The 71,724-nt window shown below is 41.7% G+C and overlaps 2 protein-coding genes across 2 annotated transcripts; both read left to right on the forward strand.

The window, feature by feature from the left end:
- The first annotated feature begins 30,372 nt into the window (after nucleotides 1-30,372).
- Nucleotides 30,373-37,856, forward strand: LOC143269265 (disks large homolog 5-like). The gene is made up of 5 exons (XM_076554368.1): nucleotides 30,373-31,594; nucleotides 32,665-32,848; nucleotides 35,813-35,928; nucleotides 36,888-37,033; nucleotides 37,150-37,856. The coding sequence occupies exons 2-5, from the start codon at nucleotides 32,720-32,722 to the stop codon at nucleotides 37,296-37,298; spliced, it is 540 nt and encodes a 179-aa protein (XP_076410483.1). The 5' UTR covers nucleotides 30,373-31,594; nucleotides 32,665-32,719; the 3' UTR covers nucleotides 37,299-37,856.
- Nucleotides 37,857-43,429: 5,573 nt separating this feature from the next.
- Nucleotides 43,430-59,777, forward strand: LOC143269247 (disks large homolog 5-like). Its single transcript, XM_076554316.1, has 7 exons — nucleotides 43,430-49,688; nucleotides 51,680-51,842; nucleotides 53,320-53,448; nucleotides 54,518-54,701; nucleotides 57,744-57,859; nucleotides 58,815-58,909; nucleotides 59,077-59,777. The coding sequence occupies exons 1-7, from the start codon at nucleotides 49,556-49,558 to the stop codon at nucleotides 59,223-59,225; spliced, it is 969 nt and encodes a 322-aa protein (XP_076410431.1). The 5' UTR covers nucleotides 43,430-49,555; the 3' UTR covers nucleotides 59,226-59,777.
- The last annotated feature ends 11,947 nt before the right edge of the window (nucleotides 59,778-71,724 follow it).

Genomic DNA, 71,724 nt, shown 5'->3' on the forward strand with positions numbered 1-71,724 from the left:
ATGGCCCCAGTCTCTGTACCAGCATTTCTTTTGCAAAGCCTGAGTTCTCGTCCACGAACAGTTCAAAGGGCTAGGACTTGTAGGGGGGTCCCTTTGGGTCCTGTCTATATGCCAGCTGAACCTTTTTCTTGGTGGTCCTTCGATATCTCCTGTTACCTGTGGCCCCCTGGACCAAAGCTGTGCAGTCACTGAGAGAGCCTCCGGTATGGGTCAGGACTGAATGTTGAGCCCCGGTGTCCACTAGGAAGGTTACTGGCTGCCCCCCAATCTTGAGAGTTATCTTAGGCTGGGGGGGGGGCTCCTGGCCGTGACCTCCCCAATCCTCCAGATTGAGGAGGTCCGTGGCCCTTGGCTTAGGTCTCCGAGACCCTTGAGGCTTCTTTGATCAGTCACGAGCCCAATGTCCTCTCTGTTTACAGTAAGCACTTTGTCTTTGTCAAGCAGTGTCCTTTTTTTTGATCTCCCGTCCTAACGTCCTAACTCCCTCTCTGACCTGTCCCTGAGACATTACAGTGGCCAGGACCTTTTTTTTTTTTCCTCTCCCTCCGTGTCTCTCTAAGTCTTTTTAAAAACGCTGCCGGCGTCTCTTTCTGGTAACCTGAGCCGAATCGGTAGGGGGTCTAGAGCCCCTCGGAGACCCGCTAAGAGCAACTGGCGATAGAGACATAGGTGTTCCCTACCTTTTGGGGTCGCGGAGTCCCAGTTTGGGCGGGTGAGGGGAAAGGCTGCATTAGGCAATTGGGTGGGTCTTTTATTGTCTCCTGGAACCTGCTTTCGAGCCTCCAGGAAGGCTCGCTGTCTTTGGCTGGTTTGTCCCGCCTTCTTCGTAGGCGACCGGCAATTGGGGAGGGAGCAGGAGCATCATCCTCCGCTGTTCGGGGGCCTCTGCAGGAGCCGCCGGTCCCTCCGGCGCTGTCGGGGGGGCTGTAACACTCGGGGCGGGGTGACTCGGCGTCCACGGGTGACGCCGCCCCCGAGCCACCTTCTCCACACAGGGCCCTCTCAGCCGTCCCGGTCGCGCGGCGCGCTACCAAGGTGGAAGTGCGCTGGGGGGGCAGTCCCCCGCCGACCCCATCCCTGGCCCCGCCTGCGCGCCGGCGCCATAACCTGCGGCCGCCTGCGCGCCCGCCTGCGCTTTCCCACATCCCACGCCCGCCTGCGCCGCCACGGGCCTTCGCGATCAGATTTCCCTGGTCCGCACCAGTTCTAAGTCGGCTGCCAGGCGCAGGCCGAGGCGAGGTGCCACTCGGAAAACCGCGGCCCGGCGGGGCGGACTCCTCCGCCCGCGCGGGAGACGCAGACGGCCGGGGAGAGCGGGGAGCGGGGAGGGGAGGCCCCCCCAGCGCCGCCCTGGACCCCCGCGACCGCGCCGCGGCCGGGCGGATGGGAGGAAGCGCGGGGCGCACCGGCGCCCGCCGCCGCCGCCACCGCCAGAGCGGCAGAACGCGGGGAGAGGAAACGACACGCTGGTGGAGGGGTCGGGAGGAACAGGGAGCGGGAGAGATCCGCCGATCCGGCTTCCTATGACTGTTTCTAGGAGGAGAACGGTTAAACAGAAAACAAAAAAACGACAGACCAATACAAATAAGACTAACACGCGCTGCGCGGCTTTGGTTCCAAACCGAAAGCAAAACCAGAAAAACCGTGCCCCAGAGGGGTCTTCAGACCGTGCCCCAGAGGGCACTTCAGACCGTGCCCCAGAGGGGTCTTCAGACCGTGCCCCAGAGGGCACTTCAGAAGAACCGTGGAACGTCTTCCAGGTTCCCAGTGGCGAAGTCCAGGCCCGTCGGCCCCCCCTTTCAGATCCACTGACACAGACAGATTATCAGGCGCGCAGACAAACAAACAACATTTAACATTCAGACAAACAGACAACACTCAGACAGGACAGGGATGACATAAACCAAGGCCGGCCGGCTTACCTCCTGATGGTGGGTCGGTGGTCCCAGGGAGGGGTCTCATTCCTCGTACGGGCCACCAAATGAAAGACCCCCAGCTGAGATCTTCCTCCGGGAGAGACCCCAAACCCAAGGAACACACCGAAACCACAGATCAGATGCAAAAGCAAGAGGGTTTATTTAGACCAGGTACCTGGGGCGAAGTCTCTTGGAGGACTTGCGCGCTTTCCTAGGGCAAGGGGGACTTTTTATGGGATCCCAGGGGCAGAGGCGCGGTTACAGAAGCAAGAAGCATAGTTACAGGGTCCCTATTGGTTGTTTCAAAGAAGGCCAGGGTGAACTTGGGGTCGTATGTGTGTGGCTGATTTGGCCTTGCCCAGGCCAGCTGCTTATTCCTCAAGGCCAGGGGGCCAGCCATAAAATATCCTGATTCGACTCAACTGTTTTTCTCCCAAGGCCGCCGACCACGGGTGGCTGGCTACAGCTGTTAACTCCTGTTTTTCTGATTCCTTCAGAATGGCGTTTCTTAGTCTAAGTTATTGGGGGGGGGAGCATTTCATTGGCCCAAAGCCCCATGTCCTCATAATGGATGTGAAAGCGGGGGTCTTTCAGTATTTTATTTCTCAATATGACGAAAAGGGGGATTTTAATGAAGGAATGAGACTTCCTGTGCAGTGCTTGGAAAACAAGCACTCAGTTCCCCACATATGAAATACTTCCAAGAGGCCTACTTTGTTCCTGGTGTACTGAATGTCCCAAGCAGATACCAGAAATAAAATGACTGAGGATAGCACTCTGGGTATTACTCCCAATGGCAGTAATAGGGTTGAGAGAGGATCTCAGCTGCAGAAACCCTTGAATCCTTCAAGAACAGCAAAGGCAGAAGAAGGTGGCAGCCATCAGAAATGGAAAGAAATGAACAAAAAACAGAGGTAAGACTAAAGAAAAAGAAGTCTATGAGCAGCCAGAGAAGGGGACCTAAAAGCTCTGGGTATCATAAGAGTTCAAATGCATGATCATGTCTCCTAGAACAAGAGTCTCACAGTCCAGGATGAAATCAGTAATGCTGGGAATGGGCACATGTGTGTGATAAATCCCATGAAGTTCCTGATCCATTGGGCTTCAGGAGAAATATAACACTAGAAGAAACCACTTGTCATTGTCCTTGCCTAGTCACTGTCCCTACCAATGCTCCCCATCAGGTAAAACAGCAGAAGTTGCCAAAGAACAACATTTGAAGAGTTTCACCTTGTCTACCTATGGTTTTGTTCTGTTATAGAAAACGGGTCCTTGGCCATCTGAACCTTCATAGAACCGTGATTTACTCCACTTTTTAGAATCCTGTACATTACCTTCCAATAAAGGGACTCATCATTGCAGTACTCATCAGGTAGATGACCTCAGATAGGAAACTTCAAATTTAGACCTGTGAGGATATATGAAAGACAAATTGCATAATGAAGAGGGAATGCTACTTCTTTACTAAGTAGTTAAATCACTGTGATGAAAACATCTCTGTTAGCCGATGCCATTGACTAACACATGCTTAACATATCTTGGCATTGACCAATGAGCGTGTGTATATAATCATCTCTTGTGCTGAGAAAATGGAGTAATGAGGGACAGGTAAGGGTTCCATCAACTCAAGATACTTCTTCCCTTGCTTCCATAGCTCTGGGTTTGCAGGTGTGCCTACCGAGGTTGATAGGATTGGTGTAAGCATTGGGAAACTGTCCTACCCAATAAGACAACACCACTTTTATTTCTCCAGAAACAGAAGACAAACAAAGTAGGAGGAAGGGATATGAAAATTTGCCACTTTTCTCACATTAGTTCCCTCCTCCCTCTCTATTTACAACAAATTTGAGCCTGGAGTGATTTTCCATTTAAGTTAAATTGTCAACATCTTTATGACATGAATACAAACACTAGCCTCACAGCACAGTGCTATCTTCTTCACACAGGCACAGCTGATTCAAACCACTGGCACAAAGCCAATGGTTCTACCAAACTAACAGATGGACTTGAGAAAATTAAATGATAGGTCCTTTAAAACAAAGTAGAAATTCACACTTTTATGAGGGAAGGATTGAGAGTTTCATAGCTACAAAATTAAGGGGGAGATTCTCTTTTGGCTATGGTTAAAAACTATTATCTCCTAGCAAAGGTGATTTTCCCATGATTTTAAACAGTTTTTGTTTATTCAGTCATTATAAAAATAAACATTCATACGATGAATATATGGAAATCTACTGATGGGTACTTTAAAAACAATATATTTATTTAGAGAGAAGGCGAAGATGATAGATAGATGACAGATAGACAGACAGACAGACAGATGACAAACAATACATGCCATACTATTCTGTCATTCTGCTCATGTGAAGACAAAGAAATAAATTGGGAGGAGGAAACTCTCTCTTTTCACCTAAGTAGCCATCTCAGTGTCCCTTCCCTGGTACTTTTCATGATCAACTTGAGGATTTGCCTTAGAGGGGTTTTGATGGTTCTGAAATTTAGAGAACAATGTATATTAAAAGGAACTGTGAATGACTGTGTAGACATTTATTTATTTCAAATTATGGATGCTCTTAATTAAAGCTAACCCTAGGGGTAAGATTCTTGATGGAAGGACTGTTATCTGTCTAGCTGGAAGAAATCTCGTCTGAAAAAAAAAAAAACTTAAGTAACGGAGTCAAACGACTTCCTGTTTGTTCATGTTTCAGTTAGGTTCCAGGGTACTTCATAATCAAATATTTATTCACTAAAGAAAGAAAATGAAATGCCACTTAAGATTACCTTTTCTTGAACATGATGTAAACATTTGTGGAAATGCTCAATAATAATCACAGGCATTATGAAATTCTTCCTAAGGAAGGTAAAAAGAAGATAGTTAAAAGCATAAGTGAATGAACTGAGCCATGCTGACCATCTGTGTCTGCAGAAAAAATCTTCTAGTCCCAAGTCAAAAATCTGAATTGTGGTGACAGTGACTGTCTCGTACTTTTCTTTAAGAAGATAAAAGTGATCCTGCCCAGAACTCCCATCTGGACCAGAGGTGAGTGTCTGGGATCATACCCAAGGAGGCCTGCCCCTAGGTCCCATCCCTGGGCCCAGCCATTCCTGGGGAAGACCCGCCCAACTGGGCCCCAGTTGATGGCCAGCAGGCAGGGCTCCCCTGGGAAGGTTCCCCTTCTCTAAGACTCCCCACTGGACCCTGCAATCTACACACCCTGCCCCCACACCCATCCACCTGAGACCCCAACCACTTCCTGATAGAAGAGAAAGTAGGAAGTAGTCTTGAATGCATTGGCATAGGAGATCACTACCTAAATATAACACCAGTAGCACATACACTGAGAGAAACAATTAATCAATGGGACCTCTTGAAACTTAAAAGCTTTTGTAGAGCAAAGGACATGGTCATCAAGACAAGCAACAGCCTACAGAATGGGAAAGGCTCTTCACCAACCCCACATCTGACAGAGGGCTGATATCTAGAATATATCAAGAACTCAAGAAATTAGACATCAAAATGCCCAACAGTTCAATTCAGAAATGGGCTAGAGAGCCCATTCTTACAGAGATCAACAGAGGAAGCTCAAATGGCTGAAAGACATTTAAGGAATTGCTCAACATCCCTAATCATCAGGGAAATGCAAATCAAAACGACTCTTAGATACCACCTTACACCTGTCAGAATGGCTAAGATAAAAAACGCTGAAGACAGCTTATGCTGGAGAAGATGTGGAGCAAGGGGAACTCTCCTCCACTGCTGGTGGGAATGCAAGCTTGTACAGCCACTTTGGAAATCAATATGGAGCTTTCTTAGAAAATTGGGAATCAATCTCCCCGAATATCCAGCTATACCACTCTTGGGCATATACCCAAGAAATGCTCAATCATACCACAAGAGCACTTTGTGGTAGTCAGAACCTGGAAACAACCTAGATGATCTTTAACTGAAGATGGATAAATAAAATGTGGTACATATACACAATGGAGTACTACTCAGCAGAGAAAAACAATGACATCATGAGGTTTGCAGGCAAATGAATGGATCTAGAAAAAAACCATCCTGAGTGAGGTAATCCAGACTTAGAAAGACAAACATGGTATGTACTAACTTATAGGTGGATACTAGATGTAAAACATAGGATGAACAGACTGCTACTCACAACTCCAGGGAGGCTACCTAGTAAGGAGGACCCTAAAAAAAGATACAGGGATCACCCAATGACAGAGAAATGGATGATATACATGAGCAAAGTGGACATGGGGTGGTAATGAAGGGCAAGGGTCGGGGGAAAGAGAGTGTAGGGGAGTGGGAGATACCAGCTGAATCAAGAAGAGAGAGGCAGAACAAAGAAAGAGACCATGACAAATAAAGACCCCATGGGAATAGGAAGAAGCAAAGTGCTAGAATGGTCCCCGGAAATCCATAAAGATACCTCCACAATAGACTACTGGCAATGGTCGAGAGAAAGCCCGAACTGACCTACTCTGGTGATCAGATGGCCAAACACCCTAACTGTCATGGTAGAACTCTCATCTAATGACTAATGGAAGCAGATGCAGAGATCCACTGCCAAACCCCAGGTGGAGCTCTGGGAGTCCAATCAGCGAGAAAGAGGAGGGATTGTATGAGCGAGAGATGTTGAGACCATGGTTGGAAAAAGCACAGGGACAAATAGTTAAACAAGGGGAAACACATGAACTATGAACCAATAGCTGAGGAGACCCCAACTGGATCAGGCCCTCTGGACAAGTGAGACAGTCAATTAGCTTGAACTGTTTGGGAGGCATCCAGGCGGTGGGACCTGGACCTGTCCTTAATGCATGAGCTGGCTTTTTGTAGCCTGGGGCCTGTGCTGGGACACTTTGCTCAGCCTGGGTGAAGGGAGGAGGGGAATGGACCTTTCTTTTTTTTTTTTTTTTGTGATATCACACATTTATTGAGATCTGACATTAACATGACCTTAATTTTTTTCTTTACATCTGCATTTATTCGTTGAGCATTTCATACACGTATACAATGTATTTGGATAGTAACCACGCCCCCCACACTTCTCCAACTCCTCCCAGACTCCCCTTGTAAGCTTCCCTCCCAACTTCCTGTCCTTTTGGAGGATATCATTATGTACATGTGTGTGGGATCACACGCAGAAAACTAAGTTTCCTGCAGCAACTGCCAGCTACTGCCAATAACGCCTCGGCTAGGAGTGAGGCTTCCTGCTTTTAAAGAACTGTTTAAAATAGCAGTTCTTGCCTTGAGAGCAACACCTTACTTGTGACAGATTTCTATCATTGATATTCTACCTATTTATGTAAATGGCGTTTCTCAAAGTAGTAATTACCCAAATGTAAGGCCCAGGTTAAAGATGTATTTATGTTAAGAAAATTTTAGAATGCATAAGTTTTTTTTTTTTTTTTTTAAAGTAACACAGCAAAGATATATCACTACGGCTGGGTGTATATTATGTAAATGTATATGTAAATGTAAAATTATTCCACACTAAAGTTTATTTACGGAAATAATCGTCGTCCTAACTTCCTGGGACCCCCTGCAATTGTTTCACGTATTCACCCAAGTGCACCGAGGGCCGGGAGAGTTGGCAGAATTACTGGCCCCGGCATCTCAGCGCCGACCCCGGGGATCGGCCTGCAGTGCATGCGGAGGGGCAGAACCACGCCAAGGGCGGCCTTCGGCACGGCTCCCGGGCTCTGGGCAGAGTGGCTCCCGTCCCAGTCCGCCCTGTCTCTCCGCGGCTTCAGTCCCAAGCGCTGGACCGCCGAGGGCCTCACCCGAGTCAGCATGGTCCCCGCCCGAGCTCGCCCGCTAAGGTTCTTTGCAAGAGTTCGCCGGAGAACACAGAGAGACCGGAATGGACCTTTCTTGACTGAATCTACCAGGCTGAGCTAAATCCCCAGGGGAGTCCTTACCTTGGAGGAGATGGGAATGGGGGGGTGAATTGGAGGAACGGGGGCTGGGGGGGGGCGGGAGGGAGGACAGTGGAATCTGTAGCTGATATGTAAAATTAAATTAAATTATAAAATAAAAAACATAAAAGTTTGTATTAGATTTTTAATGCTATTGAACTGTAAACTTTTAAATAATAGAGTTTTAAAATTCTTTGATAATTTCATCCATGCATACAGTGCATTTTGATCATATTACCCCTCATTCCTCTCAAATGGTTCCTGATCCACTCTGCTAACCCCAACATTACTAAATCCATACCTTTTTTTTTTTTACAGTTTTTGGTTGTTGTTTACTTTTTTTTCTTTTTTTGTGATATATATTTTTTATTTTACAATACCATTCAGTTCGACATATCAGCCATGGGTTCCCCTATTCTCCCCCCTCCCACCCCCTCCCCTTACCCCCAGCCCACCCTCCATTCCCACCTCTTCCAGGACAAGTCCTCCCCCGAGGACTGTGATCAACTTGGTAGACTCAGTCCAGGGAGGACCAGTCCCTTCCTCCCAGACTGAGCCAAGTGTCCCTGCATAAGTTCCAGGTTTCAAACAGCCAACTCATGCCATGAGCACAGGACTTGGTCCCACTGCCTAGATGCCTCCCAAACTGATCAAGCCAATCAACTGTCTCACCTATTCAGAGGGCCTGATCCAGCTGGGGGCCCCTCAGCCTTTGGTTCATAGTTCATGTGTTTCCATTCATTTGGCTATTTTTTTTAATAATTGAGTAAAACTGAAATTTATTATATGCCACAGTCGTCCTAGGGACCTCCATGCTATATATATAGCCTCTATGGTTCTATGGGTTGTGGTCTGATTGTTCTTTATTTTATATCTAGAATCCACCAATGAGTGAGTACATACCATAACTGTCTTTCTGGGTTTGGGTTACTTCACTCAGGATGATTTTTTCTAGTTCCATCCATTTGCCTGCAAATTTCATGCTTTCATTGTTTTTCTCTGCTGAGTAGTACTCCATTGTGTATATGTACCACATTTTTTTCATCCATTCTTCCGTTGATGGGCATCTAGGTTGTTTCCAGGTCCTGGCTATTACAAATAGTGCTGCTATGAACATAGCTGAGCATGTATCTTTATGGTATGAATCAGCATTCCTTGGGTATATGCCCAAGAGTGGGATGGCTGGGTCTTGAGGTAGTTCGATTCCTAATTTTCTGAGAAACCGCCATACTGATTTCCACAGTGGTTGTACAAGTTTACATTCCCACCGACAGTGGAGGAGTGTTCCCTTTGCTCCACATCCTCTCCAACATTGGTTGTCATTGGTGTTTTTGATCGTAGCCATTCTAACAGGTGTAAGGTGGTATCTCAGAGTCGTTTTGACTTGCATTTCTCTGATGATTAAGGATGTTGAGCATTTCTTTAAATGTCTTTCAGCCATTTGTAGTTCTTGTTTTGTGAATTCTCTGTTTAGCTCTTAAGCCCATTTTTTAATTGGACTGTTCAGTGCTTTGATGTCTAGTTTCTTGAGTTCTTTATATATTGTGGAGATCAACCTCTGTCAGATGTGGGGTTGGTGAAGATCTTTTCCCAATCTGTTGGCTGTCTTTTTGTCTTATTGACTGTGTCTTTTGCCCTGCAAAAGCTTCTCAGAATGGATCTATTTGTAATCTTTTACATATTGAGATCCAGTTATGCCAGCACCATTTGTTGAAGATACTTTCTTTTTTCCATTGTATAGTTTTGGCTCCTTTGTCCAAAACCAGGTATTCATATGTGCATGGATTAATGTCAGGGTCTTCAATTCGATTCCATTGGTCCGTATGTCGGTTTTTATACCAGTACCAAGCTGTTTTTATTACTATAGCTCTATAGTAGAGTTTGAGGTCCGGGATGGTGATGCCTCCAAGGGTTGCTTTATCGTATAGGATTCTTTTAGCTATCCTGGGTCTTTTGTTTTTCCATATAAAGTTGAGTATTTTTCTTTCCAAGTTTGTGAAGAATTGTGTTGGGATTTTGATGGGGATTGCATTGAATCTGTAGATTGCTTTTGGTAAGATTGCCATTTTTACTATGTTAATCCTACCTATCCATGAGCATGGGAGATCCTTCCATTTTCTGATATCTTCTTCAATTTCTTTCTTTAGAGATTTAAAGTTCTTATCAAAAAGGTCTTTCACTTGTTTAGTTAGTGTTATCCCAAGGTATTTTATATTATTAGTGGCTATTGTAAAGGGTGATGTTTCTCTGACTTCTTTCTCAGCCCTTTTATCATTTGTGTATAGGAGGGCTACTGATTTTTTTGAGTTGATCTTGTATCCTGCCACTTTACTGAAGGAGTTTATCAGCTGTAGGAGTTCCCTGGTAGAGTTTTTGGGGTCACTCATGTATACTATCATATCATCTGCAAATAGTGAAAGTTTCACTTCTTCCTTGCCAATTTGTATCCCTTTGATCTCCTTTTGTTGTCTTATTTCTCTAGCTAGAACTTCTAGTACTATATTGAATAAATATGGGGAGAGTGGACAGCCTTGTCTTGTTCCTGAATTTAGTGGTATTGCTTTGAGTTTCTCTCCATTTAATTTGATGTTTGCTGTTGGCTTGCTATAAATTGCTTTTATTATGTTTAGAAATGTTCCTTGTATTCCTAATCTTTCTAAGACCTTTATCATGAAGGGGTGTTGGATTTTGTCAAAGGCTTTTTCAGCATCTAAGGAGATGATCATGTGGTTTTTTTCTTTCAGTTTGTTTATATGGTGTATTACATTGACTGATTTCCATATGTTGAACCATCCTTGCATCCCTGGGATGAATCCTACTTGGTCGTGATGGATGATTGTTTTGATGTATTCTTGGATTCGGTTTGCCAATATTTTGTTGAGTATTTTTGCATCAATGTTCATGAGGGAGATTGGTCTGTAGTTCTCTTTCTTTGTTGCATCTTTGTGTACAAAGGTTTGGGTATCAGGGTAATTGTAGCCTCATAAAAAGAGTTTGGTAGTGTTCCTTCTGTTTCTATTGTGTGGAACACTTTGAAGAGGATTGGTATTAGTTCTTCTTTGAAAGTTTGGTAGAATTCTGCACTGAAACCATCTGGTCCTGGGCTTTTTTTGGTTGGGAGACTTTTGATGACTGTTTCTATTTCTTTAGGGGTTATTGGTCTATTTAAATGGTTTATCTGGTCTTGATTTAATTTTGGTATTTGGTATTTATCCAGAAAATTGTCCATTTCTTCCTGGTTTTCCATTTTTGTGGAGTACAGGTTTTTGAAGTATGATCTGATGATTCGCTGGATTTCCTCATTGTCTGTTGTTATGTCTCCCTTTTCATTTCTGATTTTGTGAATTTGGGTGCTCTCTCTTTGCCTTTTGGTTAATTTGGCTAGTGATTTGTCTATCTTGTTGATTTTTTCAAAGAACCAACTCTTTGTTTCATTGATTTTTTGTATTGTTCTCTTGTTTTCTATTTCGTTGATTTCAGCCCTCAATTTGATTATTTCCTGGCATCTATTTCTCCTGGGTGAGTTTGTTTCTTTTTGTTCTAGAGCTTTCAGTTGTGCTGTTAATTCATTGGTATGGGATTGCTCCATCTTCTTTATGTGTGCATTTAGAGCTATGAATTTTCCTCTTAGCACTGCTTTCATAGTGTCCCATAAGTTTGGGTATGTTGTACTTTCATTTTCATTGAATTCTAGGAACTCTTTAATTTCTGTCTTTATTTCTTCCTTGACCCATTGATGTTTCAGGTGGGCATTATTCAGTTTCCATGAGTTTGTGGGTTTTCTATAATTTTTGTTGTTATTGAGTTCTAACTTTAAGGCATGGTGGTCTGATAAGATACAGGAGGTTATTCCAATTTTTTTGTATCTGTTGAGATTTGTTTTGTGTCCAAGCATGTGGTCAATTTTTGAGAAGGTTCCATGGGGCACTGAGAAGAAGGTATATTCTTTTGTGTTAGGATGGAATATTCTGTAGATATCTATTAGGTCCATTTGAGTCATAACATCTGTTAGGTCCTTTATTTCTTTGTTAAATTTCAGTCTGGTAGATCTATCTTTTGCTGAGAGTGGTGTGTTAAAATCTCCCACTACTAATGTGTGGGGTTTGATGTGCGTTTTAAACTTTAGTAGTGTTTCTTTTATGAATGTGGGTGCTTTTGTATTTGGAGCATAAATGTTTAGAATCGAGACTTCATCTTGGTGGATTTTTCCCATGATGAATATGTAATGTCCATCCTGGTCTCTTTTGATTGATTTTAGTTTGAAGTCTATTTTATTAGATATTAGGATAGCTACACCAGCTTGTTTCTTAGGTCCATTTGCTTGGAAAACCTTTTCCCAGCCCTTTACTCGGAGGTAGTGTCTGTCTTTGAAGTTAAGGTGTGTTTCTTGTATGCAGCATATGGATGGGTCCTGTTTTCTTATCCATTCTGTTAGCCTGTGTCTTTTTATAGGTGAGTTGAGACCATTGATATTGATGGATATTAATGACCAGTGATTGTTAATTCCTGTTATTTTTTTGGTTGTGTTGTGTTGTCTTTCTGTGGTGTATGTTGGTGTAGGATTATCTATTGCTTGATTTTTCATGGATGTGTTTAGCTTCTTTGGGCTGGGTTTTCCCTTCTAGTGCTTTCTGTAGGGCTGGGTTTGTGGACAGGTATTGATTAAATCTGGTTTTATCCTGGAATATTTTGTTTACTCCGCCTATGGTGATTGAGAGTTTTGCTGGGTATAATAGTCTGGGTTGGCATCCGTGGTCTCTTAGTGTCTGCATGAGGTTTGTCCATGATCTTCTAGCTTTCATAGTCTCTATTGAGTAGTCTGGTGTTATTCTGATGGGTTTGCCTTTATATGTTACTTGGTCCTTTTCCTTTGCAGCTTTTAATATTTTTTCTTTGTTCTGTGTGTTTAGTGTTTTGATTATTATGTGGCGAGGGGACTTTTTTTTTGGATCCAGCCTATTTGGTGTTCTGTAAGCTTCTTGTATCTTCAAAGGTATTTCTTTCTTTAGGTTAGGAAAATTTTCTTCTATGATTTTGTTGAATATATTTTCTGTGCCTTTGATTTGGTATTCTTCTCCTTCTTCTATCCCTATTATTCTTAGGTTTGGTCTTTTCATGGTGTCCCAAATTTCCTGGACGTTTTGTGTTATGACTTTTTTGTCTTTATTGTTTTCTTTGACTGACGAATCTATTTTCTCTATCGTGTCTTCAGTGTCAGAGATTCTCTGTTCCATCTCTTGCAATCGGTTGGTTATGCTCGTTTCTGTAGTTCCTGTTCGTTTAGTCAGGATTTCTATTTCCAGCATTCCCTCAGCATGTGTTTTCTTTATTGTCTCAAATTCATTTTTCAGATCTTGGAATGTTTCTTTCATCTGTTTAATTGCTTTTTCTTGGCTTGATTTGATTTCTTCCCATTTTTTGTTCGTTTTTTCTTCCATTTCTTTAAGGGAGTTTTTTATTTCCTCTTTAATGGAGTTTTTCATTTCCTCTTTAAGGGAAGTTTTTATTTCCTCTTTAAGGGAGTTTTTTATTTCCTCTTTAAGGAAAATTTTTATTTCCTCTTTAAGGTAGTTTTTCATTTCCTCTTTAAGGAAAGTTTTTATTTCCTCTTTGAGGGAATGTTTTATTTCTTCTTTAAGGGCCTCTATCATCTTCTTAAAGTCATTTTTAGGATTGATTTCTTCTGTTTCTTCTGTCATGGTATGTTTAGGTCTTGCAGGTGTAGAATCACTAGGTTCTGATGTTGCCATATAGGTCTTTATGTTGTTGCCTGTATTTTTGCACTGGCGTCTACTCATCTCTTCCTCTGTGCGGTGCAGGTGGTGTCTGTGTCTGAGAGTGCCTCTCTTGTTCTAATTTTTAGTCTTGGTTTAGTAGTGGTTCTTGGTTAAATTGGTGCTATTGGGCTATTTCTTCAGGGGCAGCTGATTTCGATCGGTGAATTATATACTTATGATTCTGGTGATCTGGTTTGGTGTCTGGGTAGCGCCTTCTTCTGTGTTCCCAGGTCACGTTTTGTTCATTTGTCAACTCCTCAGCTGATCTTGTTTCTTCAGACTTTAAACTGTAGGCATCTGAATCCTCTCCCAGATGGGTTTCAGTTGAGCAGGGTAGTCTCACCAACACCTCCAAGTTGTTGGGTTTCACAGGATCAGCAGCTGGGCCCTGGGTTGTCCTCAGATGGAGTGTTCAGATTCGTTCTGGTTCTGACCCACGGAGATAGATTCTTCCCCAGATCTTGGGGTTAGGGGCGTCCCTGTTCCAAGCTGCATCTGCTTGTCTCCGTCCCTGGGCCTGTCTACCTCTGCGGTCCGTCGCCGGGCCTGTATGTCCCTGTCAGCTGCCGCTGGGTCTGTCTGCCTCTGGGGGCCACCACAGGGCCTGAATGTCTCTGCAGGCTGCAGCCGGGACTGAATGTCCCTGTCGGCCGCTGCCGCCGGGCCCTTTTACCTCAGCGGGCCGCCGCTGGGCCCGTCTACCTCTGTGGACCGCTGCTGGGCCTGAATGTCTCTGCTGGCTGCCGCCGGGTCTGAGTATCCCTGTCGGCTGCCGCCACTGGGCCCATCTACCTCCACGGGTCGCCGCCACTGGCCTACCTATGTCTGCTTGTCTCCGCGGCCGGGCCTGTCTACCTCTGTGGGCCGCCACTGGGCCTGAATGTCCCTGTCGGCTGCCACTGCTGGGCCGTCTACCTCCGCGGGCCGCCGCCGCAGGCCTACCTGCATCTGCTTGTCTCCGTTGTCTCCGCCGCTGTGTCTGTCTACCTTTTGTTTTGTTTTAAATCATCTACCTAGGGCAACACTGCATGCCTATATGCTCATGTGTTAGAGCCATCGCTGAGTTTGTTCAAACCACCTGGCATCAGCACCCTAAAGTAAACTGACTCTTCCTCCTCCAAAAGCCACCAACTGCCACCAGCTTCTCAGTTAGGGGTGGGGGCAGTGAGCCCCTTTCTCTTCCTACTAGAATGTTGATGGCTTGATCTTGGAGCTCATGAGTGCAGTAGTCATCTGTCATGCCCAGAAGATACTATTTTATTTCAATTGTTGTAATATGCTACAAACATTTCAGAGATATCAACTTTTATGTAAAATATGATTATGTGTTGGGAGGAATTGTGAGGAAAATGTTAGTGTTCTTATTTGACTGATTATATTCCCATGTGAGTTATAATTAAATTAATCTAGGCAGTACTATGTCATGAATCTAACTGTTGCATTTTATACATGAAAATTACTGAGGTAATTTCTTCTGTCTACATAATTTCTAAAACAGCCAGAAGCTGATGGTGACAAAAGACCACTGGAAACTGCACTGAGGCTATATTCATACTCTTGATATTTCAGATAACCATGATTTGCATGTGGTGCTTGAAAGCTGGTCTGCCTGACATTTGGGACATGACTGTCAGTTTGCCTCAGTTCTTCTCTTACACATTAACATAGAGAATTACAGTAGGTTTGGTGATGTAAACAGTGTGTTCACTCCAATGCTGAATGCTGCCATTTACAGCTCAATGAATAAGGGTAGAAAGGGAACCCTGAGGTCATCCTCATCAGTACAGCACTGTCCTTGTTGACAGCCTGAATTTAGAATTAAGTGGATAGTGCAGGCATCAAGATAATTGTGTCTATCAATATTCAGACCCTATTGGACTCCTGTCTGGATTGTTCTAATTCACTTTCTATCCTAAATAATCCTCAACTATAACTAACTAATCTTCAACTCCTTCAGAGATCCAAGAAGGAAATAATATTAGCTAACAAAAATAAAAACAGGAAGTACAAGCAAGCAACTTCTAAAAAATTGTGAGTTGACAGAAACAGCCAGCTGCTTGGACACTCATCTGAGGTTTCTCTGCAGTGTTCAGGCATCACCTTCAGCCTATAGGCTTAGCGTATCTGACAGACTCATTTGTGAAGTAGGATGTACACAAGGTCAACAGTTCAACCTCACATTGGGTGAGAGCAGTCTATATACCAGAAACACCTGAATTCCACTAGTGTCATGTCACGATTCAGGATTTTAAATTCTGGATATTGTTGATGTTTTTTGAATTCAGCTGTCCATTCTTCTTGGCTATGTGTGTATGTGGCTTCATCTCAGCATCCCCTTCTTCTCCACATCCCTCTATTAAATGCCATTCTACTATTGAGAGGCGTGAGCTTAATTACTCTTCAAGAATAACTGTTTCAGCTGCTGTTCCATTGCACAACAGAAGCCATTGGCCCACTGCCTGATCAGCTGCCTTCGAAGAAAAGGGTACTGTACCTTTTCCGGATTTCAGTGAAGACCACTTCAGGGATGATGACATATCGTCCTGGCCTCGGAAGATGCCTTTTGATAAAGCCATAACCACACATGTTTTGGCAAGAATCAGTAGTCCTTTGTTTTGTGTCCTGTCTGTCCTGTTTGTCAGCAGTTGATTCGAGGATACTTTTTTGTCCAGTGGCTAACTTTTGCCACAATGAAAGTTAACTCCAATTGAAGTTTCATCAATGCCATATTTTCCTTGAAGTAGATTGGTACTGCCAGGAGCTGACCTGTCTCATAGTCATGATAAAAAAGAAAATTTTCTAAGTTATAAAATCATTTTAAATGCCATATTCTGTAGATCTCTGAAGGGTTTGAAGATAACCTCTCTATCTAAAATATATCTTCTCAATCTTGAAAACAAACCTAATATGACTACAAGTTCTATTGTAATGTCTAACTACTAACTTTCATTTCTTTATATCCTAATAGTTGGTAATAACAACATTCAAGGATCAGAAAATTGCATTACATTGTTAAATGAACAGTATAAGTACAATTAGAAATATACATATAGCATTTTCTAACTATCAATTTCAATATATATATATATATAATTCATATACAATATAAAAAAATACAACCCAATGTAAAGTATTAACATTTTTCTTTCTTTTTTTTTAAACAAGAACCTTAAATCTAATCTCCTTTGCTTAGCCCTTTTCCTAACCTTTGACAACAACTTGTAACCATCCCCCCTAATCCATGAAAATTATCCCAGACCTAAAACCCATTAAAAGACCAAAAAAAAAAACCCACCTTCCCCATACCACCTCTTTGGGAATGTGGCCATTGTATTCTTGAAATTGCTTCCTGATGTGTATGTCAGGACTAACCATGAGCTACTTGCTTAGAGCCGGTGCTACAAAAAACTCAGCCTGCCCTGCCGAACAGAGCCCCTGCCTGTGAAGCCAATGCATGTGGTCAGAGCTTAAGGAAGCCAGAGCCAAGCCCTGAGTCGGCTCAAGAGGGAACATGTGGCTAGATTTAAGCTTTAGCAGGCTACACTTTTTTGCTCTCTCTCTCTCTCTCTCTCTCTCTCTCTCTCTCTCTCATTCACACCTCAGACACTAGCTGGCTGTTTTGAAATTCGCTCGGATTTCTACTGTTCTACACAGATTTGGTAAGTCATAACATATCAGATATTTTAAAGGAAACTATTAAAAGAGAATTTTTTCCACATTAAAAAAAAATGGGTTTTATGTTTACACTGGAAGAAAATTGGGTTTTGTTTGAAATTTTAGGCAGTCTGACAATGGAACAACTATATGAGAAGATTAGTATTGCTGGAATTATGCAGTTTATCACTATGCTTATCCTCATTTTACTATTTAAAAAGATAGTCAATTTAAGTGCCAGGATGACAGCTTTAGAAAAATTTGTTAAACCTGTAAAAATTCAGACAGAAGAAATTAACAGTGAAGTTGTTTCAAGTTTGGATCATAAAGTTACAGAAAGAAAGCCTGTTTTCACACAGTCACCCTTAATTTATCCTGTAACCATACAGCAGTTGCCTGATCAAATGACTACACAAAATATTTGGGCTCCAATTGAAATGTTGGCTTTACAAAGGTTTAAGGAGGCAATAGTATCTTATGGCATGCATAACCCATATGTAAAGCAAATGTTAAACTCTTGGTCAACATATAATAGGATTGTACCACAGGACTGGTGGGAGCTGGCACAAGCTGTTCTGGAACCCAGCCAGAGGTTACAGTGGCTAACGTGGTTCAAGGATGAAGCTAAAAACAATGGAGGGTCAAAGCAATACAAGTTTGCCAGGATCAGCTTATTGGAGAAGGCTTCAGTACAAACACAATGTTTATATGATGTCCAAACCCTAATTTTATGTCAAATGGCAGCCTTGAATGCATGGGACAGAGTTGAGGAACCAGGAAAAAAACCTGAGTCATTTACAAAGGTTATGCAAGGTCCAAAGAATCTTTCACAGATTTTTTAGAAAGACTTTCTTCAGCAGTAAAGAGAATGGTCTCGGATTCAGAAGCTAGTAAGATAGTAATTGAATCTTTGGTCTTTGTGAATGCGAATGCAGCATGCAAAAGAATAATCAGGCCATTAAAGGCAAGATCTGCACCTCTGGAAGATTGGATTAGAGACACAATTAATGTTGAGGCTCATGAGCATGATGATATGTGGGTAGGAGAAGCAATTTCAAAAGGTTTGAGGAATTTTAGATGTTTTGGATGTGGAAAGCAAGGACATTTGAAAAGGGACTGTAAACAGGTCATTCCTAGAAACAATGTTTCTTCAAGGAACAATGGCAACAGAATGCCCCTTCCTTCTGGAGTATGCAGAAGGTGTGGTAAGGGAAAACACTGGACCAACGAATGTAGATCAACAAAGGACAGACAGGGTAATCCTTTGCTTCAATCTTTGGGAAACTCCCAGAGGGGCGTCATGCAGGCCCCCATAGCAAATCAAGTTCAAACCTTTCCTTCAGCCATAGAGGAAACCCGCTGATCAGAGCGATTAAATAACCAAATGCCTATTGGAATAAATCATGCTGGTCAGGATGATGAAACAGAGAATAGAAAATTCAGGAGAAAACATAAACAAAATTTTTTGGCAAACTTCTATTAATGAACAAAGACCAAAATTAACGATAAAAATAAATGGTGTTTTGTTGTCTGGTCTGGTAGACACAGGTGCGGACGTTACCATAATTGCACCAGAATTTTGGCATCCAACTTGGCCTCTTCAGGAGGTAAACGTTCAACTGTTAGGAATTAGGACATTATCTCAGGTGAAACAGAGTGCAAGATGGCTCTAATGTATAGGTCCAGAAGGACAGAGAGGAAAATTAAAACCATATGTAGCTAACATAGCTATGAACCTGTGGGGTCGAGACTTGTTGCAACAATGGAATACTCAGGTTAACATCCCCCCAATCTCAGAAACAAATCATAAACTAGCACATGTTTCTGAGAGAAATATTAGAAGATATTGTTCTAATGAGTGGTCACCAGTCATCCATATTATACAAGAACAGAGCCCAACAACTGATGATCTTCCAAAGACACCAAGAGCTCTACCTTTAAAATGGTTAATAGACAAGCCTGTATGGGTCCAGCAATGGCCTTTAACAACAGAGAATCTCCAGGCTTTAGAAGAACTGGTAGAAGAACAGTTAAATGCTCAGCATATTGAAGAATCAACCAGCCCTTGGAATTCTCCTGTATTTGTTATTAAAAAGAAATCTGGTAAATGGAGAATGGTAACAGACCTTAGAGCAATTAACAAAGTAATTCAGCCTATGGGCTCTCTACAATCTGGAATGCCTTTGCCTACTCTGTTACCAAAAGGATGGCCTCTTATAGTTATTGATTTAAAAGACTGTTGTTTTCAATACCCTTACAAGAAAAAGACAGAGAAAGATTTGCTTTCACAGTGCCTACTTATAATAATTCTCAACCAGTTAAAAGATTTCAATGCAAGGTCCTCCCACAGGGAATGTTGAATAGCCCAACTCTGTGCCAATATTTTTTGTACAACAGCCATTGGAAGTGAAACGTAAAAAATTTCCTAAATCTATAATTTATCATTATATGGGTGATATTTTACTAGCTGACTCAAATGCAGATACTTTAGAAAGAATGTTTGAAGAAGTAAAGAAAATTTTGCCTTGCTGGGGATTACAAGTTGCTCCTGAAAAGATACAAAGAGGAGATTCTATTAATTATTTAGGATATAAAATAGAGCTACAAAAAATTAGACCCCAAAAGGTGCAAATTAGGAGAGATAGACTACATACTCTTAATGACTTTCAAAGATTATTTGGAGATATTTCTCATCTACGAACTATTGTTGGGGTAAAAAATGATGAAGTGAATAATTTCTTCAAAACCTTAGAAGGTGACAAGAACTTAAATAGTCCAAGAGAATTCTCACCTGAAGCTGAGAAAGAATTGGCCTTGGTAGAAAAGAAAGTACATGAAGGGCACGTGGATCATATTGATCCAAAGCTGGATTGCATTTTGGTTATTTTACCTTCTAGGCGTTCTCCTACTGGAATATTAATGCAGAGGGAAGATATTATATTGGAATGGATATTTTTACCAAATAAACCAAATAAAAAATTAAAAACTTATGGGGAAAAAAATCTCTGACTTGATTTGGAAAGGAAAATTGAGACTTCATCAATTAGCAGGAACAGACCCAGCAGAAATTGTCGTACCTTTAACTAAGGAGGACATTGAAAAATTATGGACAGAAAGTGAACCTTGGCAAAGAGCTTGCAGTAATTTTTTTAGGAGAAATTAACAGCAAATATCCCAAAGGCGATAGAATTGATCTTATAAAGAGAGCTGATTGGATCTTGCCTCGAATTGTACGGAAAAAAACCCATATCTGGAGTTTGTTCATTTTATACAGATGCCAACAAAGAAGCAAAGGCAGGTTACAAATCAGAAAATTTAAGAAAAGTGGTTCTAAGTCCTTATAATTCAGTTTGAAAATCAGAATTGTATGCTATTCTGTTGGTATTAATGGATTCTTCAGAACCTCTCAACATAGTAACTGACTCTCAGTATGTTGAAAGAGTGGTATTACATTTTGAGACTGCAGAATTTATCCCTGATGCTTCAGAATTAACTTCACTATTTATTCAATTACAAGATACAATCAGGAAAAGGAGTCATCCTTTATATATAACTCACATTTGATCCCATACTGGTCTGCCAGGCCCTCTAGCACAAGGCAATGATGAGATTGATAAATTATTGATAGGAAATGTGCTGGAGGCCTCAGAATTTCATAAAAAAAAACATCTGTCAATAGTAAAGGTTTAAAAAGGGATTTTTCTATAACCTGGCAACAAACCAAAGAAATAGTAAAGAAATGTCCTACTTGTTCCTTCTGCAATCAAACGCCATAACCAGCAGGATGTAACCCAAAGGGTACTCAGAGGAAAGAAATCTGGCAGGTGGACATGTTTCACTTTGCAGAATTTGGAAAATTGAAATATGTACACCACACCATTGATACTTATTCAGGATTTCAATGGGCAAGTGCTTTGAGTTCTGAAAAAGCTGATTCTGTAATCACTCATTTGCTAGAAGTTATGGCCATCATGGGTATACCTGCACAAATCAAAACTGACAATGCTCCATCATATGTCTCTGTTAAAATGAAACAGTTTTTTGCTTATTATAATATAAAGCATATTACAGGCATACCACATAATCCTACAGGTCAAGCAGTTATAGAAAGATCAAACAGAACTCTAAAGGATATGCTAAATAAATAGAAAGGGGTAACAAAAACCTCCAGAAATAGACTACATAATGCTCTATTAACTTTGAATTTTCTCAATGCCAATGAGAAAGGAACAACAGCTACAGAGAGACATTGGATAATAGAAAAAACTACAGAATTAAATCAGCCTATATACATTAAGGATGTGCTGACCTCCCAAAGAGGTGGTGTGGGGTGGGTAGTTTTTTGGTCCTTTTAGTGGGTTTTGGGTCTGGGATAATTTTCATTGTTTAGGGGGGTTGGTTACAAGTTGTGCAAACCAGGGTATGTATTTACATTGGGGATGAGGTTTTGCTTTTGTTTCTACAGAAGATAAGCTGTGGGTACCAGCAAAATTGATAAGGGTTCGATTTGAATAAGAGAGACCTCTTAATTAGAGGAGGTGATAGTTCATCAACCAGCATGAACATCCAATTTAAACTAACTTGTACCAGTAACACATGCCTTTTCATATAATCAGAAAATAACTTGCCAAAAAGGAACATCCCCAAAATTAGTCTTGGGGAAAGGTTTTTGTTTTTATCTTTTAGGGGAATGAAGGTTAAGGAATCTGAAAACACTGGACAAATGAGACAACTGAAGAAAAGGGACAAATCATCTATCCCAAGAAACAGAGTGAAACGGCGTATGGGTATATATTATCTAAAAAATTTTATGTCTTCCTAAATGTTTGTTTCTGCTTTTCTCTAAAGATTTAACACTATTGGTCTTCTAATAGTCCTAGTTCAATTAAAATTTAAAGCTGACTTTGGAGTTGGAGAATGGCTCTCTCCTTCTTTAAACTCAAGCATGTTGTTAAAAGGAAAATGCAAACTCCCTGTATCATGCCAGAATAAAAGAGCCATCTTCTGCTATGGGACAGGATAAAAGTCAAATTAATTAAGAGACTATTCTATTACTAATCTCAACTCTTTGATTCTATTCTGCTTCTTTAAACTTTTTTTAAAGTAAGAATTTGATATAAAATTTACAAGATTAATATATATATATGTATATATATATATATTAAACTTTGTAAAGATATGAATGGTCATATAGAGTATTAACTAATTCTAGAAAAATGGCTTCAATTAGCTGCATATATATGTCTTTGTGTTCGAGTCTCCTATCAGTTTTCTGCACGAAATCACGGCCAGGCCTAACATCAACTGAAGTCTCCAGGAAGAAGATGGGACCCCACAACAACAACAATTCCACGTGGACAATAATAATATAACTAAGCTGACAAACATCATCTACAGATCAACTTTGAACTACAACGTGCTCAGAGCAATTTTGAGATAACTAGCTGAGATGATCCAGTCTCAAAGACTACTTGAATAAGAACTTGAGATAAACCCTGAACTTTGGCATTATACACAGACTGGATAATGAAGGATATAGTTACCTTTCCTAGAATTTGACAATTAACCTAAAATTTTTCTTTCAGGATAAAGATAACTTCGCCCATATCCAGCAGGAAGCAATTTTAAGAATACGACGCCCACATTCCCAAAGAGGTGGTGTGGGGTGGGTAGTTTTTTGGTCCTTTTAATGGGTTTTGGGTCTGGGATAATTTTCATTGTTTAGGGGGGTTGGTTACAAGTTGTTAAGGGTTAGGAAAAAAGCTAAGCAAAGGAGATTAGATTTAAGGTTCTTGTTTAAAAAGAAAAGAAAAGGAAAAGACAATTACTAGTTTTAAATACTTTACATTGGATTGGATTGTTTTATATTGTATACAAATTTAAAATTGATATTGTTAGAAAATGCTATATTTATATTTATACCATTCATGTAACAATGTAATGCAACTTTCTGATCTTTGAACGTTATTATTACCAACTATTAGGCTATAAAGAAATGAAAGATAATAGTTAGACATTACAATAGAACTTGTAGTCATATTAGATATATTTTAAAAAATGAGCAGATATATTTTAGGCAGGTCATCTTCAAACCCTTCAGAGATCTACAGAATATGGCATTTAAAATGTTTGATAACTTAGAAATTTTTATTTTTTGAGACATGTTGGCTCTTGGCAGTACCAATCTACTTCAGAAAAAATATGGGCATTGATGAAACTGCATATGGAGTTAACTTTCACTGTGGCAAATTTGGCCACTGGACAACAAAGTATCCTCGAATCAAGTGCTGACAAACAGGACAGACAGAACATGAAACAAAGGACTAATGATTCTTGACAAAACAAGTGTGGTTATGGCTTTATCAAAAGGCATCTTCTGAGGCCAGGACAATATGGCACCATCCCTGAAGTGGCCTTCGCAATCTGGAAAAAGTACAGTGCTCTTTTCTTCGAAGGCAGCTGAACAGGCAGTGGGCCAATGGCTTCTGTTGTGCAATGGAACAGCAGCTGAAACAGTTATTCTTGAAGAGTAATTAAGCTCACGCCTCTCAATAGTAGAATGGCATTTAATAGAGGGATGTGGAGAAGGGGATGCTGAGATGAAGCCACATACACATATAGCCAAGAAGAATGGACAGCTGAATTCAAAATCCGTCAACAATTTCCAGTATTTAAAATCCTGAATCATGACATGACACTAGTGGAATTCAGGTATTTCTGGTACATGGACTGCTCTCACCCAATGTGAGGTTGAACTGTTGACCTTGTGTACATCCTACTTCACAAATGAGTCTGTCAGATACGCTAAGCCTATAGGCTGAAGATGATGCCCCAACACTGTGGAGAAACCTCAGATGACTGTCCAGGCAGCTGGCTGTTTCTGTCAACTCACAAATTTTTTGGAAGTTGCTTGCATGCACTTCCTGTTTCTATTTTTTTGTTAGCTAATATTATTTCCTTCTTGGGTCTCTGAGGGAGTTGAAGATTAGTTAGTTATCGTTGAAGATTAGTTAGTTATTGTTGAAGATTAATTAGGATAGAAAGTGAATTAGATACATTTTGGACTTACCAAAATAGGACAGAAAATGGAATTATTTTCTCTGATTTGTCGAATAAAAATGGACTAGATATTGTTTAGGTATTTATTACTTGTATATATTGTATATAGTTATTGTACTTTTGTATATAGTTTTTCTTTTGTTAGTTATAACCCTTTGCTTTTTTCTTTTTATTAAAATAGAAAAGGGGAAACATGGTGGTATTTTATTTGTAGTGAAATGTGATTTTAATTGTATGTTAATAAATAAAGTTGCCACCCAGGGGTCAGAGCTACTAGAGTCATAGCAAGATTGTGGTGGTGGTGGCGCACACCTTTAATCCCAGCACTTGGTAGACAGAGCTAGGTAGATCACTGGGTGTTCAGGGATACAGCCAGCATTGGAGACATATGCCTTAAAGACCTGGAGGGCTGTACGTACAGGCAGTGACGAGGCAGTCATGTGTTTGGGTTAACAACCAATGAGAAGGCAGAACAGAAAGACTATGTAAAGACATACACACAGGAAGTAGCTCTCTTTCAGAGAAGTAGGAGCACTGCAGGAGCAAGGGTAAGATTTTAGTTCTGAGCTCTGACCTCTTGGCTTTCTCTTGTATATTGGTTCTGTGTTTCTTATTTAATAAGATGGTTGGTTACATCAACACTGAAGAAATGAGACCATCTGTCTCATTCAGCTGCAAACAAGCCATGCAGACACATGCAGAATTCTAGTTTTCATGAGTCACCCATTATAATGTAAGACTTTGTGATGCCACACATTAGAGTTATTCATATTCCTATAAGTAATCCCATACCTATACTCCTATATTAACTTCAATAAACTCATTAATTTGAGGGAACAGGAATTCCACAGTATTCTCTGGGAGGCAGACAGATAAAGGGGAACTGATAGGTAATACAAAAAGCCAACTTCTGGCTTCCTTTTTATTTTCTGTACTGAGACAAAGGCTTAGTAGGCTGTGTCTTCCACCAGCAGGCTGCCTCTTCCAGCTGTCTGGCTCAGGACAGATAGGCATGTTCACAGTCAGTCCTGAACATGGCCACCTGAAGCTGCATGTGATCACCCAGACTGTCACCCACAGTCAGAGTACCTAGTTTGGTCCTGTGCTTGTTCCAGCCAGAGTCCTAGAATTTCTAGCTTGGGTAAGCTATCTCTGTGGTTTTCCCCATCATGATCTTGACCTCACTCTGGTTGTTTCTGGATGTTTGAACATTTAGAAATAGAAAAAAGGAGCTTGGAATAGTGATGCATGCCTTAATCTCAACCAATTGGGAAATGAGGAGGAGAATTGAAGACTGACTGCAGTGCAAGTTCCAGGAGAGCCTGTGTCTCAAAAAAGTCATGTTAACTGTGTGACCATTCCCATGGCTGCTGAGGCCAGATTTGGGGAGTCTGAAGCCAGGCTGTATCCTGTGCAGCTGTGAATAAGCTTGAGGAGGCTCTCCCTTGGGTCACCTGAACCATGTAAAAAGGAGAAGAAACCAACAGACCCCTGAGACACTCCCCTGCCTGTAGAAGACAGGAAAGTTGACATTCACAGAAGGGGAGTCTCAAGCCTGAACTTTGAGAACCGGCTAGGCAAAGTCTTATCCCCCAGTTCATTTCCTGAACATGATCCAACTACCAAGAGTGGGCTGAGATGAATATTGTAGAAGGCACGTACTGTCCCCTGTCAGCTTGATCTCAGGGCATTTGGAAGAACATGAACCCTCATCTGGATGGGACATCAGTGAGATAAGAGGCAGGACCATGCAGAAGGGGTTTCTGTCTTTGCTGGGTGAATAACTATATATCCTGGGCAGGGTATCTGTTCATGGAAGTGTGATGTTCCACAATTGATTGTTAGAAAGACCAAGCTGTCTGAGGTCTCAACTATACAGCTGACTCCAGGCCTCTTTCTAATTACTGGGATTTGCGGGCAATCCTTTATACTTTTCCATCTAGATCTACTGCCTCATCTCTGGATTCATGTGAGCATTCACACTCTCTCAGTATCTCCCCCCTGTCTCTGTACCACTTCTCTCCTCTGATTTCTTTACCCCCAATACTGTCATCAATGTTCTTAAAATAGTTTTTATATCAGTTTAGGGGACATGCCTTGCTCCCAAATTCCAGTATATCCTCAACTTTTTTGGTCTTCACAAGACTCTATTTAGAAATAAAGTTGACAATCACATTTATTTGCTTAAAGCTTCAAAATCTGAAATGACCACAGATCAACCAAAAGTTTCATCAGTCCTAGGTTGCAAGGATCATGCTTAGGTCCAGAGATTTGGTTGGAGAACATGCATTCCATGCTGACCATGTGACCTGGCTTCTCTTTATAGCGATATCATGATAAGAAATGTAATGTTTTGATATAACAAAGCTGTATGATGCAAAAACTCTTGAGTCTCTCCCCTTGCCTGTCATGTCCTCCTAATGGATCTTGTACCGAAAGCTAGCAGTGCCACCTCTTCAAGAGCATGTGGATTGGAACAGGTGGCTCCAAAACTAGGCGTTTGGCTTTTGTTTACTGGTTGAAGCACCATAGCAGTGATCTACATCATGTTCTACTCCATGATTGTATGCCTGGTTTGTATGTGTGAGTGTGTGTGTGTGTGTGTGTGTGTGTGTGTGTGTGTGTGTGTGTGTGTGTTTATGTTCCATTCATGATGCCTCTCCATACCAACACTGAACTCTGACTTGCCACTACATTTTCCTCAGTCTATGTTTCAAGGATTGGGTCATCGTACTCTTTCCATGAGTTGCTTGTTTTCAATATCTGAAAGCTCACCTGGTCTTAGTGGCTCCAACCATACCTGTCCAGAGCTAGTCACATCTTCACTAACAACCTCATAGCTTGAGTTAGCTCTACTGCCACTCTGGGGGAATCTTCATAACTAACTATGTGACTTTTCTTAGAGCCCACCAATGTCTACAAGTCTGAGGATTTCCCTAGGGGATTGTTCACTTCAGAGTTCTCATCCCTACTACTCCCCATTGTCCTAACCTCATTTCTAAGCATTCTTTCTTTCTCAAATTATTGATTATGAATTTTAAGGAGGGGAAAATCCAACCCTGGACAGTGCATGCAAAGTGAGCTTTCAACTTCACTTATATAAAGTTTCTAATGAAGCAGAGGCCTAGATTTCTGGCTTTGGAAGGAGGATTATAACTAATAATCCCCAGAGGCTCCTGAAAATGGCAACTTGGATTCAAGTCACTTTTTGGTAAGGTATGTAGAAGGGATGAAATAGCTATACCAGGTGACATCAGCACATGGACATTCTAGTGTATCCTGGAGAGCCCTGGCATTCCATGTGATGTCACCAGTGTTGTGGCAACACCAACTGCCATTGGGAGATTTATGCAGTGTCTCGTGTTTCACCTACAGACATGCTGTCTAGACTGAACAGGATTGTTGGGAGACAGGATGGAGAGCACAGGGAAACCAAAGGGAGGCAGAAGGAAGATGGCCTTCAGTCTCCATGTCACACATCAAGAAATAAATGGTTCTGGGGAAAGCACAGTGAGTCCTGGGAAAGGGATGGGGGGCTTCCTGAAGGAGGAAGGCTTGAGCTGATCCTTTCAGGAGTGGGGCTAAGCAGGTGAGAGTTTCTGAGAAGCAATGGGCCTATTTTAGTCTTGAGAGTTCTTCCAGAGTAGAACAAAGTTGAGGATTTTCAAGGTTAGTTTGGCAGAGAGCCAGAGATGGTCAAGGCTGCAGCTGCTCTGTTGAGGGCCCTCTGCTTTCACTCTGAGTGGGAAGTGAGCACAGAGGGACTAAAGAGGTTTCAGTACCAGCCCTGCATTTCACCCACACTGTATGTCTTTTGTTGTGTCACTAGTAACAGGAAGAGTAAAGTCCCCTGGAGAGCTAGAGGTTCTCTTATTTTAAATAACAACCACTAGCAGGGCAGGAACCACCAAGTATTGCTGCATGTCAGTGACTCCTAAGGTTTCTGAGTTCCTGCCCTCTCACTAGCCAGTCATCTTCCCTCTACTTTGAGTGTTGGACTGGGACATCACTCTTCCTGTAAGTATTTGTTCTTGGTGTCAGAGGGCTCACCTGTGGATGTCCAGTTCATAGGTATTTTCAGTCACACCTTTCAATAGTTGATAACACCTTTGCTAACATCATGATGGATGGAATGTATTCTGCTGAAGCTTTTGGCAAAAGTTTCATCTTTACCTATGTGACTTATCATTGCTCTGACAGGACCCACATAATCCTCCACCATCCTCATACATTGTAACTGCCCAGTGGATCTTCTCTGATGTGCTTATTCACCTCGTGGAACTGATCTTCCTTTCCCATTATCCTGAGCTAATTTCTTAGGATCCTTTATTTCTCATCTTACTAGTTTGCATTCTTCAGGATGAGAAGAGCCATTCCTGGACAGTGTTTGGAAATTGAGTCTTGCCCTCCACACATGATGAACTATTGAATTAGAATGAACTAGAATGAATCAGTGAGATCTCTGGATTAGAATGACGAGGTACTGAAGGCCCTGCTCTGTCTCAGGGAAGGCTGCCGAAAGGGCAGCTTGGCTTTTGCTGAATTGGAGAAGAGTTTGTTATCAGATGGGTGATAACATTAGAAGTGACCCTAACAGTCTCTTCTCTGGAAATTCTATTGCATCCTGGTGAGTCATTGGCATCTTTTGTGAAATCACCAGTGTTGTGGCAATGCCAACTGCCCTTGAGGCATTCATTAAGTACTTACAGGGTTCACCAATTGACATGTTGGCAAAACTGAGCACACTGATTGGCATGGAAAGCACTGGTTTTCTAAGCAGGAGTTGATGCCAGAATTGGTCCTTCTCTTAATGGGGTTCAGTAGCTGTGATCATCTGAAGCAATGGGCCTATGCAGCTTATCTAGGTTCCAAAAGAGCAGATCCAAAGTTGAGGATTTCTGAGGGCAGAGGGCCAGGAAATGTCAGGGAAGCAGCTGCTGTGCTGGGACCTTTTTCAGTTCATTATGATAAGCAAAGAATGCTAAAGGAGGCCCAGAACAACTAATGAGGTATCAGGGTAGGATGTTGCTGCACTTTATTCTCAGTGGATTTCTGTAGATCTCATGGATATCTGATATAAATACCAGGAAGGGAAACTTTCCATCCATGTACTTAGGTCTGAGACATTCAGTTGCTTTAAGTCCTGCACACAGGTTATCAGGGAAGAGAGCTGCAAAGCACCAGGCAGTCCAGGACTTTCTTGCATCACATCAGGTATCGGCTGACAATTCCAAACCAACATGGCTAGCCTTGCTTATGCCTTTCAGGAACTTTGGGGCTCCAGTAGGGCCTAAGGCATATATCTATCCTCAGAGATTGGAGACAGACACATGGCTTATGGTCCCCAGTTTAAGGATAGCTGCTCTGATATTTGAGGGCTTCACTGGGTGTCATGCATTTCTTCTTCCTCAGGCCTCCTCTTGGGACTCCACATGATCTCTCTTGGCCCTATGCCATTCATCTGTACAAGTTCACTGTGTTTATGTACCTACAGGGACTACTAGGAAGGCATCATCCACACCCTTCTTCCTCACTGAGCAGGAGCAGCAGCTGAACCAGGTGGATAAACTGACCCTTCAGCTACAGATGATGACCAATGAGAGGAATGAACTGCTGGAACTCCTGGCCCTTTATAACAACAATGAGTTGAACAACAGGTACTCATCATGCCCTTTTGCCGGGTGACTGTCTTGACCCTACTGTGTCCTGAGTGCATCTGAGAGGCAGAACTGAAACCTGTAGGCATGAGATTTGACACAGGCTGTTCTGATTCCTCCAAATGAAAAAGCAGAGCCTGTGGCCTGAATCATGATCTACAGACGGGCAGGAAGGTGTAAGATCACAACATGCATTTCAAGAGGCTTTGGCAGACATCGGCTTTTAGGAGATGCTCAGTGCTCTGAATTGATATTTAGTTTTGCTTTTTGCTATGGGAGCAGCTTGAATGGCCTGGTGGTCCTACTCAGTCCATCTGTGTGTGACCAGAAGGCCTGGAGTTCATCTCTGCTCCTCTCAGCTTGTTTCTTATACTATAGACAATGCCACCTACCTGCATTTCTCTGACATCCTAACTGTGTGTGGGTTTATGTGTGTGAAGTGCTCTCTAAGAGGTCCAAATGTTGCAAACATGGCAGTGGCGGGTCTTGCCCTTTTCACTTCCCTCTCCCTTGATAAACCATTAGATTACATTCCTAAGTTTAGTCCCCAAAGTCCATTCCCTTTAGCAGACACTGACTCATTCTTGAAACTAAACACCAAAGTCCAATAATCAAAATTTATTACTTGACTACACTGAAATCCAATCAGATCTCAACAACTCACCCTAGCACAGATTAACCTTTTCTACCTAAAAACCCACTGCTGAAAAAAGCCTGCTGCTTGCTGTGTGCCTTTGCGTGATCCAGAGGCAGGCTCCCAACGACATGCTTGCCCTGCTGGAATAATAAATCTCCTTGTGCTGAGGATTGTGTGTCTCAGAGTGTTCTGTACTGTCTAAGAGGCTCCCTTACAGTGTGTGTGTGTGTGTGTGTGTGTGTGTGTGTGTGTGTGTGTGTGTCCTTTCAGATCCTGAGAGTCAGAGATTGATTGTAGGTCTGAATATTCACATGTCTCAAAGATTTCAGGTGATGTAAGTGCTGAGGCCAGGGAGCCCCACATTGAGCATCACTGCTCTCAGCTTTGTGCTCATCCTGGTGCCTCATTGGAATCCCCTTGGGAGTTTATACACCCATCCTCATGTAGTGCCTCCTCCTTGGAAATACTGATTATGAGTTCTGGGTACCCTTGTAAGGAGAAAGAATCTCTGTTCTCAAGACATTGGGAATGTCAATGCAGATTTCAGATAGACCTGAATCTGTGGCACAGACTCCTTAGACCTTCTTAGAGAGCTAGTGTACCCCTCCAGGCCTACTCAGGGAGCTCATGTAGTCCTATCTCCTTCCCTATTGACACCCAACCTTTCCTGGCCCTGGGACAGTAAGGCATAGTCTAATACACATCAGGAGCTCCAGTACATAGAATTCATGGTGTGACATCCAGTGGGCTAGGGTAGTATAAAACAGAACCTTAATGCATGTGGTCCCTGCCCCCTGTGTTCATGGAGTTCTTTGCTCCTGGGGCCATGCCCTACCACAGGCTGAAATCTGAGCTGGAGATGCTGAAAACACAGCATAAGAAGGAGATATCAGATGTAAAGAAATTCCCCAAGGAGATTTATGAGGCTTTGTACAAGTGCAAGGAGCTGAGTGAGCAGACCAACTCCTAACAGTGAGTGCCTAATTTAGATGGGACCCCTGAAATTGTTAAGGACTGCTTCTGGTAGTCTGAAGTTTTTCCAGACCTGCCTGACCCAGCTGTCAGGAGGAGTCTGTCCCACCTACCTCCTGAAGCCAAATGGTCTCAAAGACATACACAGAGGCTTATAGTACTTACAAACTATATGGCCAATGGCTTAAGTTTCTGGCTAGCTAGCTCTATCATCTTAAATTAACCCATTTCTATTAATCTATGTTTGCCACATGGCTGCTGCATGGCCAGGCTGCTGGCATGTTGCTCCTTGGGTGGCAGCTGGCACCTCCTCTACCTCTGACTTTCTTCTCTGTCTCTCCTGGATTTTTCTGCCTGTCTCCGTACTGCCTTGCCATAGGCCAAAGCAGCTTACTTATTAACCAATGGGAGCAACACATATTCACAGCATACAGAAGACATCCCACAGCATCTTCTTCCCTTCTTCACCTTTGAACAAAGTTGGGCTGTGGTTCTAGACTGTTTACCTCTTAGCAAGCAGCCTGCCTTATTGCTCTTAGACTTGTGCCTCCTAAACTGAGTTCTCCTAAGAGTAAAGAGTCTGAGAGCCCCTCCCAACATTTTCCTGTCAACTTCTGGAGCTTCTAGAGAGAAAACATGGTTTGCACCATGAATGTTTTCTGTGGCTCTGGCAGGAGCTTACAGAGCTGGTTTCTATGGGAAACATGGATGGAATGTATTCCCATTGGGTCCTCTGTCGCCCTTAGGTTATGGTTTTCCTCTACCTGCTCATGTTTCCCTAATACTGTGAACAGTTAAGCACCAGGGTGTGTGTGGAGGAAGTGGGGGATCCAGTTTTCATAGGTACATGGATGCATTTTGCTGGCAGAGTATTCAGAAGTAGTTTGAATCTTTCTGTAATTTGCCTATTCTCTGGCTTTAGCCTGCACCTGAGTGATGCTGCCATGGCTAATGCCGGTTCCTGCCCAGGGTTCATGGGGATGGGGACATGGGACCTTGCAGGAAGGATGGTATTAGGAGGCAGGAGTGGCAGATGGAGGTAGAGCTCATCATTTTTGGTGACATTTCAGCACCCTCTACTGTCAGCTCCTGAGTGAATGGACTCAGCTAAAGGAAAAAGTGAGCATGTTGAAAAAGAACAACAGAAAGCTGCATGGGGAGCAGATTTTACTACAAGAATCCTGCAAGGAGGCAAGGAGGCTCTGTGAGGAGGCTCATGAGAAGATCTATGACCTCTGCACAAAGCAGCAGCAGGTAGGTTGAAGCAGCAGGGCCAAGATGCCCACTTTTCTAACCATACACACACACATACACACACCCATGTAACTCTCTACTCACTTATCCAACTGACCCATCCCATCCAATAGTTCATTTCTGTGATCATTCACAAGTCTTTCTGAGGAGTTAGCCTCTTGGAAGGCACTGCATGACTGCCAAGGAAACCCTACTGCTCTGCTAGAAGCTGCAGTCCATTGAGGGAGAAGAGTAAATCACATATCACTCACCTATGTGTCAGTATGGTGGGAGCGGTGTTATGATGGGAGTCACTTAGGGAGTAGCACAGCGATCCAAGTGAGTGAGGTCAAGGGTCTGGATCTCATTTGCTTGGCAGGGGTCATATGAGATCAGAGGCAAGAACAGCATGGAAGGAGGAACGTCCCCTACAAAAATCAAGCAATGGATCTATTTTAAAATTAATAAGTAAAATTCTTTTCTTTCACGGCATAGAAGTAACTTCCCAGGAAATGTCTGGTTTGTCTTACTGGCCTCACACATGGAACCTGACATTTTGATGCTCACTCTATCATATTTATAGCTGTGTCTTAGGAAAGACTCCTCCTAATAGTTGTATAGAATATTGCATTTCAGGAAAGTGCTATGGGTGACCTAAGTAGCCTCCTACTGACTAACTGGGGCAGTTTTCACATCATATGCACTGTAATCCAGTCAAAAGTTGTTGGGTAATGACAATGGTGATTTCCATTCTCAAGTGCAATCAATGTCTTTTGTGTCAGAATCTGGGCAGGTTTAGTGAGGAGACTATGATGGGTCAACTTGGATCTATCAGGAGGCTTCATGTCCAGCCCTCTTCCATGAGCACTTGGTCTTGTGTGGTCAAACTCATTTGTGCAGCGGTTGCTATTTATCTGTACAATCAGTGAGTCTGCTATAAAAAACTGCCCTAGGAGGGGAAACAAGTTTAGGCCAGGGCAGAAAAGCCTGGCTGTATCTAAGAGGCTTGTAGACAGCAGGGAGGACCCACTACCTCTCCCTGTAGTACAAAAAGAGTTGCAACACTCTAGCCCCGTCCCTTGCCCTTTGGGTTCAAGAGAGTTGTGTGTGTGCATTTGTGTGTTTTCTTATGTGTAATTTTGTGGGTCTGAAAATATGTGTTTGAGCCTCTATGTGTATGTTCACTCACTCACGGAACAATGGAACATCTTTAAGAATGGTGGAGACAGATGTGAATGAGAAAGTACTGTGCCTAATCTGGTTAGTACCACTTTGCATCAGTCAAAGAACAGATGGTGCTGTCCATCATTCTGCATGTCCACACAGTTAACTAAAACAAAAGACAGAAAACTGATGAAGGCTAAAAGTTTTTCAGGTATTTTTAGGTTTTTCAGGAAGAGGCAGAATTATTTATCTGCAAAGAAATCCTCTTGAGAAAAACAATAGGGTCCATAAAGTTGAGAAAGAAGCTACTGAGAGGCAGGAAAGGCTGCCTGAGGGTTTGTGTCCTCCTCTGTTCTGGGTGAATGGTGGCTGACCACTGATGACTTCCCTGCATCCTGTTTTGTTCTTCTCCTCATTGTCTGCTGCCATTTTCCTTGCACCTTTCCCTAACCTTGGTTCAGCTAACCTTTTCCTTGGAGCTTGGCCTGGATTTTATTCTCTGAGGAATTCTGAACTGCAGAGGGTCTTGTGGCTGCATCTCAGTCCAGCAGAAGTTCCACAGCTATGCTGAGGTGTGAGAAGAGGCTGTCTCAGTGCACCCCTTAGGCTCATCATACTCTAAAGCATCCACTCCATGTTGTGTCTGCAGCACTCAGAAACTGCTTTTATTCCAAACTTCTTCATACTGAGTTAAAATCGGCCCGATGGAAGGTTGGAAGAAATGAGAAATATCAGATATTGGTAGGAGTATAAGATGTTGTAGGCCTGTGGGAAGCTCTTTAAAATTATTCAGAATGTTGAATGCAGACTCCAAGTGGACCATTGATTCCAGAGTGGAAAGTAGGTGTCCACAGAGAAGAGAGGACAACAGGGTTACAGCAGGACTCATCATAATACTCCCAACTAGAAACTACTCAGATGCCCATCCTTGATGAGTGCAAACATACAATGTGGTCCATGGAATATAGTTAAACATGGAATAATACATGCAATCCTTTCGCTGAGTTAGTCAACCTTCTGTTACTCAAAGAAATCCCTGACACAGTCATCTTACTTGGAGGAAAGGTTAATATAGACTCCTGAGTTTAGAGATTTTCTAGTTTCTGAGCATGTTGCTTTGGGCCTAAATTGAGGCAACCTGTGCTTTAGAGAGCTTCTTTAGGAGGAAGCTGCCCTCCCTGGAGGCACTGGGAAACATTGAGTGAGAGCAAGGGGCTGGCCCATTGCCATCCAGTGGTCCTGTGCTGGGGAACTAAGCCTTCAATTCACAGACTGGAGAACTTGGTAGGAGAGCTTGGATTACTGGTAAATGATCCCTGGGGTTCACCTGTCTGTGTACAGGTTTACAAGGCAAGCATTACATTGACTGATCTGCATACTGAATTCTTCTCCCAGATCACCAGGCATGCATGTGTTATACAGAAACACAGGCAGGCAACACCTGCACATATAACATAAAAATAAAATGAAAAATTATCTAAACAGCGTACAAGTACACAATCTTCTCCACATCACTGTGTTCAGAGCATGTTGCGTTTTCCTTTCTCTCTACTGGAATCTGGGTAGAGAGGCTGTGGGTTAATGAAAGGTCACTTTCTTCTTCATAGTATCCCAGGTGATCTCATATTACATCAGTGTTTTCTGGTAAAGCAAACATGGAGACAATGTAGTGTGCTTGTATGTGTGCATCCATGTACATGAATGTGTTCAAGTGTGTGTGTGTGTGTGTGTGTGTGTGTGTGTGTGTGTGTGTGTGCGTGCGCCTATATGTCCAGGGATGCAGACAACCCTCTCCTAAAAACACAATGTTCTAATGAACAGGAACATCAAAGACTTGAGGAAAATCTTCAGTCCCTGATGAAGCAGAAGGAGCTGCTCACCAGGCAAAGGGACTTGGCAGCAAAGCTTCAGCATCCCTTCCCTGTGTCCCAGATGAGGTAGGAGCCCAGGATTCCAGAAGCAGGTGGATCAAGTGGGTCTACTGTACCTGGATCTGTGTCTTCTTTGAGTTTCTGTTCAATTGGCAAAGCTTCCAGCCACAGCCAGGAAGAGAACACCTCAGAGTGTCATTGCTGATTCAGTCAATAGGAACTTATGTCCAGGAAGCAATATGCTTTCTCCTTGGTCTTATGGGGATTGTGTCCTCTTCTTCCCTTCTAAGAACTCTAGTATGCTCCGAGTATCTCAAATCTAACATTAGATCTCCCCACAAATATTCCCATGACATCCAGAAACCTACAAGGGGAATCATCAATCATGAAGGAAAGTGTGTCCTCCTGCAACTTTATTTTCCATCAGGAACATCACATTTAGAGATAATTGTCTACCCTTCGGCAGATTTGAATACAGCACATTTCTGCTGATTGCAGCTCTCTGCAGTGTTTACCAGTTTCTCATGAGAAGATTTACTCTGGTCATAAACAGAGTAGGAGTTTACAAGTTAATCCCATGCAGGGTTATGGGCTGTAGGATTAATCAGAGCCTTCTCTGCATTGCTGTGTAGCCTCCACTAGAGGGCAGGCATAGAGTTTTCCAGGAGGTTCTCATTCATCTGGTATCTAATCAAGGCCAGCAACATTTGTCCTGACCTGTCCCCTCAGACCTTGTCAAATTGATATTTCTCCAAAATAATGTCTTTGGACTGTTGGAGAAATATGCTGTTTCTTCTAATCCAGCACAGTGTGTATTTTCCAGTTCAATTTCTAGCAGTTTTTTAAAGTTGAGAAAAAAAAAATCCTGCCTAGGTGCTCTCTGACCCTTTTCCCTTCGGGAAGCAGGGAATGAGCTCAGCTGAGAGGTAATGCTCGATTGTCTAGCTGAGTAGATCTGGTGGGGGCTCAAAAGCTGACATGGCAGGTCCCCCCAGGCTTGTGCCCCAGCTGCTTTTCTCCCCTAGGTTTGAAAACCTTCAGCAGGAACTGGAGCAGACCACAGCCCAGGATGAGAGCCTTCTGCAGATGGAGCTGCTGAAGCAGAAACACTATGTCTCAGGCAAGGAAGCCAACATTGAGCCCCATCCTCAGCAGCCAGGGTGTTCATGGGGTGTGTTTCCTTCCTTAACTTTTGTTTACTAGGGATGAATAGGCCCTGATTATCTTGCCATGTGCACAGCAAAACTGTTTCTGAATCATATTTTCTTTTCTGATTTTCCTTGACAGTACCTGTTAAGGAGACTGGGAAGGGTGGAAGAAGCCAAAGACACCTTGAAGGCATGACATTCTACACTCCAGGTTCAAGGCCTCCTCAGAAAATGCCACCTCTTTTCAGCTTTGAACTCACTAGTGAGGCAAATATCAACCTACCATGAGGCGGCCCAGCCACAATCTGATCCACATCTGTTGGCTCACTATCCCCAGATAAAAGTTTGTGTAAAAACAAGTCTAATATACAGAGAACACAACACAAATTACTAAGAACCCTGAATCCATATGTGATGGAAATCTGACAAGGAATATGGTGTTAATGTCACACCGCCATCCAGACAGACCTCACCAAAAGCATAAGATTCCCTCTAGTGCAGATTTCAAGCTGAAGCCATGTCATGGGCAAGTGTAGCTGAAGATAATTCACTACAGAGAATATGCCAGTTCCTCACCTCTTTTGCTCTTCCATAATGAAATTCCAAAGGAAACTGAAATTTCCTCTTTTTTTTTTTTTTTTGGTTTATATCTTAGGATATTTATGCTTTGGTTTTTGGTTTTATTCATTTTTGTTAAGGTTGTGTTAATTTTTGTTATACTTTTCTTCTTGTCATTGCTTTAATAGTTTGCTAAGGCTATATACTGTATATAATGACTGCTGTTTTGAAAACTCCCATTGAGTAAAATAATGTATTTTATGAATAAAATAAATTTCAAACTTTTCACTCTAATACTCTTCTTTAGTCAGATGAGGTTTCACATGCCTGCAAACCCAGAAATCACAGGCTTGGATGTATCTCAGTAAGTTCCTGGAATCTTGGGCTGCACACAGATTTCCCAGCCATGGGCCTCGGGGCTATACAGGGGATGGTGACTTGGATGATGGTGTATAGCCTACCTCATGTATACCCACTACATAATAGAAAAATTAGACATATTGTATCCTTGAGGTCATATATTTAGCTACGAGTAAAATGTTGTACACTGTACACACATGTTCACGGAACTTCATGTAGACCAAACTAAAGGGAAACACAAGTATATTGTTCCAGGCCACTCAGGAAATGAGAACGCTCATTAAACTTGTATATAGGAAATCAGGAAGTAAAAAGCAATCTGCCTCTGGTTTTCTTGAAATATATCATGAGTGATAAGTGAACAGCAGAGCTGATTTCCTGCAAGACAATTTATGATATTTTGTGGTGCTTTTGTTTATACTTATGGGTGTTTTGCCACTACATACATGCAGTTCCCACAAAGGCCAGGTAAGGGCAGATTCCACCTGCATTTTAAGTTAAAAAGGATTGTTAGCTGTCTGTCCTGTGAGTCTTCTGAGACAGGAATAAATGCTCTTAATGGATGAGCAATCTCCACAGTCCTGTAATAGACCCTTGTCCTCCCAGCCCTGTGTGCTGTATTAGGTGGATTGGATCACTCCCCACCAAAGACTGAAGTTTATTGACAACTGTAGGGACAGGCATGCTAATTGTCTTAGGCTGCCACACATCCATTCAGGGCTCTCATAGGTTCAGGATCCTACCCCAGTCACTGACTGTCAGATTGGAACAAATTTGCTAGATCTCTTCTAGGCTGACAACACCTATTAAGCCAGTCTGATGTAATAAAAATTGAGAAGACCCTCCTGGGGGCGGAGGTAGGATGAGGAATCCCTCTTGATGGTCCTGATAAGCAATGTTGGGAGGAACCCCGAACTAGGTAGAGTGGATGGAGTCTGTGTCAGGGGCCACATGTCTGTGGTGCAGAGTGATTCTGTGCAAAACTAAAAAAAGGAGAGAAGTGGTTGAAGCTGCTCTTTTACCACAGCAGATCTCAGATTCTATTGAGAAAGTTCTTCCAGAGACTGATTTACTCAGGTGAAGCTCCTCTGGAATAGATCTGACTCCTGAGACTGACAGTGAGGCAGAGATTTAATGTGTAAAGAAAGTTATCCCCTGGGTCTCCAGACTGGAGCTGTCACATCAAGGGTAAGAAGAACCTACTGTCCTCTGATCTTCCTGTGTGGGGGGGAGGGGGTGCCAGGTCTTACCCCACTGAAGCTAAGACATCTGGTCTTTAATTCCTCACTTAAACTAGAATCTCTCCATCTCATATAATTACTCATTTAATTAGATTACTGTGTGTTCCGTTTGAGAAATTTCAGACTTTTGTTATTTTACTTTCTCGCCCAGAAGTTATAGAAACCTAGTAGGCCAGCATCAAATCATCACCTAAAACACAGGTTAAGGGAATGTGACCATGTGGAAATTATAACTGAGATAAGGCTGTTGTGAGACCCAAACTACTCTAAAAGTTCTCTACCTGGCTGGTGCATTGGTCATGGTTCCATTGGTCTAACACCTTATTGAATGAATTTCTATATATACAGAAGGCTATTTTTTAGAATGACTTAGAGACTGTGCTCCAGCTATTTGAACATTGGCTGGCTATGATGACAAAGTCCAAGAATCCAGCAGTTTCTCAGTCCACTACACTTGATGTCTCACCCATCAGTAGTATAGTCTGGAATCCCAAAGAAGTTGGCTCCAATGCCAGTGATGGAATGAACTTGCTAGCAAGGTGAGACCAAGCAGCTAAAGAGCAAAAGCTCCCTTCTTCCATTTCTGTATATGGGCTTCCAGCACAAGGCCTGGCTGATTACAGGTGGGGTTTTGGGGCTTTAAAACATCTGAGGTAAAGGTGTTTCTTTCTCCATCAATATCTAGATTAAGGGAATGTCTTCCTTATGCAAAGATCTGATTACATGTGTATCTTCTCTCTTCAAATTAAGCAAAAATACCTCACAGGTGTGCTCCTCAATATTTGGGTTTTGCTTAATTGCAGATGTAGTAAATTTCACAACGAAAAAGAGCCATCACAACTTCACCCCATGTCAACTTGACACACAATTATATCTTTTTATATCATGATTAATTTCCAAATAGAAAATAACCAGGTCATAATAATCCTTAAACATGATATAATTATTCCAAGTACAAGGCAAACACATTATGTATTAGACCAGCTGAAAATTATGCTTAGCATGATTTAACTATCCCTGTACAACTGCAAGCACATTATAAAGTTAGAGTAAGTGGCAATGTCCCTTGAGGGACATTTTTTAGTATCTCAAATTTAAATATGATTAACATCAATATTCTCCCTTCTTTTGTAATGAATGTTTTTATTTATTTGTTTATTTTTATTTTTACATCCTAACCAAAATTTCACCTCCATCCTCTCCTCTCAACCCTCCACCCAACTCCACTCTTCCTGATCTACACCCATTCCTCCTCTTTCTTCTCTTCAGAAATGGGCAGTCCTCCTATGAATATCTGTCTGCCATGTTAAATCAAGTTGTGGTGGGACTAGGCATGACCTCTTCTGTTAAGGCTGGATGTAGCAATTCAGTAGGAGGAATGGGGTCCAAAAGCAGGAATTAGAGACAAGCCCTGCTCCCACTGTTAGGAGTCTCACCAGAAGACCAAGTTATACAACAGTAAAATATCTGCAGAGTGCCTAGGTCAGTCCCATGTAAGCTACCTGGTTGGTGGTTCACTATGAGCCTAGGTTAGTTAGTTCTGTGGGATGCTTCTGGGGCTCCTGACAACACTATCAAATACAAAAATTTAATTGTTTATTCACTAATTTACATGCATTGGTATTTTTCCTCATGAATGCCTGTGTGAGGGTGTCGATTCCTCTAGAACTGGAGTTACAAACATTTGTGAGCTGCATCGATTTTTTCATTACTTTAAAAATTAATTATTTCATATGACGAGTGTATGGAAATCTACCAATCAAATTTAAAATAGTAAAATATATCCATTTACTTATTTTGAGGGGGAAATACATACATACATATGACAGAGAATGAACATACACAACACATCATGCCATTCTGTCATTCTGTTTATATGGAGGTCAATGAACAAATTAGGAGTAAACTCTTTCCTTCCACCCAACTAGGCATCTCAGTGGCCCTTCCCTGGTACTTTCTATGATCAACTCATGGATTTCTGCCTTAGAGGGTTTTCTTGTGGTTCTGAAAGTTAGAAAATATTATTATTATTATTAAAGTGCATTGTGAAAAATTTGAGCTGAATTTTGTTTCAAATGAATGACACTCTTAATAAAAGCTCACTGTAGTGGGAAGAATTCTTGATGGGAGGAGGGTTGCTGTGTGTCCAGCCTGAAGAAACTGCTTGTCCAGAGTAATTCATGGGAAAAGGCAAAAGTGAAGTTACTCTGCCATGCAGGTAAGTGAGTTCACTGGAAATAACCAGTGAAAAAGCACCAAGGAAGGTTCCAGGGTGAGTCATTGAAATGCCATGTTCCTTCTTGGCATTGTGCCTTTGAGAGTCTGTCCTATGTGCCCCATGCACTTCCCTGGTCTAAGGCTATTGGTCATTTGTGCTGTGCAGGCCCCTGTGGACAGTTCAGGTTTCAGCATTTAACCAGTTAAAGCAATAATCACATACTTATCCCAATATAACATTCTTACAAAAGTCAAAATTTCCAAGGCACTTCAGAAGTTAAATAACCTTTGTGGTTATTGCATGTTTTAGAATACTAATGTCTCAGCTGGACCGGGCAGTGGTGGCACACGCCTTTAATCTCAGCACTCGGGAGGCAGACCCAGGCGGATGTCTGTAAGTTTGAGGCCAGCCTGGACTACCAAGTGAGTTCCAGGAAAGGCGCAATGCTACACAGAGAAACCCTGTCTCGAAAAACCAAAAAAAAAAAAAAAAAAAAAAAAAAGAAAGAAAGAAAGAAAGAGAGAAAAGAAAAGAAAATCTTAGACTCACAGACTTCATCTACAGATATAAGTTGACCTCCTGAGTACCAACTGTGTGGATTATATACATTTCATTTAAAACATGAACTATGCTCAATACATGCACGCCAGGATGTGCCACTCACCATATGATCCAAGCTCTCATCTGAGTAACCAATGAATATGGACATAGCATAATGTAAATGGCGTTATAATGCATCTTGTTGTGGCCTGATATAACTTCAAATCTTGACTTGGGCTGATATTTTTAGGAAAAAACAAGTCTCAAAAATAACACAGGAGTAACACTTCCTACCAAGAAGCTTGGACTAACCCAAAATCTGCTTCGGTAATTCTTTTCTACTTCTTTTAACATAAACATGATCCATAATGTTTGTTTTTCTTACAAGATTTCAGAGAGTTGAACTTAATAGAAAATATTACATCAAGTGTGGAAATGATTTCTCAAAGAAGGATCCCATTGTATTATATTTTAAAATTCAAGGATGATGTGTAATGCCAATCACTCAAGCATTAACAAATAAAGATTTTTCTCACACATTGTCAGACTTCCTCCTATCTTTAATTTTCTTTATTCTGATTTTTCTTGATTAACATTCTGGAGTGAAACATCTCATCCTGACCTTTCAACTGCAGGCACTTCTACATTTCATTTCATCAACTTGCTGCATCTCCACTTTACTTAAAGGATTTCAGACTAGTTATTTAATGGGATGTCCTTGTGCTGCTGAGCCCAATGCTCTGAGTTCTTCACCCAGATCTAGTTCTTTGACCAATACAGAAAAAAGGACAAATGTTCTGGGGACATTCTCTCTTTGGTGGACTCAGTAAGTACTGTATTGTATAGACTGAAAAACTGTATATACTCCTATCTATTTATGTATGTAGGAATGTATGTACACATCTGTCTATCTATCTATCTATCTATCTATCTATCTATCTATCTATCTATCTATCTATCTATCTATCATCTATTTAACTTTCCATCACCTATCTCTATCTATCAATCCATCCATCTATCTACCCCTATCCATCCATCCAACCTTGGATCTATCTTCTACAACTACTACTCTTCCTCTTCTATTTCTCCTTCTTCTTGCTCTTCCCTTATTCATCCAGGATATTATAACCACTTTTGCCTCCCTGAGTTTGTACAGTGCCTTAGTAAATATTAATTACATCATACAAATAAAAACTTTTCTCTGTGGGTTTCATTCTCCAGATTTCTCCACCCCAAGTCTTTGTAATCCCTTCTTCCACAACACTTGCTAAAATGTGACATTCCTTAGATCTCTGACACTGTGACACTAAAAATCTTGTGTAAAAGAATGTTTGTTTAAAAATGCGATTTGTGCTTAAAACAAGCCCAAAATCAACATCTAACAACTTTATACTTTAGTAACTTGCAAACACACCATCTAAGTTTGTTTCTTTATATGACAAATGCAATTTACATATAATGAATTCAATGAGTTGAGATATTCAATGTATATTAGTTCTCTGCCATGAAGTACACAAAAAGGTTTTCTGACTAAATGAATTTTTGTTAAGAGGTAAAATCCATAGAATTTTCTAAATGGAAGTGCAAAGATGCAAAAAAAAGGCTAGAAAATAGAGTTAATCCTAAGTCAGAAGTTTTATGGAACATAAAAAAATCAAGATCATATAAGAAACTGCTGTATTCATTAAAATTCCTTAGGCCAAAATTCAGTACACTTGTATACAATTAGAATGTAATTCTCTGTTGGGAATAATGGTGACAGAAGATGCCACTTAGAGTCAACCCTTTATACAGAGAAAAGGAAAATCCATGCTAGAACTTTCTTTTGAGAGCCTTAAAATGGCCTGCAAAAAGAGCCTGTCTTTGTCAGGGAGTATTCCGTCTCTCAACTACTTGAATTAGAAAAGACTTTCAAAAGATCAACGAAACATCCTGTCAAAGTGGCTCATGGCATTGTAGGCTATGAGAACAGATGAGATCAATCTGAGTGCAATAGAAGTGGGAAAGTAGGTCATGCACTTACTTAAACCTCCTTGAAATACAGGCTATGTAATCTACTGATATCTGAAAGAAATTATTTCCTGATGGACTGGCTCACAGGAAGCATTGGGGATGCTTGGTTATCACAAGCAGAGGTCTCACACAGACTGGAAGATGATGAAGGAAGGATGGAGTTTTCCTGATAAAATATATATGAGAGAAGCAGTGCTTTACTGCCAATTCACTGAGCATGATAGAGCACTGGGCTGTGCTCACAGAAGAGGTCCAACATAAAATGGTTGATTCACCAGGAACTTCAGGACTGGTGTTTGCCTTCAGTGCCTTTGCAGAGCTCTAAGGGAGAATGTGAACTTGTAGAAACAACTAACATTTTTCAGGAAAGGGTGAAATGTTTTCTAACAATTTTCCTTTTTATGCAATACTTTTCTATTATTTTTGAGACTATAACTGCATTATTTTCTGTTCTTTCTCATCCTTCCAGGCCCTCCCTACACTATTCTTTGCTGTGCTTCTAATTTATGACATCTATTTTCATTAATTGTTGCTACATGCATATACATATATATGTGCATTCAGATATATATATCCATATTTTTATATTTCCTAAATGTAAACCAATCATTCTGTATAGCTAGCATATGTTTTCAGGACTGACGATTTGATATTGAGTATCCAACTGGTGCGTTCTTCCCTGGGTAGGGCTATTTCCTTAAGTCTCAAAAAGTTCTATGGAAAGAGACAGGAGGTTCATAACACTCAGCAATTAAACCATGGATGGAAAAGCTGAAACTTACAGGATTAACAAGGTCCTTCCGCTCCCAAGGTTAAATAGGCGGTAACTAAGGAGAACTGAAGAAATGAGACCCTCTGTCTCATTCAGCTGCAAACAAGTCATGCCAACACATTCAGAGTTCCAGTCTTCATGAGTCACCCATTCTAATGTAAGCCTTTGTGATGCCACACATTAGAGTTATTCATATTCCCATAAGTAATCCCATACCTATACTCCTGTATTAACCTCAATAAACTCATTAATTTTAGGGAAAAGGAATTACACAGTCTTCCCTGAGAGGCAGATACATAAAGGGGAACTGATAAGTAATACAAAAAGCCAACTTCTGGCTTCCTTTTTATTTTCTGTACTGAGACAAAGGCTTAATAGGCTTTGTCTTCCACCAACAGGCTGCCTCTACCAACTGTCTGGTTTAGGACAGATAGGCATGTTCACAGTCAGTCCTGAACATGGTCACTTGAAGCTGCAGGCGATCACCCAGAGTCAGATATTGGGGCAAAAGCTGAAAAATCAGAGATGCAGAGTAGGAAGCCAATAGTTCTACCTTTCTTTCTTTCTTTCTTTCTTTCTTTCTTTCTTTCTTTCTTTCTTTCTTTCTTTCTTTCTTTCTTTCTTTCTTTCTTTCTCTTTCTTTCTTTCTTTCTTTCTTTCTTTCTTTCTTTCTTTCTTTCTTTCTTTCTTTCTCTCTCTCTCTCTTTCCTTCTCTCTTTCCTTCTCTCTCTTTCTTTCTTTCTTTCTTTCTTTCTTTCTTTCTTTCTTTCTTTCTTTCTTTCTTTCTCTCTTTCTTTCTTCTCTCTCTCTTTCTCTCTCTCTCTCTCTCTCTCTCTCTCTCTCTCTCTCTCTCTCTCTTTCTTTGGTTTTTCAAGACAGTGTTTCTGTGTGTAGCTTTGTGCCTTTCCTGGACCTCACTTTGGAGACCAGGCTGGCCTCGAACTCACAGAGATCCACCTGCCTCTGCCTCCTGAGTGCTCAGGCTGGCCTCAAACTCACAGAGAACTGTCTGCCTCTGCCTCCTGGGTGCTGGGATTAAGATGTGCACCACCACCGCCCAGCTTTTTCTTTCTATTTATTTTATGTACATTGGTGTTTTGCCTGTGTGTGTCTGTGCAAAGGTCCCCTGGAACTAGAGCTACAGACAGTTGTCAGCTGCCAGGTGGGTGCTGGGAATTGAACCTGGGTCCTCTGGAAGAGCAGTCACTGTTCTTCACTCCTGAGTCATCTCTCCACCCCTAGCCAATACTTCTTAACCCTATGAAATACTCCACCAAAAGAGAGTAAGTACCTCTCTCACCCCACCTTATCACACTCTCTATTTGCCCAGCTCTATCACTTCTTTTCTGTCTGTCCAGATATCCAGACCTCTATGGTTAACTAATGGCTAGCTCCTCCTTCTGATTTTCAGGCAAGCTTTGTTAGAGCACAATAAAATATCACCACATTTCCCCTTTTTTTGTCTAAAGCAAAAAAGGGTTATCACTAATATAAGAAAAACTACATGTAATAAGTTCAATAAGTATATACAATATATAAGGCAATAAATACACTAAGTACAATAACTATATACAATATATAAAGGCAATAAATAATTCAACAATGTCTAGTCCATTTGGACGTGACAAAATCAGAAAAAATACTCCATTATCTATCCTATCTTCGTGAATCCAAAGGACTGTGTCTAATTCTCCTTTTATCCTAATTTGTATTACCAACCAAAAACTATCTTTTGATGTCTTTCAAACTTATACACTTTACACCTCTTTAGTGAGTTTCTTTTCCAAATTTCTTCAACAAGGAAAACTATAACTATCTAATGTTCAACTCCTTCAGAGACCTGAGAAGGAAATAATATTAACTGAGTAAACAGGAACTATAACTAAGTGACTTCCACAAAATGTGAGAAATAACAGAAACAGCTGGTTGCCTGGATAGTCACTCAAGATTTCTCTGCACCATTGGGACATCCATCTTTGGCCTACAGGCCTAGCATATCTGTCAGACTCATTGCAAAGCAGGATTTTCTGAAGGGCCTTTCTACTTTGTCTTTGCAAGGTGCATCAGTCCTTTTTTTTTGTGTCCTGCTTGTCCATTTTGGACAGCATACTGTCAGCATTGATGTAAGGTCACTTTCTTACCCAGTGGCTAACTTTGCCACAAATAAAGTAAACACTATATTGACTTTCTTCAATGCCCATTGTCTTCTTGAAGAAGATGGATACTGTGAGGATCCTACATGTTTCTGACTCATAAAAAAGAAGAAAAAATCTATGTTATCATTTTTCAATGCCATATTCTGAAGATCTCTGAAGTGCTTTAAGATGACCTGTCTATCTAAAATATATTTCTGCTTGACCTTGAGAACAGACCTAATATGACTACAGGTTTGATTGTAATGACTATCTACTAAACTGCATTTCTTTATTATCCTAAATAGTTGGCAATAACTTTCAAGGACTGAAAACTGCATTGCACTGTGAAATGAACTGTATAGGCATGATACATTGGACAAGACTAGAAATATATATGGAAGTATTTTCTAACAAAATCAATCTCAAATTTCTATCAATATACATAATTTATATACAATATACAAAAATCCAATCCAATGTGAAATATTTAAAACTAGTAGTTCCATTCTAAAAGAAGATTCAAAAATCTTTCTATATTACCATATCTATATTCTCTCTTTTTTCTTTTCAGAGTAGATTCAATAATCTACCCTTTGACCTACCTTTTCTATATCCTTTTCAACACATGAAAGTCTGTAAATGGAATTTACTATATATATAACTACAAGAAAAAATACCCACATAATCATCTCATTAAATACTGAAAAGACCTTTGACAAAATTCAACATCCCTTCACGATAAAAGTCTTGGAGTGATCAGAGATACAAGAAACATACCTAAATGAAATAAAGGCAACATACAGCAAGCTTACAGCCAACATCAAACTAAATGAAGAGAAACTCAAAGGGATTCTACTAAAATCAGAAATAACACAAGGCTGCTCACTGTCTCTATATCTATCAACATTGGACTTGAAGTTCTAGCTAGAGCAATAAGACAACAAAAGGAGAACAAGGTGGTACAAATTGTAAAGGAATAAGTCAAACATTCACTGTTTTCAGATGATATGACAGTATACATATGTGACCCCAAAAATTCCACCAGGGAACTCCATCAGCTGATAAACACTTTCAGTAATATGGCAGGATACAAGATTAACACACTCAAAAAAATCAGTAGCCCTCCTATATACAAATGATAAATGGGCTGAGAATGAAATCAGAGAAACATCCACCTTTACAATAGCCAAAGACAACAAAAATTCATTGGGGCAACCTATCTGATAAGAACTTTAAGTTTTTAAAAAAGAAATTGAAGTAGATATCAGAAAATGGAAAGCTCTCATTTGCTCTTGGATAGGTAGAATCAACATAGTAAAAATGGCGATCTTACCAAAGGCAATCTTCAGATTCAATTTAATTCCCATCAAAATCCCAACAAAAGTCTTCACAGACCTTCAAAGAACAATTTTCAACTTCAAATGGAAAACCAAAACCCAGGATAGCTAAAAAAAAATCGTGTACAATGAAGGAATGTCTGGCATCACCATCCCTGACCTCAAGGACTCCTATAGAGCTATATTTAAAAACAACTTGGTATTGGCATAAAAATAGACACATAGATCAATGGAACTGAATCAAAGACCCTGACTTTAATCTAAAGACATATGAACACCTGATTTTTGACAAAGAAGCTAAAATTATACAATGAAAAAAAGAAAGCATTTTTGACAAATGGTGCTGGCATTCACACATGCTAGAATGCAAATTGATCCTTTATCTGTGCCCATGCACAAAACTCAAGTCCAAATGGATCAAACACCTGAACATAAATCCAATTACACTGAACCTGATAGAAGAGAAGTAGCACAGACACTGAGAGCAACAACTAATACATGGGACCTCCTGCAACTGAGAAGCTTCTGTAAGGCAAAAGAGACAGTTAACAAGACAAGATGACAGCCTACAGAATGGGAAAAGATTTTTACCAAACCCACATCTGACAGAGGGATGATCTCCAAAATATAAAAAGAACTCAAGAAACTAGACATCAAAATACCAAATAATCCAACTTAAAAAATGGGGTACAGATCTAAACAGAGAATTCACAATAGAAGAATATTAAATGGCCAAAAGACATTTAAGGAATTGCTTAAAATCCTTAGCCAAGAGGGAAATGCAAATCAAATGACACTAAGATACCATCTCACTAACAACCTCATAGCTTGAGTGAGCTCTACTGACACTGGGGGAATCTTCATAAATAACTATGTAACTTTTTTTGAGCCCAAAATCTCTAAAATTCTGAGGATCTTCCCTGGGTGAATATTCACTTCAGAGGTCTCATCCCTACTACTCCCCTTTATCCTGACCTCATTTCTAAGCATCCTTTCTTTCTCAAATTGTTGATTATTAATCTTAAGGAGGGGAAAATCCAACCCTGGACAGTGCATCCGAAGTGAGCTTTCAACTTCACTTAGATAAAGTTTCTAATGAAGCAGAGGCCTAGATTTCTGGCTTTGAAAGGAGGATATACCTAAAGGCTTCCATTGTGAATCCAGAGGATCCTGAAAATGGCACCTTGGTTTCAAGTCACTTTTGGGTGAGGTATGTAACAGGGATGAAATAGGTATACCAGTTGACATCAGCACATGGACATTCTACTGTATCCTGGAGAGCCCTGGCATTCCATGTGATGTCACCAGTGTTGTGGCAATGCCAACTGTCATTGGGGCATTTGTGCAGTGTCTCGTGTTTCACCTACAGACATGCTGTCTAGACTGAACAGGATTGTTGGGAGACAGGATGGAGAGCACAGGGAGACCAAAGGGAGGCAGAAGGAAGATGACCTTCAGTCTCCATGTCACACATCAAGAAATAAATGGTTCTGGGGAAAGCTCAGTGAGTCCTGGGAAAGGGATGGGGAGCTTCTTGAAGGAGGAAGGCTTGAGCTGTTCCTTCCAGGAGTGGGGCTAAGCAGGTGAGAGTTTCTGAGAAGCAATGGGCCTACCTGCTCGTCTGAGTTCTTCAAAAGCAGAACAAAGTTGAGGATTTTCAAGGTTAGTTTGGCAGAAAGCCAGAGATGGTCAAGGCTGCAGCTGTTCTGTTGAGGGCCTTCTGCTTTCACTCTGAGTGGGAAGGAAGCACATGGGAACTAAAGAGGTTTCAGTACCAGCCGAGCAACTCACACACACTGGATGTCTTTTGGTGTGTGTCACTAATAACAGAGAGAGTAATGTCCCCTGGCCAGAGCTAGAGGTTCTCACATTTTAAATAACAACCACTAGCAGGGCAGGAGCTACCAAGTATTGCTGCATGTCAGTGACCCCTAAGATTTCTGAGTTCCTGCCCTCTCACTAGCCAGTCATCTTTCTTCTACCTTGAGTGCAGGACTGGGACATCACTCTTCCTGTAAGTATTTGTTCTTGATGTCAGAGGGCTCACCTGTGGATGCCCAGTTCATAGGTATTTTCAGTCACACCTTTCAGTGGTTGATAACAAGTTCGCTAACCTCATAATGGATGGAATGTATTCTCCTGAAGCTTTTGGTAAAACTTTCATCTTTACCTATGTGACTTATCATTACTCTGACAGGACCCACATAATCCTCCACTATCCTCATATATTGTAACTGCCCCGTGGATCTTCTCTGATGTGCTTATTCACCTCGTGCAACTGATCTTCCTTCCCCATTATACTGAGCTAATGTCTTAGCATCCTTTATTTCTCATCTTGTTAGAGATCATCAGGAAGAGAAAAGCCATTCCTGGGCACAGTTTGGAAAATGAGTCTTGCCCTCCATACATGATGAACTATTGAATTAGAATGAAATAGATTCTAATCAATCAGAGAGATCTCGGGATTGGAAGGAGGAGGTGCTGAAGGATTTCCCCTGTGTCTCAGGGAAGGCTCCTGGAAAGGGCAGCTTGGCTTATGGTGAACTGGGGAAGAGTTTGTTATCAAATAGATAAAGGTGTTGGCAGTGACCCTACAGTCCCTTCTCTGGAAATTCTATTATATCCTGGAGAACCCATGGCATCTTTTGTGAAATCACCAGTGTTGTGGCAATGCCAAATGCCCTTGAGGCATTCATTAAGTGTGTATAGGGTTCACCAATCAACATGTTGGCAAGACTGAGCATACTGACTGGAAGAGAGATCTCTGTTTTTTTAGGGAGGAGTTAGGCCAGAACTGGACCTTCTAGTAATGGGGTTCAGTAGCTGTAATCATCTGAAGCCATGTGCCTATGCTGCTTCTCTGGGTCCCTAAAGAGCAGATCCAAAGTGGAGGTTTCTGACGGTTAGTTGGCAGAGGGCCAGGAATGGTCAAGGATGCAGTGCTGTGCTAGGACCTTTTTCAGTTCATTCTGATTGTCAAAGAATGCCAAAGGAGGCACAGAACCACTAATGAGGTATCAGGGTAGCATGTTGCTGCACTTTATTCTCAGTGGATTTCTGTAGGTTTCATGGATATCTGATATAAATACCAGAGAGCAAACTTTCCATCCATGTACCCAGGTCTGAGACATTCAGTGTCTTTTAGTCCTGCACACAGGTTATCAGGCAGGGAGGTACAAAGCACCAGGCAATCCAGGACTTTCTTGCATCACATCAGGTATCACCTGACAATTCCAAACCAACATGACCTGCCTTGCTTATGCCTTTCAGGGACAGTGGGGCTGCAGGAGGGCCTGAGGCATATATCTATCCTCAGAGATTGGAGACAGACACATGACTTATGGTCCCCAGTTTAAGGATAGATGCTCTGATTTTTGAGGGCTTCACTGGGTGTCATGCATTTCCTCTTCCTCAGGCCTCCTCTTGGGACTCCACATGGTCTCTTGGCCCTATGCCATTCGTCTGTACAAATTCACTGTGTTTATGTACCTACAGGGACTACTAGGAAGGCATCATCCACACCCTTCTTCCTCACTGAGCAGGAGAAGCAGCTGAACCAGGTGGATAAACTGACCCTTCAGCTACAGATGATGACCAATGAGAGGAATGAACTGCTGGAACTCCTGGCCCTTTATAACAACAATGAGTTGAACAACAGGTATTCATCATGCCCTTTTCTCTAGCGACTGTCTTGACCCTACTGTGTCCTAAGTGCATTTGAGAGGCAGAACTGAAGCCTGTAGGAGTGAGATAGGACATAGGCTGTTCTGATTCCTCCAAATGAAAAAGCAGACCCTGTGGCCTGAATCACAATCTACAGAGGGGCAGTAGGGTGTAAGATCACAACATGCATTTCAAGAGGCCTTGACAGACATCGGCTTTTAGGAGATGCTTGGTGCTCTGGGTTGAGTGTTTATATTTGACTATTTATTTTTGCTTTTTGCTCTGGGAACAGGCTGAAAGGCCTTGTCGTCCATCTGTGTGTCTGGAAGGCTTGGAGTTCATTCCTGCTCCTCTCTGGTCTTGTTCCTTATACTTTGAGGCAATGCCCCCTACGTGCATTTCTTTGACATCCTGTGTGTGGGTTCATGTGTCTGAAGTGCTCTCTAAGGGGCCCAAACATTGCAAACATGGCAGTGGCCGGTTTTGCTCTTTTCACTTCTCTCTCCCTTGATAAACCATTAGATAACATTCCTAAATTTAGTCCCCAAAGTCCAGTCCCTTTTGTGGACACTGACTCATTCTTGAAACTAAACACCAAAGTTCAACAATCAAAATTTATTACTTGGTTACACTGGCTAACCTGTCCCATCAGAGCTCAACAATTTACCCAGCACAGACTTAAACTTCTCTACTTAAAAACCCACTGTTAAAAAAGCCTGCTGCTTGCTGTGTGCCTTCGCCTGCTCAAGAGACAGGCTCCCAAGCTATGCTTGCACTGCTAGGTTAATAAATCTCCTTGTGCTGAGGATTGTGTGTCTGAGTGTGTTCTGTACTGTCTCTGAGAGGCTCACTTACTGTGTGTGTGTGTGTGTGTGTGTGTGTGTGTGTGTGTGTCCGTCCTTTCAGATCCTGAGAGTCAGAGATTCATAGTAGGTCTGAATATTCACATGTCTCAAAGATTTCTGGTGATGGAAGTGCTGAGGCCAGGGAGCCCCACATTGAGCATCACTGCTCTCAGCCTTTGTGCTCATCCTGGTCCCTCATTGGAATCCCCTTGGGTGTTTATAAAGACATCTGAATGTAGTGCCTCCCCATGGCAATACAGATCATGAGTTCTGGGTATCCTTGTAAGGAGAAAAATCTCTGTTCTCAAGACAGTGGGAATGTCATTGCAGATTTCAGATACACCCCCATCTGTGGCACAGACTGCTCAGACCTTCTTAGCCAGCTAGTCTGCTCCTAGAGGTCTACTGAGGGAGCTCATGTAGCCCTGTCTCCTTCCCTATTGACACCCAACCTTTCCTGGCCATGGGACAGTAAGGCAAGTCTAATGCACATCAGGAGGTCCAGTATAGAATTCATGGTGTGACATCCAGTGGGCTAGGGTAGTATAAAACAGAATCTTAATTTATGTGGTTCCTGAGACCTGTATTCATGGGGTTCTTTGCTCCTGGGGCCATGCCCTACCACAGGCTGAAATCTGAGCTGGAGATGCTGAAAACACAGCATAAGGAGATGTCAGATGTAAAGAAATTCCCCAAGGAAATTTGTGAGGCTTTGTACAAGTGCCAGGAGCTGAATGAGCACACCAACTCCTACCGGTGAGTGCCTAATTTAGATGGGACCCCTGAAATTGTTAAGGACTCCTTCTGGTAGTCTGAAGTTTTTCCAGTCCTGCCTGATGCATCTGTCAGGAGGAATCTGTCCCATCCACCTCCTGCAGCCAAATGGTCCCAAAGACACACACAGAGGCTTATAGTACTTACAAACTGTATGGCCAATGGCTTAAGTTTCTGGCTAGCTAGCTCTATCATCTTAAAGTAACCCATTTCTATTAATCTATGTTTGCCACATGGCTGCTGCATGGCCAAGCTGCTGGCATGTTTCTCCTTGGGTGGCAGCTGGCATCTCCTCCACCTCTGACTTTCTTTTCTGTCTCTTCTGGATTTTTCTGCCTGGTTCCATCCTGCCTTGCCATAGGCCAAAGCAGCTTATTTATTAACCAATGGGAGTAACACTTATTCACAGTATACAGAAGATATCCCACAGCAGCTTCTTCCCTTCTTCACCTTTGAACAAAGCTGGGCTGTGGTTCTAGACTGTTTACCTCTTAGCGGGAGCCTGCCTTATAGCTCTTAGACTTCTGCCTCCTAAACTGGGTTCTCCTAAGAGTGAAGAGTCTGAGAGCCCCTCCCAACATTTTCCTGTCAACTTCTGGAGCTTCTAGAGAGAAAACATGGTTTGCACCATGAATGTTTTCTGTGGCTCTGGCAGGAGCTTACAGAGCTGGTTTCTATGGGAAACATGGATGGAATGTATTCCCATTGGGTCCTCTGTCCCCCTTAGGGCATGGTTTTCCTCTACCTGCTCATGTTTCCCCAATATGGTGAACAGTTATGCACCAGGGTGTGTGTGGAGGAAGTGGGGGATCCAGTTTTCATAGGTACATGGATCCCTTTTGCTGTCAGCGTATTCAGAAGTAGTTTGAATCTTTCTGTAATTTGCCTATTCTCTGGCTTTGGCCTGCACCTGAGTGATGCTGCCATGGCTAATGCCGGTTCCTGCCCAGGGTTCATGGGGATGGGGACATGGGACCTTGCAGGAAGGATGGTATTAGGAGGCAGGAGTGGCAGATGGAGGTAGAGCTCATCATTTTTGGTGACATTTCAGCACCCTCTACTGTCAGCTCCTGAGTGAATGGACTCAGCTAAAGGAAAAAGTGAGCATGTTGAAAAAGAACAACAGAAAGCTGCATGGGGAGCAGATTTTACTACAAGAATCCTGCAAGGAGGCAAGGAGGCTCTGTGAGGAGGCTCATGAGAAGATCTATGACCTCTGCACAAAGCAGCAGCAGGTAGGTTGAAGCATCAGGGCCAAGATGCCCACTTGTCTAACCATACACACACATACACACACCCATGTAACTCTCTACTCACTTATCCAAGTGACCCATCCCATCCAATAGTTCATTTCTGTAATCATTTACAAGTCTTTCTGAGGAGTTAGCCTCTTGGAAGGCACTGCATGACTGCCAAGGAAACCCTACTGCTCTGCTAGAAGCTGCAGTCCATTGAGGGAGAAGAGTAAATCACATATCACTCACCTATGTGTCAGTATGGTAGGAGCGGTGTTATGATGGGAGTCACTTAGGGAGTAGCACAGCGATCCGAGTGAGTGAGGTCAAGGGTCTGGGTCTCATTTGCTTGGCAGGGGTCATATGAGATCAGAGGCAGGAACAGCATGGAAGGAGGAACGTCCCCTACAAAAATCAAGCAATGGATCTATTTTAAAATTAATAAGTAGAATCCTTTTCTTTCACGGCATAGAAGTAACTTCCCAGGAAATGTCTGGTTTGTCTTACTGGCTTCACACATGGAACCTGACATTTTGATGCTCACTCTATCATATTTATAGCTGTGTCTTAGGAAAGACTCCTCCTAATAGTTGTATAGAATATTGCATTTCAGGAAAGTGCTATGGGTGACCTAAGTAGCCTCCTACTGATATAACTGGGGCGGTTTTCACATCATATGCACTGTAATCCAGTCAAAAGTTGTTGGGTAATGACAATGGTGATTTCCATTCGCAAGTGCAATCAATGTCTTTTGTGTCAGAATCTGGGCAGGTTTAGTGAGGAGACTATGATGGGTCAACTTGGATCTATCAGGAGGCTTCATGTCCAGCCCTCTTCCATGAGCACTTGGTCTTGTGTGGTCAAACTCATTTGTGCAGCGGTTGCTATTTATCTGTACAATCAGTGAGTCTGCTATAAAAACTGCCCTAGGAGGGGAAACAAGTTCAGGCCAGGGCAGAAAAGCCTGGCTGTGTCTAAGAAGCTTGTAGACAGCAGGGAGGACCCACTACCTCTCCCTGTAGTACAAAAAGAGTTGCAACATTCCAGCCTCCTCCCTTTCCCTTCTGGGTTCAAGAGAGGTGTGTGTGTGTGTGTGTGTGTGTGTGTGTGTGTGTGTGTGTGTGTGTATGTGTGTGTGTGTGTGTGTGTGTGTGTGTGTGTGTGTGTATTTGTGTGTTTTCTTATGTGTAATTTTGTGGGTATGAAAATATGTGCTTGAGCCTCTATGTGTATGTTCACTCACTCACGGAACAATGGGACATCTTTAAGAATGGTGGAGACAGATTTGAATGAGAAAGTACTGTGCCTAATCTGGTTAGTACCACTTTGCATCAGTCAAAGAACAGATGGTGTTGTCCATCATTCTGCATGTCCACACAGTTAACTACAACAAAAGACAGAAAACTGATGAAGGCTAAAAGGTTTTCAGGTATTTTCAGGTTTTTCAGGTAGAGGCAGAATTATTTATCTGCAAAGAAATCCTCGGGATAAAAACAAAGTAATAGGGTCTATAAAGGTGAGAAAGAAGCTACTGAGAGGCAGGAAAGGCTGCCTGAGGGTTTGTGTCCTCCTCTGTTCTGGGTGAATAGTGCCTGACCACTGATGAATTCCCTGCATCCTGTTTTGTTTTTCTCCTCATTGTCTGCTGCCATTTTCCTTTCACCTTTCCCTAACCTTGGTTCAGCTAACCTTGTCCTTGGAGCTTGGCCTGGATTTTATTCCCTGAGAAATTCTGAACTGCAGAGGTGCTTGTGGATGCATCTCAGCCCAGCAGAAGTCCCACAGCTATGCTGAGGTGTGAGAAGAGGCTGTCTCAGTGCACACCTTAGGCTCATCACACTCTAAAGCACCCACTCAATGTTGTGTCTGCAGCACTCAGAAACTGCTTTTATTCCAAACTTCTTCATACTGAGTTAAAATCGGCCTGATGGAAGGTTGGGAGAAATGAGAACTATCAGATATTGGTAGGAGTGTAAGATGTTGTAGCCCTGTGAGAAGCTCTTTAAAATAATTCAGAATATTGAATGCAGATTCCAAGTGGACCATTGATTCCAGAGTGGAAAGTAGGTGTCCACAGAGAAGAGAGGACAACAGGGTTATAGCAGGACTCATCAGAACACCCCCAACTAGAAACTACTCAGATGCACATCCTTGATGAGTGCAAACATACAATGTGGTCCATGGAATATAGTTAAACATGGAATAATACATGCAATCCTTTCACTGAGTTAGTCAACCTTCTGTTACTCAAAGAAATACCTGACACAGTCATCTTACTTGGAGGAAAGGTTAATATAGACTCCTGAGTTTAGAGATTTTCTAGTTTCTGAGCATGTTGCTTTGGGCCTAAATTGAGGCAACCTGTACTTTAGAGAGCTTCTTTAGGAGGAAGCTGCCCTCCCTGGAGGCACTGGGAAGCATTGAGTGAGAGCAAGGGGCTGGCCCATTGCCATCCAGTGGTCTTGTGCTGGGGAACTAAGCCTTCAATTCGCAGACTGGAGAACTTGCTAGGAGAGCTTGTATTACTGGTAAATGATCCCTGGGGTTCACCTGTCTGTGTACAGGTTTACAAGGCAAGCATTACATTGACTTATCTGCATACTGAATTCTTCTCCCAGATCACCAGGCATGCATGTGTTATACAGACACACAGGCAGGCAACACCTGCACATATAACATAAAAATAAAATGAAAAATTATCTAAACAGAGTAAAAGTTCACAATCTTCTCTACATCACTGCGTTCAGAGGACCTTGCCTTTTCCTTTCTCTCTACTGGAATATGGGTAGAGAGGCTGTGGGTTAATGAAAGGTCACTTTCTTCTTCATAGTATCCCAGGTGATCTCATATTACATCAGTGTTTTCTGGTAAAGCAAACATGGAGACAATGTAGTGTGCTTGTATGTGTGCATCCATGTACATGTGTGTGTTCAAGAGTGTGTGTGTGTGTGTGTGTGTGTGTGTGTGTGTGTGTGTGCATGTGTCTATATGTACAGGGGTGCAGGAAACCCTTTCCTAAAAACACAATCTTCTAATGAACAGGAACATCAAAGACTTGAGGAAGATCTTCAGTCTCTGATGAAGCAGAAGGAGCTGCTCACCCGGCAAAGGGACTTGGCAGCAAAGCTGCAGCATCACTTCACTGTGTCCCAGATGAGGTAGGAGCTCAGGCTTCCAGAAGCAGGGGGATCTAAGTGGGTCCACTGTACCTAGATCTCTGTCCTCTGAGTTTCTGTTCAATTGGTAAAGCTCCTAACCACAGCCAGTGAAGGAACACCTCAGAGTGTCATTGCTGTCTCAATCAACAGGAACTTCCGGCTAGGAAGCAATATGCTTTCTCCTTGGTCTTATGGGGATTGTGTCCCCTTCTTCCCTTCTGAAAACTCTAGTATGCTATGAGTATCTCAAATCTAACATTAGATCTCCTCACAAATATTCCCATGGCATCCAGAAACCTACAGGGAAAATCATCAATCATGAAGGAAAGTGTGTCTTCCTGCAACTTTATTTTCCACCAGGAACATCACATTTAGAGATAAGTGTCTACCCTTCGGCAGATTTGAATACAGCACATTTCTGCTGATAGCAGGCTCTCTGCAGTGTTTATCAGTTTCTCATGCGAAGATTTACTCTGGTCACAAACAGAGTAGGAGTTGACAAGCTAATCCCATGCAGGGGTATGGGCTGTAGGATTAATCAGAGCTTTCTCTGCATTGCTGTGTAGGCTCCACTAGAGGACAGGCATAGAGTTGTCCAAGAGGTTCTCATTCACCTGGTATCTAATCAAGGACAGCAACATTTCTCCTGACCTGTTCCTCAGACCTTGTCAAACTGATATTTCTCAAAAATGATGTCTTTGGATTGCTGGAGAAATATGCTGTTTCTTCTAATCCAGCACAGTGTGTATTTTCCAGTTCAACTTCTAGGAGTTTTTAAAAGTTGAGGAAAAAAATCCTGCCCGGGTTCTCTCTGACCCTTTTGCCTTGGGGAAGCAGGGAATGAACTCAGCTGAAAGGTAAAGCTCGATTGTCTAGCTGAGTAGATCTGATGAGGGCTCAAAAGCTGACATGGCAGGTCCCCCAGGCTTGTGTCCCAGCTGCCTTTCTCCCCTAGGTTTGAAAACCTCCAGCAGGAACTGGAGCAGACCACAGCCCAGGATGAGAGCCTCCTGCAGATGGAGCTGCTGAAGCAGAAACACTATGTCCCAGGCAAGTAAGCCACCACTGAGCCCCATCCCCAGCAGCCAGGGTGTTCATGGGGTGTGTTTCCTTCCTTAACTTTTGTTTACTAGGAGTATATAGACCCTGATTTTCTTGCCATGTGCACAGCAAAACTGTTTCTGAATCATATTTTCTTTTCTGATTTTCCCTGACAGTACCTGTTAAGGAGACTGGGAAGGCTGGAAGAAGCCAAAGACACCTTGAAGGCATGACATTCTACACTCCAGGTTCAAGGCCTCCTCAGAAAATGCCACCTCTTTTCAGCTTTGAACTCACTAGTGAGGCAAATATCAACCTACCATGAGGCGGTCCAGCCATAATCGGATCCACATCTGTTGGCTCACTATCCCCAGATAAAAGTTTGTGCAAAAAAAAGTCTAATATACAGAGAACACAACACAAATTACTAAGAACCCTGACTCCATATGTAATGGAAATCTGACAAGGAATACTGTGTTAATGTCACACTGCCATCCAGACATGCCACACCAAAAGCATAAGATTCTCTCTAGTGCAGTGCTAAAGCTGAAGCCATGTCATGGGCAAGTGTAGCTGAAGATAATTCACTACAGAGAATATGCCAGTTCCTCACCTCTTTTGCTCTTCCATAATGAAATTCCAAAGGAAACTGAAATTTTCCTTTTTTTTGGTTTATATCTTAGGATATTTATGCTTAGGTTTTTTGGTTTTATTCATTTTCGTTTAAGGTTGTGTTAAATTTTGTTATAATTTTATTCTTGTCATTGCTTTAATAGTTTGCTAAGGCTATATACTGTATATAATGACTGCTGTTTTGAAAACTCCCTTTGAGTAAAATGAATGTATTTTATGAATAAAATAAATTTCAAACTTTTCATTCTAAGACTCTTCTTTTTATTTCCTGATTTCCTTTATACAAGTTTAATGAGCGTTCTCATTTCCTGAGAGACCTGGATTTTAAATTAAATTCCACCTGCATTTTAAATTAAAAAGGTTTGTTAGCTGTCTGTCCTGTGAGTCTTCTGAGACAGGAATAAATGCTCTTAGATGAGGTTTCACATGCCTGCAAACCCAGAAATCACAGGCTTGGATGTATCTCAGTATGTTCTTGGAATCTTGGGCTGCACACAGATTTCCCAGCCATGGGTCTCGGGGCTACACAAGTGGGTGGCGACTTGGATGTTGGTTTATAGCCTACCTCATGTATACCCACTACATAATAGAAAAATTAGACATATTGTATCCTTGAGGTCATATATTTAGGTAAGAGTAAAATGTTGTACACTGTACACACATGTTCACGGAACTTCATGTAGACCAAATTAAAGGGAAACACAAGTATATTGTCCCAGGCCACTCAGGAAATGAGAATGCTCATTAAACTTGTATAAAGGAAATCAGGAAATAAAAAGAAATCTGCCTCTGGTTTTCTTGAAATATATCATGAGTGATAAGTGAACAGCAGAGCTGATTTCCTGCAAGACAATTTAGGATATTTTGTGGCGCTTTTGTTTATACTTATGGGTGTTTTGCCACTACATACATGCAATTCCCACAAAGGCCAGGTGAGGGCAGAATCTACCTGCATTTTAAATTAAAAAGGTTTGTTAGCTGTCTGTGCTGTGAGGCTTCTGAGACAGGAATAAATGCTCTTAATGGATGAGCCATCTCCACAGTCCTGTAATAGACCCTTGTCCTCCCAGCCCTGTGTGCTGTATTAGGTGGATTGGATCACTCCCCACCAAAGACTGAAGTTTATTGAAAACTGTAGGGACAGCATGCTAATTGTCTTAGGCTACCACACATTCATTCAGGGCTCTCATAGGATCAGGATCCTGCCCCAGTCACTGACTGTCAGATTGGAACAGATTTGCTAGATCTCTTCTAGGTTGACAACACCTATTAAGCCTGTCTGATGTAATAAATATTGAGAAGACCCTGCTGGGGGCGGAGGTAGGATGAGGAATCCCTCTTGATGGTCTGATAAACAATGTTGGGAGGAACCTCATGACTAGGTGGAGTGGATGGAGCCTGCATCAGGGGCCACATGTCTCTGGTGCAGAGTGATTCTGTGCAAAACTAAAAAAGGAGAGAAGTGGTTGAAGCTGCTCTTTTACCACAGCAGATCTCAGATTCTATTGAGAAAGTTCTTCCAGAGACTGATTTACTCTGGTGAAGCTCCTCTGGAATAGATCTGACTCCTGAGACTGACAGTGAGGCAGAGATTTAATGTGTAAAGAAAGTTATCCCCTGGGTCTCCAGACTGGAGCTGTCACAACAAGGGTAAAAAGAACCTACTGTCCTCTGATCTTCCTGTGTGTGTGGGAGGGGGTGCCAGGTCTTACCCCACTGAAGCTAAGACATCTGGTTTTTAATTCACACTTAAGCTAGAATCTCTCCATTTCATATAATTACTCATTTAATTAGATTACTGTGTGTTCCGTTTGAGAAATTTCAGACTTGTGTTATTTTACTTTCTTGCCCAGAAGGTATAGAAACCTAATAAGCCAGCATCAAATCATCACCTAAAACACAGGTTAAGGGAATGTGAACATGTGGATTTATAACTGAGATAAGGCTGTTGTGAGACCCAAACTACTCTAAAAGTTCTCTACCTGGCTGGTGCATTGGTCATGATTCCACTGGGATAACAACTTATTGAATGAATTTCTATATATACAGAAGACTATTTTTTAGAATGACTTAGAGGCTGTGCTCCAGCTATTTGAACATTGGCCGGCTATGATGACAAAGTCCAAGAATCCAGCAGTTTCTCAGTCCACTACACTTGATGTCTCAACCATCAGTAGTATAGTCTGGAATCCCAAAGAAGTTGGCTCCAATGCAAGTGATGGAATGAACTTGCTAGCAAGGTGAGACCAAGTAGCTAAAGAGCAAAAGCTCCCTTCTTCCATTTCTGTATATGGGCTTCCAGCACAAGGCCTGGCTGATTACAGGTGGGGTTTTGGGGCTCAAAACATCTGAGGTAAAGGTGTTTCTTTCTCCATCAATATCTAGATTAAGGGAATGTCTTCCTTATGAAAAGATCTGATTACATGTGTATCTTCTATCTTCAAATTAAGCAAGAATACCTTACAGGTGTGCCCCTTCATATTTGGGTTTTGCTTAATTGCAGATGTAGTAAATTTCACAACCAAAAAGAGCCATCACAACTTCACCCCATGTCAACTTGACACACAATTATATCTTTTTATGTCATGATTAATTTCCAAATGTAAAACAATAACCAGGTCATAATAATGCCTAAACATGATATAATTATTCCAAGTACAAGGCAAACATATTATGTATTAGACCAGCTCAAAATTATGCCTAGCATGATTTAACTATCCCTGTACAACTACAAGCACATTATAAAGTTAGAGTAAGTGGCAATGTCCCTTGAGGGACATTTTTTAGTATCTCAAATTTAAATATGATAAACATCAATATTCTCCCTTCTTTTGTAATGAATGTTTTATTTATTTATTTTTATTTTTACATCCTAACCAAAATTTCACCTCCATCCTCTCCTCTCAACCCTCCATCCACCTCCACTCTTCCTGATCTCCATGCATTCCTCCTTCTCTTTTTTCTCTTCAGAAATGGGCAGGCCTTCTATGAATATCTGTCTGCCATGTTATATCTAGTTGTGGTGGGACTAGGCATGACTTCTTCTATTAAGGCTGGATGTAGCAATTCAGTAGGAGGAATGGGGTCCAAAAGCAGGAATTAGAGACAAGCTGTGCTCCCACTGTTAGGAGTCTCACCAGAAGACCAAGTTATACACCTGTAAAATATCTGCAGAATGCCTAGGTCAGTCCCATGCAAGCTACGTGGTTGGTGGTTCACTATGAGCCTAGGTTAGTTAGTTCTGTGGAATGCTTCTGGGGCTCCTGACACCACTATCAAATACAAAAATTCAATTGTTCATTCACTAATTTACATGCATTGGTATTTTTCCTTCATGTATGCCTGTGCGAGGGTGTTGATTCCTCTAGAACTGGAGTTACAATCAGTTATGGGCTGCATCGATTTTTTCATTATTTTAAAAATTAATTATTTCATATGATGAGTGTATGAAAATCTACCAATCAAATTTAAAATAGTAAAATATATCCATTTTCTTATTTTGAGAGGGGAAATACATACATACATATGACAGAGAATGAACATACACAACACGTCATGCCATTCTGTCATTCTGTTCACATGGAGGTCAATGAACAAATTAGGAGGAGTAAGCTCTTTCCTTCCACCCAACTGGGCATCTCAGTGGCCCTTCCCTGGTACTTTCTATGATCAACTCATGGATTTCTGCCTTAGAGGGTTTTCTTGTGGTTCTGAAACTTAGAGAATATTTTAATATTAAAGGGCACTGGGAAAATTTGTGCAGAATTTTGTTTCAAATGAATGATACTCTTAATAAAAGCTCACCCTAGGGGTAAGAATTCTTGATGGGAGGAGGGTTGCTGTGTGCCTAGCGTGAAGAAACTGCTGGTCCAGAGTAATTCATGGGAAAAGGCAAAAGTGAAGTTACTCTGACATGCAGGTGAGTGAGTTCACTGGAAATAACCAGTGAAAAAGCACCAAGGAAGATTCCAGGGTGAGTCATTGAAATGCCATGTTTCTTCTTGGCATTGTGCCTTTGAGAGTCTGTCCTTTGTGCCCCGTGCACTTCCCTGGTCTAAGGCTATTGGTCATTTGTGCTGTGCAGGCCCCTGTGGACAGTTCAGGTTTCAGCATTTAACCAGGTACAGCAATAATTACATACTTATCCCAATATAACATTCTTACAAAAGTCAAAATTTCCAAGGCACTTCAGAAGTTAAATAGCATGTTTTAGAATACGAATGTCTCAGCCAGGCGGTGGTGGCACACGCATTCAATCCCAGCACTCGGGAGGCAGAGGTAGGTGGATCTCTGTGAGCTCGAGGCCAGCCTGGACTACCAAGTGAGTTCAAGGAAAGGCGCAACGCTACACAGAGAAACCCTGTCTCAGAAAAAAAAAAAAAAAAGACTAATGTTTCAAAGACTTAGTGAAAAAATATTCCAGGTAAATGAAGTACCTTGTATATTTCAATCTCTAGATACTTTTAAAACAAAAATTACTGAAAAGATGATGCAAAATTACATGAACAGAACAAGATATACATAGGTTCACCTTTAAATTTATATAATTGCTGCACTTCAGGATCAAATATGAACACATTTCATTAATTACAGCCAGACAAATGACATTTTGAGAAGTGTTTCCATAGCAAGGACCAAAGGAACAGCCTCATAGTGCATGCCATGAATGACATACAGGAGGGGACACCATTCCCACACTGCATAAGAGGTCCCATGAAGATCTGCACAACCCTCATGTGCCTAACAAGGAAGCCACTAGATCAATGGAGGACCATCCTCTGCTGTTATATTAACTGCCTGTGATATGCCTTCATGGGAGTAGATCACAGAAGAAAGGAAATGCAGCAGGGACCTTGTTGGGACTCTAGTTTGTTATCTTTACTGAGAAGCAACAATTTTCCACATGAGCTCAGGGTGCCTCTTTACCATGACCACAGTCACCAATGCAGCAGCAAGGACTCTCCCAAGCACCACTGTCTCCTCCCTACTTCACCTTTCTGTTTGTGTAATATGTAGTTTATTTCATCTGGAGTCTGTGCTGTGTGTGTTGGTGTCTGTGCCAACTTCCCTTGGAAAGAGCCAATGTTCCTCAGAATATACATGAGATATAAGAGAAGGGCTGTAAATACTGTCCTCTATCAATATCCACATGTTAATTTTTTCAGAAAGGCTGAGCATAATCCAAGGCTAATTAAAAATTACAAAGTAGCTTCAGACAAACCTGGACTCAAATGTATCCACTGCTTCAAACCTAAAGAGAAACAGGTACTACACAGTCCCAGAATATCAATGTAAACAGGCTTAACTCTAACACAAAAACTGCCTGGATAGAGCCATACCCTGAAAATAGCTCATGCCAACATCGTCCCTGAAAAAGCCCATGCTAAGTACCTAAAGTGAAAGTAGACCAGGATTCAACATTAACCAAGATGTCAAGACAAAAGTATTCCAAGGCCTGAGGATGAACCTGATGAAGACCAGGAATAAAGCCTAAATTAACAAAGTCTTTCCCTCAACCAGAAAAGCCAGAGACCAACCCTAAGAATAAAATTTCCAAACCCTGACCTAAAAGAGGCATGCACCAAAACCTGAAGCTGAATAAGCTCTGACCCAGAGGAAAAACAGAGGTATCCCTGGGCCAGTCCATTAAATGGAAGAGCCAAGGCCAAAGGCGAAGGAAAAGTAACACAATGAAATGCAACAAAAAGAAAAGAAAAGAATGGCCATGCCTAACCTTGACCCTCAAGGAGGCTGGCCCCAACCAAAAAGGAAATGAGTACTACCATATCCCTCAGAAGAAAAAGACTTGGCTGGAAGAAAGAAAAGGAGAATATCCATGCCTCAAATTTACCTGGACTGAAGCCAGGGCCCTCTCCAAGATGAGAAGTTGGCTTCAGCATAACTCTGACCCTGAAGAAGACTGGGCCAAACTAAGAAAGGACATGGGCCCAGACCAATCCCTCAAATGAAAGAGGCCGGGACAAAGCAGGAAAAGGGAACACAGGGGTCTAACACTAACCCTGACAAAAGCCTGAGAAAAAACAAGGAGAGAAGAAGACCTGGGACATTCTCTTAAATGAAAGAGGCCAAGAAAAAAAAAACTGTCTATAATCCTTACCCTGATGAAGTATGGGCCTAAGCAAGAAGAGATGTGGGCCACTTCATAAGCTTAAGGCTGAAAAAGACCAGGCCAAAACCAAGAAAATTAGTGGGCCTGAGTCCAGTCCTCACTATGAATATGTCTGGGCCCTAATAAAGAAGAGAAGTGGGACTGGGCCATCCCCTTAAAGGAAGAACACCCAGAGAAAACCAGGAAAACATCTATGCCCAGGTCTAATCCTTATTCTGAAAACACCAAGGACCAAATGAAGAAGGAGGTCTGGGGCAAATATTGACTGGGAAGAATTCAGAACTCATACAAAGCTCATAGAAAAAACTAGGCAAAATCAAATGTTACAAGCCAACCACAGACCTTGATGAAGAGAAACCACAAACCCTAAAGTCAAGGGAGCTCCTGCCAACCCAATGAGAGATATGTGGCAAGACTTAATGTTGACCCTAGGAAGTCCAGTTTGAAGAAATAATTTAAATGGAGCCTGATCCAATCACAATGGAGAACTCTTCCTAGAACAAACACTGATCAAGTAGCCAAAAACCAAGACCTGTGTGAAAGGAGTCCAGGCAATGCAAGAAGAGAAACATGCCTGACCATAAACTGCTATCAGTGGAGACCTGCAGCCTACTGAGCAAGAACTAAGCCCAAAAGCCCTGAACTTGAAGGATGTGTGAGCAGAGTATTTTCTTCTTCATCCAACGCCCTAATCAAATGGGAGCCAGAAATACCATGTTCCCAATAGAGCCAATGGTTCCATTACAGATGAAAGCAAATGGACATCATTAACATATTTGGTAGTTAGAGGGAACTCTGATCCCAGACCTTGATATTTTATAGTCAATCAAGGCCTCAAAAGAGACACACTGAAGAATGTTTGTTGAAAATCTTAGACACTCAAACTTCATATACAGATATAAGTTGATATCCTGAGTACCACTGTGTGGAACACATACATTTCATTTACAAGACATACCATCCTCAACACATGCGTGCCAGGATGTGCTACTCACCATATGATCCAAGCTCTCATCTGGGTAACCAATGAATATGAACATAGCATAATACAAATGGTGTTATACTGCACGCTGTTGTAGCCTGATAAAACTCCAAATCTTGATTTCAACTGATATTTTTAGGAACAATCAAGTCTCAAAAGTAACACCCCTTCATGATAAAGGTCTTGGAGAGATCAGAAATACAAGGAACATACTTAAAACTAATAGAGGCAGTTTACAACAAGCCAACAGCCAACATATAATTAAATGAAGAGAAACTCTAAGTGATTCCACTGAAATCAAGGACAAGACAAGGCTGTCCACTCTCCCCTTATTTATTCAATATGTACTCAAAGTCCTAGCTAGAGCAAAAAGACAACAAAAGGAGAGCAAGGGGATACAAATTAGAAAGAAAGAAGTCAAACTTTTTCTATTTCCAGATGATATGATAGTCTACATAAGTAACCCCCAAAACTGTATCAGGGAATGCCTGCAGCTGATAAACCCCTTCAGTAATGTGGCAGGATACAAGATAACAAAAAAAAAAACAAAAAAAACAAAAAAAAACAGTAGCTCTCCTATATACAAATGATAAATGGGCTGAAAAAGAAATCAGAAAAACATCACCTTTACAATAGCCACAAATAATATAAAACACCTTGGGGTAACTCTAACTAAGCAAGTGAAAGAGCTGTATGATAAGAATTTTAAGTATCTGTAGAAAGAAAATGAAGAAGATATCACAAAATGGACAAATCTCCCATGCTCATGGATAGGTAATATTAACATAGTAAAATGGCAATCTTACCAAAAGCAAACTACAGATTCAATGTGTTCCCCATCAAAATCCCAAAACAATTCTTCACAGACCTGGAAAGAACAATACTCAACTTCATATAGAAAAACAAATAACCCAGAATAGCTTAAACAATCCTGTACAATAAAGCAACCACTGGAGGCAACGCCATCCCTGACCTCAAGTTTTGCTATAGAGCTACAGTAATAAAAACAACTTAGTATTGGCATAAAACTGACATGTGGACCAATCAATTGAATTGAAGACCCTGACATTGATCTGCATACCAAGAACACCTGATTTTTGACAAAGAAGCCAAACCTATACAATGGAAAAAAAGAAATCGTGCCGGCATAACTGGATGTCAATATGTAGAAGGCTGCAAATAGATCTATATCTGTCACCTTGCACAAAATGCAAGTCCAAGTGGATCAAAGACTTCAACATGAATCCAGTTACATTGAACCTAATAGAAGAGAAAGTAGAAGTAGCCTGGAATGCATTAGCACAGGAAACCACTTCCTAAATCTAACACCAGTAGCACAGACACTGAGAGCAACAATTAATAAATGGGACCTCCTGAAACTGAGATGCTTCTGTAAGGCAAAGGACAAGGTAAATAAGACAAAATGAGACCCTACAGAATGGGAAAAAATCTTCACCAACCCCACATCTGACAGAGGGATGATCTAAAAAATATGTAAAGAACCCAGGAAACTAGACATCAAAATACTGAACAATCAAAATAAAAATGTGGTGCAGATCTAAACAGAATTCTCAACAGAAGAATCTCAAGTGGCCAAAAGACTATTAAGGAAATGTTCACCATCCTTAGCCATCATGAAAATACAAATCAAATTAACCCTGAGATATCATCTTATACCTGTCAGAATGGCTAAGCTAAAAACACTGATATAAGCTTATGCTGGAGAGAATGCGGAGCAAGGGCAACACTCTTCGAATGTTGGTGGGAATGCAAACTTGTACAGCCACTTTGGAAATCAGTATGGAGGTTTCTCAGAAAATTGGGAATCAATCTATCTCAAGAACCAGCTATACCACTCTTGGGCATACACCCAAGGAATGCTCAGTCATACTACAAGGATACATGCTCAAGTATGTTCACAGCAGCATTATTTGTAATAGCAAGAACCTGGAAACAACCTAGAAGAACCTCAACTGAAGAGAAAATGTGGTACATATACACAATGGAATAATATGCAACAGTAACAAACAATGACATCATGAAGTTTTCAGGCAAATGGATAAAACTAGAAAATGTCATCCTGAGTGACGTAACCCAGACTCAGAAGGACAAACATGTTATGTACTCACTCATAAGTGGATACTAGATGTAAACCAAAGGATAACCAGACTACAACCCACAGCTCCAGAGAAGCTAGGTAACAAGGTAGACCCTAAGAGGGACACATGGATCACCCTGGGAGGGGAAATAGATGAGATCTCCATGAGTAAACTGGGGAGGAGGGGGGTGATGGAGGGTAGGGGGTTGGGGATGAGAAAATAAGGGAACAGGATGGTCGATCTGGAACAGGGACATAGTGGAAGAGCAATGAGATACCATGATAGAGGGAGAAATCATGGGGATAGGGTATAAATGGGTGCTAGGGAAGTTCCCAGGACTCCATCAGGATGACCTAAGCTTAGATGACTAGCAATAGTGGAGAGAGTGTCTGAACTGTCTTAGTCCAGTAATCAGATTGGTGAATACCCTGTCATCATAGAGCCTTCATCCAGTAACTGATGGAAGCAGATCCAGAGATCCACTGCAGAACACCAGGCTAAACTCTGGGAGTCCGGTCAAAGAGAGAGAAGAGGATTCTGTGAGCAAGGAGGCATCAAGATCATGATGGGGAAACCTACAAAGCAACCAAATCAAACTACAGGGAACTCATGAACTTTAGACCAACAGCTATGGAGCCTCTGTGGGACTGGACTAGGCCCTCTGCATAATCAAGACAGTTGTTTAGCTTGATCTGCTTAAGGAGCCCTCTGGCAGTAGTATCAGGATCCATCCCTGGTGCATGGGCTGGTTTTTGGAGCTCACTACCTATGGTGGTACACCTTGCACAGCCTTGATGCAGAGGGAGGGGCTTGGACCTGCCTCTACTGAATGGACCAGTCTCTGCTGACTCCCCATGAGAGGCCTTACCTTGTTGGAGGAGGGAGTACGGGGTGGGTTGAAGGGGGAAATGCTGGAAAAGCAGGAGGAGGGAAGAGAGGGGTATCTGTGCTTGTTATATAAAATGAAAAAAATTCTTAATGAAAAAAAGAAAGAAAAATATATGTATGAGAGAAGCAGTACATTATGGCCAATTCACTGGGCATGATGGAGCTGTGTTTACAGAAGAGATGAAAATTAAATGGTTGCTTCATCAGGGACTTCAGGACCTGTGTGTGGCTCTCCAGCCTTTGCAGAGCCCAATGGAAGAAAGTGATCTTGTGGAAACAATTAACAGTTTAAGGAAAGGATGAAGTGTTGTATAATAATTTTTCTTATTATGACATGATATTCTTTACTGTTATTTTTGAGATCATAATCACATTATTTTCTCTTTTCATTCATCCTTCTAAACCTTCCCTATACTCTTCCTTGCTCTCTTTCTAATTTATGACCTGCCTTTTCATTAATTGCTGTTATAAGCTTGTGTGTGTGTATGTGTGTGTGTGTGTGTGTGTGTGTGTGTGTGTGTGTGTATGCATGTAGTTATATATTCTTAAATGTAAACCAATCATTTTGTATAGCTAGAATATATGTTTTCACGACTGACCATTTGATATTGAGTATCCAAGTAGTGTGCTCTTCCCTGGGTAGGGCTATTTCCTTAAGTCTCAGAAAGTTCTATGAAGTTCATAATACCCAGCAATTAAACTATGGCTGGGAAAGCTGAAACTTACAGGATTAACAAGGCCCTTCCACTCCCAAGGTTAAATAGGTGGTAACTAAGGAGAACTGAAGAAATGAGACCCTCTGTCTCATTCAGCTGCAAACAAGTCATGCAGACACATTCAGAATTCTACTCTTCATGAGTCACCCATTCTAATATGAGACTTTGTGATGCCACACATTACAGATATTCATATTCTTATAATTATTTCCATACCTATTCTCCTGTATTAACCTCAATAAATGCATTCATTTGAGGGAATAGGAATTACACAGTCTTCTCTGGGAGGCAGACAGATAAAGGGGAACTGATAAGTAATACAAATAGCCAACTTCTGGCTTCCTTTTTATTTTCTGTACTGAGACAAAGGCTTAGTAAGCTTTGTCTTCCACCAGCCGACTGCCTCTTCCAGCTGTCTGGTTCAGGACAGATTGGTATGTTCACAGTCAGTCCTGAACATGGTCACCTGAAGCTGCAGGTGATCACAGTTCTTGTGAGTGAGCTATGGCTTATGTCATGTCCAAAAGACAGCATGTCACAGCATTTCCCCTCACGCTCAGTCAGGACACTCGGGGCCCATTTCCATGATGTTTCCTATGTCTAACAGAAGTGGTTAATCTACAGGTCCCATTTAGCAATGAGCATTCATGGTCACTTCAACATTCTAATGTTATGAGGCTGTGCATTCACTGATGCCTGCTACCGAAAGAAGGACCTCTGACCAAGACTGAGAGCTGAAGAGATCTAGATGTAGAAACAGAAATATTTACAAAGCAGTTGCTACTACACAAAGTAACAATAGTAGCATCATCTTAAGGGTTATGATCTGTGAAGCCAGTGACTTTTGACCAGGTACACAGTACTAGGTATTAATTCCTTCCTATAGTGCAGGCCTCACGAGATCAGAAGGAAGTTAATTAAACAGTGACTCCCATGTCACTATTGCACCAGTGATTTTCTCATATTCTGTGGGCCACCACTTCAATTATATTTTCTTATGCTAAAATAAAAACTCATAATTTCATAAGATCCTATTTGTGGATTTTTGGTCTCATTTACTATTGGATGAGAGTCCTACTCAGAAATCCCTTACCTGTTCTTGGAAGTGGGACTATTGTCTCTACTGTGACCTTTGACAATTTCAGGGTATCAGGTCTTATTTTGACATCTATGATGCATTTGGTGCAGAGCTTGTGTACGGTAGAAGATAAAGAGCAGAGTTTCATTTTCTGCATGCTGAAAACAATTTTTCATAATGACCATATCTGAGACAGTATCTCAAATGCCAACATATATGTGAGATACAAATATGTGTGCAAAGTTATACTAGGTACTCACAAGTGCATTCTGCTTACCAAGTGGACCACTTGGAGGGA

This window comes from Peromyscus maniculatus, chromosome 18 (assembly GCF_049852395.1).
Source record: "Peromyscus maniculatus bairdii isolate BWxNUB_F1_BW_parent chromosome 18, HU_Pman_BW_mat_3.1, whole genome shotgun sequence".
Lineage (NCBI taxonomy): Eukaryota > Metazoa > Chordata > Mammalia > Rodentia > Cricetidae > Peromyscus > Peromyscus maniculatus.

Coding starts and splice junctions, on each gene's coding strand:
- LOC143269247 (XM_076554316.1), top strand. CDS start 49,556: ATGCTGTCTAGACTGAACAGGATTGTTGGGAGACAGGATGGAGAGCAC. Junction 53,449..54,517: donor GAGCACACCAACTCCTACCG/GTGAGTGCCTAA, acceptor GTGACATTTCAG/CACCCTCTACTGTCAGCTCC. Junction 58,910..59,076: donor GCAGAAACACTATGTCCCAG/GCAAGTAAGCCA, acceptor TTTCCCTGACAG/TACCTGTTAAGGAGACTGGG.
- LOC143269265 (XM_076554368.1), top strand. CDS start 32,720: ATGTTGAAAAAGAACAACAGAAAGCTGCATGGGGAGCAGATTTTACTA. Junction 32,849..35,812: donor TCTGCACAAAGCAGCAGCAG/GTAGGTTGAAGC, acceptor TCTAATGAACAG/GAACATCAAAGACTTGAGGA. Junction 35,929..36,887: donor TTCCCTGTGTCCCAGATGAG/GTAGGAGCCCAG, acceptor TTTCTCCCCTAG/GTTTGAAAACCTTCAGCAGG.